The following is a 63,608-nucleotide window of genomic DNA, read 5'->3' as shown; positions in this document are numbered from 1 at the left end:
AGGCTCGAGCGAGATGTCTGCCGGTTGGATGGTGCCACCTGGAGTCCTGAGAAAAGAAAAGCCAAGCCCCATGGGTACTGGCCAAGCCCACTGGGAGTGGCACACAGAGCCCGGCCTGTGGGAGACAGCCCTGCAAGGTTTGGACCCCCTAACGGGGGGTCCAGCTCCAGGCTGACAACAGAGCGGTGGTCCCTGGCACCAGCTCCAGGGGACATGCCAGCCCCCTGCAGGTGGACTTATTTCTCTTGCCCATTTATTCTGCGTGCCCCAATGGCATCTACCCAGAGGACCGGGTCTGGCCGCGAAGTGTGGCTCGGACGTGAAGGGGGCTTGGCCGATGACACAGAGTCACCCATTCCATGGAGGTTTCTGGGCCCCAGTCACTTCTCTGATGGGGGAGGCAGAGTGGGCTGGGGATGATGTGTGACGCAACCTGGCCCGTGCAGACCCCTTTTCTGGGCAAAGTGCACTGCCACCGTCACCTCGGACGGAGGAGGCAGCTGGGCTGGGGAACTTGGGGTCCCAGCTCTGGGGACCCCTGCACCAGCCTGTCCCAAGGAGAACCTTTGCTGGGTCCTTGGGGCCACCCGACACCTTCCTGCATCCTCCTCAGCCATCAAGAATGTGCCTGCTGTCGGGGGAGTAAAAATAGAAGCTGACACTTCCTGGGGGAGGAGGGTGGACCTTGCCTCCTTCTGTAGACACGTCCCCATCCTCACCTCCTCGAGCCTCCTCCTCAGCTATTCCTATACTTGGTAAGGGGCCTGCATGGGCACAGCCCCTTTCCCGCCCGCCCCACGCGCCCCGGCCACCCAGCCCCTGGCCAATCGCTGCTGGGAAAGATCAAGTGTCACTATAACATGAGGGCATAAGGCCGTGCGTGCACTGCCTGAGACGGTCCTGTCCACAGGGAGCTCCAGCCCTTCCTCCAGACTCGGCCACAGGTGGGTATGGCCGAGAGCAGCTGGCCTGGGGCTGGGCGAGGCCTGCCCGGCGTTTGAGGCACATGCTGGGGTCCCAGGATGCTGAGGTTCCAGGATGCCCTGCTTCCAAGAGGCTCAATGACCCGGGACCCCAAGGGGCTGGGGGGCTAGCATCGTGTGCTGAGCTCTTAGAACAGTGTGAGAGCAGCCACTCCACACCAGAATGCAGCCCCCGCCCCCGAAGGAGGGAGGTGGGGCTCCCAGGCGAGCTGGGGAGAGGTGGGGGATTGGAGACCGTGCAGCCAGGAAGGGCGCTGCCCGGAGCTCCGAGGGCTGCCTGCTGCCAAGCCCTGGCTCACCCCCAGGCCCATCCTGGCCTTCCCACCGGCTCCACTCAGCTCAGGGCGCCAGCCAACTCCTCATAGGAGCCGGGGCCTCTGGGCCCCAAATGGCCATCGCCGTTGACAACTAAGGCAGGGGCTTGTCTCAGTCACCCCAGGGCAGAGTGGCTAGGACAGGAGTGGACAGGGCCAGAACTGAGGCAGGACAGAGGGAGGAGTGTGGAGCTGGACCGCTGTCCTGCTGGCCCAGAAGACACGTGCCACCTCTGCCCAAGGCGGGAGGAGGGCTGCTCCTGAGAGCTGCCCCATGCTCCTTGCCCTGGCACCCTTTCCACCCTTCTCGGTGTCCCCATCAGATCAGGACTCAGCTGTCCCTCCTGACGTCACCCAGACCGAGCTCCCTCACTGGTATCTCCTTTTCCGTCTTTACGGCCGTCCTGGGAGGAGACAGATGGGCAAGCAGCCACCATCAGATGGGACACGGTCAGGGGCTCACAGCGAGTGAGTGGCAGGGCCTCCTGCCTCCCCACCCCCCAGCACATCTTGTCACCTGGGAAGGAGGGTGTGTGTCCCCCAAGGAACACTGACCTCAGAGGCTATTTTCACCCTCGCCCCTCTGAGGGCAGGACATTAGATGGACAACTGGTTTCCTTCTCAGCTGTCGGAATGCCACCCCCTGCCCCCAAGCACACCCCATCCTCTGCCCCTCCCCGATGGAGCAGCCCATGAGGTCACCCTCTGGGCCTCACTGGGCAAAGGAGCAGCAGCCTGGAGAGGCCTCAGTTTCCCCACTTGGAGAGTAGGCCTTTGCTGCCTCATGTTGCAAGGGGTCCCTACGGGCACCCTGCCTGAGGTTCAGGAGCCCTCCTTGGTGCCCTCAGACTCAGGCTGGTCTGGGAGAACTGGAATGGGACGTGGTGAGGGGGTGGCCTGGCCAAGGCCAAGACCTGAGCCGACAGCTGCTCTCACAGCCCCCCTCCCACCGTCTTGGGTTTCTGGGCAGAGGAGCCTTGGCCGATTTGGGCACCTATTTCTGGACACCTCAGCTGCCGCTGGATCCTTAAAAATAACCCCTCCCTGGGCATGGGCCATGACTGTTCCCTCTTGAGGAGGCTGACAGGTGTCAGGCACTGCCAGGGTGAGAAGTGGGCGCAGCAGAGGGAGACCTGGGCTCTCACTGACCCTCCCCCCACCTTCCAGAGAGTGGCCCTGGAGGAGGCTGGGAGGCAGGGGCTGGGCTGCCAGGGGAGCAGTGAGACCCCAGCTGTAGACAAGGCAGGAGGCTGTAACTTGGGGGGGCAGCACAGTCCGGGAGGAACTCTGGGATGGGAAGGGCTGCCCAGCTTCCTGGAGGGGTTAGCAGAGATCTGCTCGTTAATTTCGCATGAAGCTGAAATTGCTCTGGGAAAATTAACATTCTTGACTGAGGCTTCGGAAAACTGCTCCCACCTTAGCAATGCGACGTAAATGCATTTTTAGATGATGAACTTGTGTTTTTCTTATACAAAGCTCCCTGGGGGGGCATAACTATTGTCTTCAAGTGAGCTGTAATGTGTTGTCATAAACTTGGTTGTTTAAAACCCCGGCCAATGTTCTGATGCAGCTGCTCGGAACATTCCCAGGGCCCGGGCTGCTCAGGAGTGTATGGTGGTCGGCTCACCGGAAGGCGGTCCTCGAGTGTGCTGGCCCAGCGCCGGCCGCACCTGGACATGTGCAGCCAGGCCGGGGCACAGAGACGTTGACAAATTCAAGAGCACCCACGGACCCGGGAAAGCAGGCGGGAGAGCAGGACCGGGGCTAGGGGGATGGGCCTGTCCCCTCAGTTTTGCAGCTCACATGCATGGGGGGGACACACAGGGAAATAGCCGCCACCCATCCCCGTGAGCTTGGGACTCAAGTCTGCTGCCTGGTTGGGTGAGGGAGAGACAAGGAGAACAGCTTGTACAGTCTTGTGATTTTGGAAGAGGAGTCCCTAGAGGGTTATGGGGACACGCAAGGGACCCTGAGCCACCTGTAAGAGGACACAGTCCTGAAAGGAAAGCATCGGTCAGAGAAGGGAGCTTTGAGCTCACATCAGTAAGAGAGGTTCTCGTGGGGACAGTGGGGTGGGAAGACCAGGGAAGTCCAGTACACGCATTTCAGGTTGCTGGGCTCTGTAACCTAGGGGTTCCCAGGGAGCCCCCAGCTTTGCCCAAGGGCTGGTTTGAATCAGTGTCAGCAAGTCTTGTGCAGTGTCCAGAGCAACCTGGACAGGCCCCCTCGGGAATGCTGTAGAGGACATGTCTGTCCTGGGGTGGGGGGTGGACGTCATGACTTTCCAACATCCCATCCGGGCTGGAGCCAGGGCAGGAAGGGGGTGTGGGATCTGGGGCTGGGGCCTTAGAGAAAGTGAGGGGCCTCATGAGAGGCCACACCAGGCCGGGGAACCCTCCACCCCTGCCCGTGGATGTCCCCTCGCACACCCACACCCCACCCCTTCCAGCACCTCTGGTCCAAGGCAGCTCCTAACTGTGGTCTTGGTCTCCCCCTCCCCCTACAGAAACAGCCCACCACCATGTCTGACGAGGAAGTGTGAGTACCATCTGCATAGCCACCCCACCCGCCTCGGGACCCCTGGGCTGTGTTCAGAGGTTGAGGACTTGGTGTGTGTCAGAACCTGCTGAGCTGAGCGAAAGCCCCTCACCCTCTCCTCTCTCTCTCTCTCTCTCTCTCTCTCCCCCACCGCAGTGAACAGGTGGAGGGTAAGTGTCAAAGCTACGTCCTCTCTCTGCATGGCCCCTTGGGGAAGCGATCCACCGCTGGTAGACAGTATGTCTCTCCTTGGGGACCCCTGGTAGAAGTCTAGGTTTGCCCCATTTGGCAGACCCCACCCTTCTGAAAACGGGCTCCTCACTCTTACCCCTGCACCCGAGGCCTCTTCTGTCTCAAAGGTCACATCCCTGAGATGTGGTCCCACGTGAGCCTTGCCCTGCACACCACCCAGCCTGCACTGCAAGGGTCCCTGGAGGCCTACGGGCCTGGCCACTCTCCGCCATGCTCCCCTATTAAGACACGGGCATCCGGGGCCCAGACCTCTGCCCGAACGCCACTGTCGTCACCAGAGCCTCTGCGTCCTCTGGCACCAGGCGGCCTCCTTTGGGCCTGAGGACCGGCTTGGGCTGCCCTGCTAACACGTTCCTCCCCTTTCTCCCACCCCATTACAGAACAGTGCGAGGAGGAAGGTAATTGCAGCAGCCCCTGGAGTCCCCCACCCAAACCTCCCCCCTGAACTCAACCCTTCTGTCCTGCACGTTGGGGGGCCTCCGCGGGCTCTGCAGTTAACCGTCCACCTGCCTCACCACTAATTTCCATTGGCCGTCACTGCTAACCTCTCATCTCTTTATCAATTAATAGACAAACGCTCATTAATCACTCATCAATCCTCCATCCTCACCATGTCCGTGGTGATGCTGTTCGCTGGGATTTGGTCGTTAAGACTGACTCTCATTAATATCAAGTCTGGTTGTGCAGGCCCTCGCTGCCTCACAACAGCTCTGGGGCTGTCGCTCTGTCTCTGTCTGTAGCTCTTTCTAGCTCCTCTGCCTCTCTCTCTCTCCCTCTCTGTCTCTCTCTCTCCCTCTCTCCCTGTCTTTCTGTATCTCTCTCTCTCTCTCTCTGTCTCTCTGCATCTCTCTCTCTCTCTCAGCATCTTCCCCTTCCTCAGTATGTAACCTTCGGGCGTAATCTGGAGCCCCCTCCCTCAGGCCCACCTGGCGTCTGTGGGAACCTCTCGGTCGTGCCCGGGCAGTGCACCTGGGAACTATGCGGAGAGGCCGTTCTCAGGCTCGGATGGGAGGTCCTCCCAACCCCCTGGCACCCACTCAACCTTGGGAGTGCTTTCACGCACCCTTCCCAGCAGGACTCTCCTGTGAGGCGTTTCTGGGCGCTATGTTTTGAAAATATTTTGAAAACACTTGGCTCCCCTAACAACGTGAGCAAATATTTCTTTTTCTGCTGAAAAGGTGGAAAGACTCCTTCTGAGTGGGAACTGTGGTCCTGGGGAGCCAGCCCTTTCCTGGGGGAATAGTGTGGCCGGTGGGCAGGGTCCCAGCATCTGTTTCCTCCAAGACCCTCACAGCACCACCATCACCTTCGGGCCCACTCAGAAGCCGCCCTGCCCACTCGGACATTCTCCTGGGCATTGGCATTCTCTTATAGCATGTGGATTTCATCCAGTCCTCACTTCCGACACCCCCAGAACAAGACCGAGCCAGACTGTCCCATGCACAGACACCTCAGTGCTCGGGCGAGCAGCAGGCCCCGGGGCTGAGGGTTTCAGGGTCCCCCAACGCCTAGGAGGAGGCGGTACTGCAGAGGCAGGGCCCTGGCCCTTGGCCTCTGAGTGGGCGCCCCAAGCATCGCTGTGTTATGGGGTGGGCTGCTGAGGGCCACCAATGTGGGACTGGAGTTTTCCTGCTCCAACCTGGAGTGCCCACTGCCCGTTCTCAGGGTGCCAGCCTCCGTTTTCAGCCACTCCAGCATGCCCGCCTAATGACTGCCCTTTTTCCCTCTCTCCCTCCTGCTCCCTGCTGCTCCCGCCTCAGAAGAAGCTGAAGCTCAGGAAGAAGGTAAGCAGGGACCAGGACCCCGGCCCACATGACCCTCCAGCTCACCCATCCCACCAACCTTCACCCTCTCAGTGACCCTGTGAGCTCCACCCCTCCGCTCTGTCATGACCCCCATCCCTACGGACGTGCAGTGTGCTCCTGGTCTGACCTTCTCTCTCTCCCCCTGCCGCCCGCACCCGGCACCCCTCCGCCTGCAGAAGTCCATGAGGAAGGTATGAACACACAGGACTTCTGGTCCCCATGTGGGGCCCAAGTTCTGGCTGGAGCCCACGCAGGGGTTGGGGAGAGAGCCAGGACCCATCGAGGCGCCAGCCAGCCAAGGGGCCCCCACATGTGGCTCCAAAATAACCCACTAACCATGATCAGTGCTTGACCAATTGGGGGGATCCCGAGAACTGCGCACTCCCCGACATGGGCTGTGCTGTGTAGAGGTCATCCCCAGCAGTAGGAGACTGCTGGACCAGATGCAGGGTGGCCTGGACCCTCCATCCCTTAAATGAACCCTTGGCCCTAGGCTGGGTAACTGAGAGCCCACGTGGCGTCTCACCCCTCAGCCAGGTCAGGGCCCCAGACAAGTTCCCAGGTGAGCAGAGGGAAACAGAGGGTAACCCCTGCAGCCTGGCCTTGGGGCGAGGGCTGCACCCCCAGCCCAGGCCCGTCAGCCCCTAGCAGGGCCCCTGTCACTCCCTGGCCACCCCTCCAACCTGCCCCAGTGGGCCTCCTCCTTGGGATATGAGTGGACAAAGCAGCTGAGGCCTTGTGCCCTATGTCCACACACCCTCAGAGGCTGGGAAAGAAAGGGGCATCAGTGCCCCTCTCTCCAGGGGGCAGGAAGCTGGTGTCCTCTAGGCACGCTGCCCTGGGCTGCAGGCCTTGCCCTTGCTGGGGGTGCTGAGCTACCCCCAGCCACAACCCCGAGCATGGGCTTCTGCGTCCTCAAGTGGAAGTCCTTCCAGGGGCCTGAGGACAGGCGGGAACCCCAATGTCCCCATGGCCAAAGCAGTGTTGTCCCAACAAAAGCAAGAGCCAGAGGTCGAAACTCTGCCTTTGAGCCCTGGTTTCCCCGTCTTTGAGGTGAGGACAGGATTGGGGTGTGACGGCACCCCAGGGCCAACACTGACCATGTCCTGCTCGCTTCCCGCATGCTCCCCCCCCTCGGCCTTGGCCACCACTGACCCTCCTGAGTGGCGACCGGCTGTGTACATTAACCTCGGATCCTTTCTCCTTTGACCTCTGACCTGTGACCTTGCCTCTTGTTCTATGGCCCTCCTCACCCCTCGAAGCTCCTGAACCAGGTATGTGCCATGACGTCAGTCCCATGTGGCGTGTGTGCACCCACGTGGCCGTGCGTGAGGGGAGTAGGCGCCTGGCCCAGAAGGAACAAGAGGCCATGTAACCTACTCACAGCGTGGCTGTTTGACCCAACCTCCTGTTGCCTGTCTGCCCCCTCCCCACCCCTGCCCTTGTCGCTGCCCCAAGGTCACAGCTGATTCTCTTCCCTCTCTCTCCCCACACGGTGCTGCTTCCACAGAGGAGGTCCAAGAAGGTACATTCTCCCCACAAGGCGGGAGCCCTGCCTCATCCTCCAGTCCTCTCTTCCCCGCTCCCTCCCTGCCTGCATGACTGTCAGAGTGGGGCCAGGTTGCGCCTGGAGTGCTGGCTCAGGCAAGGCTTGCTGACGGGGTGCAGGCTTCCTCCTGGCCTCCCTGGCAGACAGCAGTCAGGGCTGGGGGACTGAGGCGCTTCCTCGCCACCAGCAGGAAGGTGGGGGCAGCCATCCTCCAGGTCAAGCTGAGAACAGGTCCCGAGAGGGGTGCAGGCCTTGGGAGGACGGCTCTGGGGTCCACTGGGACCCTCTGGATCCAGCAGAATGGAGTGGAGGAAGGGCAGAGAAGGAGAAAGAGGACCTGTGCTTACACCCTGCAAAACAGAGGGCAAGTGGGGAGAGGTGAGGCTGGCAGGAGGGCAGGCGGCGGAGTGAGGCGGAGCGTAAAGTCAGGCTGAGCCCCAGACCACCAGGGGCCTTGAGTGCAAAAAGGCAAGCAGTCAGGTCCCAGTGACCCACCCAGCGCCTGGGTCTGGGCCAGCTGGGCCCAGGAGTGAGGAGCCCCTGCTAGGCCCGCCCTCCCACCAGCAGCTGTGGGTAGGGGAGCTGCAGGCTCTAGTCAGGGGGCGCCTCAGTGAGGCTTCAAGAGGCCTCCCAGTTGGGCTCGAACCCCGAGCACGTCCTCAAAGCTGTCTTTCCTTCCCTAGCCTCAGAGGGACATTAAGTGGTGGCCGAGCAGGCAGAAAATGTCCAGGGAATAGGCCTGTAGGGGCTGCAACGTCACCAGGTCACCTGAACCAGCCCCAAAGCAGATAGACAGACAGACAGGAGGTGGGGTTTCCAGGCCGTCTGCGGGGGGCTTAGCTGCATGGCGGCTCTTCCCTCCAGCTCTTGGTCAGGCCCCCAGCCTCCCAGACCCCCGGGCCCAGCCAGGCCCCCGCAGAAGGCCAGGCCCCAGCAGCCCATTTCCTTCCCTCACCAAGCCCTGCCTCCCACCCCTTGACCAGCCTTCTGTTCCCCAAACACCCTCGCCCCAGGGTGCTGGCTGATGGTGACGTCAGGCCCACCTGCAAAGGGCCATGTGCCAGCTCCTAAGCAACCCCAGTGAGGCACAGCTCCGGGGACTCTAGGGGAGGGTCTGCAAAGCGCACACACAGGCCAGGGCCTGGTGAGGCCGGAACCCCACCCCTCCCCCGACAGGTCTGCTGGCCACAGGCAGGAGCAGAGGAAGGAGCACACGTGGTCAAGGACGGCTTCTCAGCTGGGCCTTCCTGCTCTGTCAGCACCACCAAAGGGCCCAGAGCAGCGACTGGGGGCTGGGTCAGATGCTGCCAGACCAGCTACAGACCCCAGCTACGGCCAGGATAGCCAGGACCTCCCCAGGGCCCTGGGGGTGGGGCTGATGAAGGGAAGCAGCCCCTACGTGTGGGCGGCCAGGTCCACCCAGGCAGCTGGGGGTCTCGTGTAGGGTCTGCAGGCTCCAGCCTGGACAACCAGCCACCTGCCACAGGGCAGGCCCTGGAGGTGACCCAGAGGTGGGAGGGAAGAGAAGCCTCTTCCAGGTCAGGGGCAGGCTCCCTAGGGAGGCAGGGAGAGCAGGCCTGGGCCCCTCGGGCCCCTGGGGGGAATAGTGGAGAGCTGGCTAGGCCTGAGGGCTCCCTTGGCTCCCTTGGGCTCAAACCAGCAAGGCTTCTGCGGGCGCGAGGCACCAACAGGCTAGCTTCACCTCATTGTTCTGGACCTGCTGGGTTTCAACCCAACCAGACCCAGGAGTCAGGCCCCCACAACGATCCACCCCCAGCTCCAAGGCTACCATGTCGGGGAGGATCTCAGCTTTCCAACGTGGGCCCCTTCAGCCTCCGTGGAAAGACTCAGAGAAGCCAGCAGCCAGCACCCTCAGGCCGCGAAGGCCTCCACTCCCTGCCAGGCCTCCCGGGTGGGTGGGGGTCTCTGGGCCACCCACAGCATGGCCGCACCCAGCTCCTGCACCCACGCCCCAAACAGTCATTCTCTGACCCCCACTGGGGACACTAACGGGGTCCAGGCCAACGTGCCCATGGGGACGAGGGTCCAGGAGCTGCTCCATGCCCGCGCCGCAGCTCGCACGGACGCTCCCCGCAGCCTCGCCGGCTTTTCTCTTGCATGTATGCTTATGCCCAGAAGAAGCCGCAGAGGAAGAACGGGAGGAAGAGGAAGGTAAGGGCCGCGTCCCAGGCTTCGGTGACCCTGAGAGGGACAGGACCTGCCCGCCAGCCTGGCGTCTGTCTTGCTGGCTCTCCAGCCATCTCCCTCCCTCCGAGGGCCAGGCCAGGCTGCTTCGCATGGGCTACCGCCATGGGCTCCACAGCGGGGTCTTGCAGGCGCTGTCGCCCGCTGAGCTTCTGCCCAGCACGGAGGTGGGGTGGTCGGTGGGAGGGCCAGCAGACTAGGAGCCTGGCTAGGGGCATGCTTCCTCCCCTCCTCACCCGTCTTCACCCCCTCCCATCGGACCACCTCCTCCTTCGCCTGGCCTCTCCCTTCATTCTCTCCGGCCTCTCTTGCCTTCCCTCATCTCCATTCCTTCCTTCTTCCTTTCAGCCGTCTCCCTCCCCACATCCTGGTTCTCCACCCCAAGCTCTCCTTGGAGTCCACAGGGACTTTTGCTGGCCCTTAGTGGGGACAAGACTCTCTTGTCCTGGTGGGTCAGGTGGGTGGGTGGTGGGCTCAGCGGAAGAAGAACAGGCAGCCCTACAGGCCTGAGCCCAGCAAGCGCCCAGCTAGGTGATCCCCAGGGGCCCGTGGTCAGGAATGGGCCCCAGTCTCATGTGGCCTCTCTCTCCCCTCTTTCCATGCCTGCCGTCACTGTGGTGATCAGAGGAGAAGCCAAGACCCAAGTGAGTACAGGGCGCGGGCAGACTGAACCCGGGTGGGCCACGCCTGGAGGGAAACTGTGCTGGCTGGATGCGGGCCACGTCACCCACCGGGGCTGGGGCCCGGCTGGCCCCAGGGGAAGACAGACATTTAAGCTCTGTGGGGGCCGAGTTGGCACCTAAAACCCTGAGAGAAGCTGGTCACTTCTTTCTTTGCCCCTCAACTTGGAGTTTACAATTCTACGTATCTGATGAGGGTGATTTGGGAGGGTGAGATTACTTGGGGCAGCCCCTTTTGTCCCCCATAGGTGGGGGCCAGACTCCTCCATGGAGAGCAGAGGTGGACTGGGGAGGGGGTGGCAGCAGGCTGTGGCTCTGGCCTGGGCCACCCAGTGTAGGCAAGAAGGACTTCCTGTAGGAGAAGGCTATGGGCCAAGGAAGCAGGGGCACAGTAGTTGGGGGAGAAACACAGAGGGGGTCCCCATGGAGCTCTCCTTGCCCTCTTTGGACCCCGCCATGCCACGCCGTGCTGTGGGTCTCACAAGGCCCCAGATGTGCAACAGACACGAAAGCAGGGTGGGTGGGAGGGAGGGCCTTGCCCCTGAAACCCACTTCAGAACAACACCTAGCCCAGACCCATCCCCCTTCCCCCGACCTTTCACTGCCCTGGGGCCTCTGAGCCCCTGGGAAACATCATCCTGGTTGGGAGGGTCTTTCCCACATTTCACCCACTTGTGAGTATTTCAGAGATTTGGTTTCAAGCCAGAGCTTTGTAGCGGTTCAGCTCTTTTATCCCCGTGCATATTCGTGCCTGCGTTTGCTCGCATGAGATGGGACATGGGACTTGAGTCCTGGCACCGCCAGGCTCCCCGCAGGGGGAGGTGTGAGGGGCTCCCAGCAGAAGACTGAGAGCACGTGAAGCACACAGCCAGCACGTTTCCATCCGTTGCACTTTATTTTTCAGCAATTTTAAATAAAGCTGCCGGATCCCAAGATATTTTCTAGTTTTAAAAAAATGTTTGTGTTTTCATTATGAAAATAAAACACCTCATTAAAGAAAATTTGGAAAATACATAAAAGTCCAATGAAGAAAAAAAAATCATCTATAACTCCCACCCAGCCAGCCAGACTGCGGAAAAGAGGAGAAAGAAAAAAAAAGGCTTATTTCTTCCTACTCTTTTTCCATGCGTCGGGCTTGGAAAAAAAGATTTAAACTCTGAGCTGTTTTTCAAACACTGTACTGTCTATACAACCTTGAATTCTGCTTTTTTTAAAATGTAGCACTATTCATAAGTATTTTTCCATGTTTTTACATAGTCTTCTTAAATATTTTGAATGGCCACATAATATTCCATCAATTGGACAAACCATAATTTTCCTAACCATTCCCCCAGTGCAGGAGGTTCAGGCTTTCCCCAATATTTTACTATCATAAATAACGCTGGGTGGAAAGCATTTTCTGTCTTTTGGGTTATTTCCCTAGGCCACATTCCCAGAACTGGAATTAATGGGTCAGAGTATGAACGCTCTTAAGGCTTTTGACATCCCTGCCAAATGGCTTTCCACGAGGGGCTTGCCAGCGCGGTCTCCTACGTGGACGTGAGCGGGTCTGCGCCCCACACCGCTGGACCCAAGGAGCCACTGATGGATGGGAAAGGGCCTCTCAGGGCTGTTTCCGTTGCATTCCTTTGATTACTGCAGGAAAACCTTCCCCTGTTTGTTAACTGGTGCTCTTTCTTCTTTGAGAATCGTGGCTTATGCCCTCTGCCCATCCATCTAACACAGACAGCCCTATGTTTTCTTAATCATCCGTTTGCATAACGATATAAGTCTTCTCTGTATTTGCTGAAAATATTTTTCTAGTCTGGGTTTCCCCCTCCCCTTTTCAATTTTTGCCTTTTTTCACATACATAAGTTTTTCATTTGCATGGAATCATCTGGCCATCTTTTCCTCAGCGGGACCTCTGAGCTTAGAAAATCCTTTCCCGGTCCAGCAGTTTGATCGATATTCAGTTCCACTTTCTTCTATGGCTTGTTTTAAAAAATTGTTGTTGTCGTTTTAACTCTTTGCTCCATCTGGAATGCATTGGGGGAAGGAGCAAGACTCATGGCTCCTTACAGCCGGGGCTGGGGCTGGGGCGGGGGCGGGGGCGGGGTGGGGTGGGGGTGGGGGCTCCTTTCTTCTTCAAACTGCTTTCTGCCTAGTCCCCCTTTTGGGTCCCCAGAAAGAAAGATTAAAGAGGGGCCACAGAAACACAAAGGGGTGAGACAGGCATTCCTGACCACAGAAGCCAATGCCCTCCCCACCCCAACTCCGGAGGACCTGCGGTGACCACCCTGCCTCCTTGCCTGACCCAGTGGCATCTGTTTATTTGTTTGAGAAAGAAACTGAGGGTGCCTTTCCTGGACAGTTGGGGGTGAAACAGCCCTCGATGTCCAGAACCTGGCAAAACAGAGGGACAGAAAGAGGTTGAAATCTTCTTGAAGGGGGTCAAGCCACCCTGGGGACAGTGGGTTATTCATCTGATAAGAACAAGGGTCAGGCAATGTGCCGAGCCAGGTGCCAGGGCGAGAAGAGTGGAGGGTCAGCCTGGGGCCAGGCCACGTTGGGTCAGACCAACTGTCCTTGTGGGCGCCCACTTGTCCCTGCTCATGAGCTTCTCTCTCCTCTTCAGACTCACTGCGCCTAAGATCCCAGAAGGGGAGAAAGTAGACTTCGATGTAAGTTTCTGGAACCCAATCAACTCACCCGCCACCCCCAACCCCAGTCGTCAGCCTCCAGGCCCAAGAAGATCGTCTCTCCAGCAGTCACTGCTAGGCCTTCCTGGTCCCAGGCAATTTTGCTTTCATTTATTCATGGACTGGAGGAAACTTTCCAGCGATAGACATCTCCCCCCACCATTCTTCTCTCCTCCATCCATCCATTCATCTAGTCACCAGGCCATGCACTCACCCATTCCTCCACCTCTCCACCCATCCATCAACCCACCCACCCACCCACCCATCCATCACCCATCCATCGTCCCTCTCTTCCTCTTCCATCCTCCCTCCACCCACCCATTTCATCCATCATCATCCATCCATCTGCCCATATTCATCCTTCCATCCACTCGTCCATCCATCCTTATCTTTGCCTATTCTTTTGTCCCTCATCCACTCACCCGCCCATCCATGTGTCTCTTCAACAAACCACTGGCTCACTAGTTTCCCCTCTGCCTGGTCCATGCAGGACACATCTGAGGACGGTGCCAGGGCTTAGTCAGCGTTAGTCCATCGGGGTAGGTGGAGGGGTTCTGAGGACCTCACAGCTATGCCGGGCCTGGACTCAGCCATGGCGGGGTCGGCACTGTCCCTGCCCTGTGGCTCAGGAATCTGCCAGCTCTGAGCCCCCAGCAGGGCAGGGCCATGGGGCTGTGGCGAGGGCAGAGCTCCCTTGCTGCTCCCAGCTTTCGAGGACTCAGGGCTTCTCTGCTGGGGCATGGGTGGCCGAGCTCCGAGCTGCGGGACGAGGGGTGTGACGGGCGTGTCCCACCCACAGGACATCCAGAAGAAGCGCCAGAACAAGGACCTCATGGAGCTGCAGGCGCTCATCGACAGCCACTTTGAGGCCCGGAAGAAAGAGGAAGAGGAGCTGATTGCGCTCAAGGAGAGGATCGTGAGTGGGGCCAGTCCCGGGGGCGGGGGCTGCTGGGCCCGCTCGGAGGGGCCAGGGTTGGCCGGGCTCAGCTGATGGGCTCCTCTGGCTGCAGGAGAAGCGCCGAGCGGAGAGGGCTGAACAGCAGAGGATCCGGGCAGAGAAGGAGCGCGAGCGCCAGAACAGGCTGGCGGTGAGGCCGGGCGCCCCTCCTCCACCCGCACCCTGAGCCGCTGACCGCGGGCTGGAGAAACGCCAGGGTCTCTGTCCTTTCTTCTCCTGAGGTTCCCCCGACATTGGCCAGTGACCGCAGCCACAGGCTAAGTGTCCTTTGCCCTGCAGAATCCCTGTGGGAGGGCATACCCTGATCAGGGCCTGGAGCTTCTAGAAAGTTCCAAGCCAGGGCAAAGTGTGGAAGCCTGCCCGGAGAGGGCAGCCCTGGCCCAGCCCTCAAGGTCGTGGGGGTGGGGTCTCCACAGGAGGAGAAAGCCCGGAGGGAGGAGGAAGATGCCAAGAGGAGAGCTGAGGACGACCTCAAGAAGAAGAAGGCTCTGTCCTCCATGGGCGCGACCTACAGCAGCTACCTGGCCAAGGTGAGTGCAGGGGTGCAGGGCCGGGGCCGCCGCCACCCGCCTGCGGGCTGGGCAGTGCACAGGGCAGCGTTCCCCACCCGAGGTCAGGCCCCTCCGCTCTGTCCCACCAGGCCGACCAGAAGAGAGGCAAGAAGCAGACGGCCCGGGAAATGAAGAAGAAGATTCTGGCTGAGAGGCGCAAGCCCCTCAACATTGACCATCTCAGTGAAGACAAGCTGAGGTGAGGGGGGCACTGTGGCCCAGACCAGGGGTCCTGGTGGCAGAGGCCTCCCTGAAACCACCAGCCTTGGGGTTTCTGTGAGGCCACTGGGGCCGGAGGAGGACAACGGGTGGCCTGGGCCCTGCCTTCCAGGGCTTATCTGGCCACGCCTGACCTTTGCCACTCCCCAGGGACAAGGCCAAGGAGCTGTGGGACACCCTGTACCAACTGGAGACCGAGAAGTTTGAGTTTGGGGAGAAGCTGAAACGCCAGAAATACGACGTGAGTGCAGGCGCCTGTGGGCCTCGGGCCCCTGGATCTCACCTGCCACCCACCTGCCTGAGTCCCCACGGACCTGGCCCCTGAGAAACTGATACAGGCTGTCCCCACACACGGACCCTGGTCTCCTGCTCCCCCAGGTGTCCTCCGTGCTCTGGGCAATCAGCCGCTGCTCTGAGTGTCACGTGAAGGAGCAGCGGACAGAGGTGTCGGGTCCAGTTTCTGAATCGCCTGGGGCTTGTAGAAAGTCCCCAGGGCAGCATTATGTCCCTCTGGCACTGGGGTGTCCTCTTCCTACAGCCTTCTCTGCAACCCCAAGTCCCGGACACACTGCCACCAAGATATCTGTTTCCTCAGAGCCCCTAGGGGTGTCACGCACCCCACCGGGCAGCTGGGACTGGAGGGCGCAGACGGTGCCCCTCTGGAGGGTGGCCGAGTCCTCTGACAGGGGCTCATGACTCAGAGCAGAAGCCTGTGCAGACGCTGCCCCCGAGTCCGCGTGGGGACGACAATCATTCCCCTTGCTGGCCGCCCCAGGAGCACACACTTCCTGCAAGCATGGAGGGTCCAGGCTTGGGGCACAGCACTGTCCTCTCTCAGTGGTCCCCTGGGAGGGCTGGCCTGTAGAAGTGGGCTGCACCGTGCGGAGCCAGACCGGCTCCACTGCCTCCTGGCACAGGCACACTCATGTGCTGCCCACAGAGAGGGTCCCCGGGGACTGGAGGAACCACGAGGTCCCGGCCTGGCCGGGGCCTCAGCCACCCACCCAGCCCGGTAACCATTTGGCCTTTCCAGATCATGAACATCCGGGCCAGAGTGGAGATGCTGGCCAAGTTGTAAGTAGCCGGGTCCAGCCTGGACCAGGCTCATGGTGTGCAGTGCACGGTGAACCTCTCGCATGGCAGAACCCAGGGTCGTAGAGGATGTTGGTGGCAGTGGGCATGGCGATGACGGAGGCCTTCCCCTCCTCCTGCCCCTGCCTCCTCCCTCCTGCCTGCAACCAAGTGGCTTCTGAGACTGGCCTGCTGTCCTTTGCAGCAGGCGGGAAGGGCCTTGCCTTTCCCTGAGCCTCCCCCCTGGGCAGTCAGGAGGAGGGAACAGCTGGGGCAAGGAGACGGTGGCTCTGAACTCAGCGGGCAGAGCCTCTCCTCCCGACCCATGCCCCCTGCCCCACATCCCCTCGCAGGCGGGAAGGTAAGTGGCGGGCTCCGGAGCTGCTGTGTGTCTAGCCCAGGTCTCCAGGGCACGCCACCAACAGTAAGTCAGAGATACAAGCCTGAGGGCTAATGGACAGTGTGCTCCAGCCAGAGGAGGCAGGACACAGTAAGGGAGTGAGTGGCCCTCGTGTGGCACCAAGGCCTTGCCAGGGCCACTGGAGGAGGCCTGCGGTGAGGAAGGGTGTGTGCGCCCACGCCCTGCCTGGCCCGATGAGGACGTCACGGTAAGTCGTCCGTGTTGTTCACAGATCACCAACCTCAGGAGCCGTATTGACCAGGCCCAGAAGCAGTGAGTAGCCCTGCCAATCCCTTGCTCTGCACCAGGCACATGGCCCTTGGGGACGGCTGCCACTGCCCCACCCAGGGCCCGGCGATTTAAGCCAGTCCCAGTGGCAGCCGTCCCTCAGCAGAGCAGTGACAAGACTAACCGAGGTGGCCCCTGGAGCCAGCATGTGCAGGCCCTGCCCTGAGCCCAGGAGGACGGCAGCTTGGAGAGGGGCCAACAGGAGGTGTGGGTGGTTCTGGGCAGCCTTCAGAGGGCCTGGAAAGCCAGCTTGGGCTCCAGGACGTCCTGGTAGCATGTCACTTCAAAGGTGACATGGGACAGGGAATGAGGAGACCTGCACTTGTCACCAGTCCCTCTGCGACCCCGGTTCTTCGGGATGGTGAACCTGTCTGTCCAATTGGCCCAGGTTCCAGGGAATCCATGGCAACAGCTGCTAGAGAGGCCCAGAAGGCTGTGGCAGCTCCCTTTGGTTGGGGCCTGTGCTCGGCTGTCTCGCTTCTGGGGTTTTATCTCCAAGCTTGGGCTGAGCCAGCCACACTCTAGGGACTGCAGTGTGCCCAGGATGGCTTGGAGTTGGGAGGTTTAAGGAGGTGTTTCTCTGCCTCCTTGCTGCTCCCAGGGATGGGCTCTTCCTCCCTGGAGGCTGGAGAAGGTGACACCCCTCCTCCCTGGCTCTGTTGTATGGGGCAGGGGTGATGCAGGTCCCTGAGAGTGGGCCATTTGGCAAGGTGTGCATGTGTGTATGTGTGTGTGCGTGTGTGTGTGCATGTGTATGCATGCATGGAAGAGCCCTCAGGCTGGCTTCTGCAGGACATGGGCCATAGGCCACCATTGCCAGGCCTTCTCCTGAAGTCAGCCTTGGCTCTCTCCAGCCAGCTGTCCACAAAGGCCAGCCTCAGGGCTCACACAGTGTGGCTCTCCCACCCATCTCACCTAACCCAGCACCCAGCTCACTGGCGTGCAAAGGGCCTCAGACAGAAGGGGCAGACTCCTGAGGACCGCCACCCCCAGGTGGTGACCTCCTGTCCCCAAGGTCCCGCTCTAGCTGGTGGCCAAGGGGCTGAGACTCTGGAATGAGACACGGGCCTCACAGGTCCCGAGTTCATCAGGCCTGAACTGGCAACCCAGAGTGATGGACCAGAATAGCCCACTTCTCCAGGCTCCTGGGCCCAGGAGGCTGTGACCCAGGGGGCACACTATGCCCTGGCCAAAGTCACTGGGGAGATGAAAGCCATGTGGAGAGACAGCTTCCAGGGCGGGCCTCGTGTCAGCCTTAAGTGGGGTCCCTGTCCTAACCACACTAACCGCCTCAGGACAAGGCCGCCCAGGGCCAGCAGGGCCAGGCACAGGTGAGTCGCTGCTGCTTGGACAAATGGACAGAGCGAGGAGTGTGTGCCGGGGGTTTTGGGGGCCAGGCCGGGCCCATCGCCCTGCTAGCAGCCTGGGTGGGCAGAGCTGTCAGGACCGGGGGTCCGCCGGGGGCTGGGGAGGGGCCTCGGCCAGGGTCCAGGACACCCTGACACTCAGCACCAACTTGCTTCCCGTTTGCAGCAGCAAGAAGGCTGGGGCCGGGGCCAAGGGCAAAGTCGGCGGGCGCTGGAAGTAAAGCAGCTGGAAAGGCCCCCCGAGGCAGAGACCCTGGGCACGTGCAGCCCACATGCTGGTGTCTGGCCCCCAGGCCTGGGGGCAGAGGGCCCACTCCGGAGAACCCCTCACATCTCTGTCCTCAATGCCCCTACCCCCTGGGGTCTGTGAATAAAGCTATCAGACTCCCCTCTACCAGCTGTGTGCTGGCTCATGGATAGGGGTCTTGAAGGGGGGGGTTTGAGGAGGGACTGAGCCAGAGGGCAGGGAGGGCAGAAGCATTGGGGGCCCAAGAGACACTGGGTGCTCTTCTCAAGAGGCCACCAGGCTGTGGCTCGACTCTGCCTCAGGGGCTGGGGCCAGGACACCCCACCCAGCCCTGCCAGTGGCTTCTGCCCCTAGAAGCCCCCTCAGTCACTGCCCCTGAGGCCCATATGGCCCTCTTTTCCACCGCAGCTGGGGTCTTTGCTCCCCATGGGAAGCCCCCCCCTTTGCTGCCTGGGTCAGCTCTGAAACCGGTTTGGGGCAGACGTGCTTTGCTTTGGAGGGAGTCTGGGAGGAGGGGCCCCCGCTCACAGTGGGAGTCTTCACAAAGTTCCCCCAGAAATGCAGGAGCAGAAGGGAGCTGAGGATGGGGGTGGGGGCACAGCCTGAGGCTCTGAGGGCCCCCCCTCCAGAGGAAAGCAGTGGAAAAGCACGTTTCGGTGAGAGCAGACACGCAGACACAGACCGCTCTTTCTATATTATACGAGAACACAGTGCACACTGTGTAATAAATTTGAAAGTCCTGACTAAATGGAATTATGGAAAATATAAATCAGAAAAATTGGATCAAGACGCACAGCCTCGCACAGCCAGGTATTCACGGGGGGAGATTTCCGGGACCGCCCCTCCGGGAAGGCTCTGCAGAGAGGGGGAAGGGGGAATGGGGAGCAGGGGCCCAGGCCCCCACAACCGAGTCGAACCCCAGAGAGCACCTGCACATGTGTGCACACACACACACACACACACACACACACACACACAGCTATGCTCCCTCCGAACACAGCTTCCTGCATGTGGACACCCCCCCACACACTCATAATACACAAGCACACACATGCCCCCACACCCTGCACATACACCCCTGCCCCCACACACTAGACTATATGCAGTAGGTGTAAACACACTGAGTGACCAACATGCTTTATTGCGGTGATGCAAAGACGCACAAAGGAATTTAATAAATGGCGGGACTCACTGCCCCTGGGGCACCATCAGAGGGCACGCACTGCCTTGTTCCACCACCTTGCTCCGACAGGGCAGCTGAGGGGCACACAATTGGTGGCCAAGCTGCCCTGGGTGTCAGCACCTACAGCATGATAGTCGGCTCACCAGGAGCCGTGTAGGCTCGAAGGGATGAGTTTCATGGGGAACAGCAGAACGACAGGGACAGCAAGCAGGCCGGGAGCTAAGTGGGAGACTTGAGAGTACCTCCTAGTCACTGAGAGGTCAGGACGACCTAAAGCAATCGTGGTGCATGTGCAAGATTGGAACAAAACAATTGGGCCTGACCATGGGCTCAGGTAGAGTGCCTGCCTTTGAACTTCAGGGCATGAAACATGGAGAGGGGACTTAGGGTTCGAACAGGAAGGTCCCAGCCCACTGTCGCTGCTCCCCAGCTGAGTCAGAACCCAGATGTTTAGAAATGCAGAAACATGTGCTGATAGTTCTTGGATCAAAGAGGAAATTGAAATGGAAAGTAGGAAGCACTTTAGATCTGAATGATAATACAAGATCGCATAAGAAAATTCTGGGGTGCGGTCTGAATGCTGTGTTACCAAAGGGTGGGCAAAGACCCCAAATTTTAATAAGTTAAACATCTAATTCAAGAAACTAGAAAATGAATTTTTAAAAATCTAAAATAAAGCAAAAGAGAAGCATGGAAACAGTAAGGAAAAAAAGAAAACAAAATAAAAACCAAAATTAACGGACAAGAATAACAAAGTCAAAATTGGTTCTGACAAAGAACTAACATGACAGTTATCAATTAGAAGGAGAAGATGCAAATAAACACTGTGAGGATGAAGAGGGGGACACAATGAGACAGTGTAGAGATAGAGCTAGTCATAAAAAAACACCATAAACAACTTTGTGACTGTCTGTTTGAAAACTAGATAAAATGGCCAATTTCCAGGGGAAACGTGACTTACTGTGTTGATTCAAATGGAAGGAGAAAACTTGAATAGGCTGATTTCACTTTAAAGGACTTGAACCAGCAGTTAACTATCTCCCACTAGAAAATCCCAAGACATTTTTGGAATCACATCCTGACCAAGAGGGTCCTCTCTAACGCTAAGGTAGCTTTCTCTCGGCAAACGGACCGACGTGGGGACTCAAAGCCTCAAGGGGAAATGGGATGAAACAGAGCACAGAGAAGAAAATGCGTAGCCAACGGAGAGGCCCATTTCCAAAGCCTACAGCAAACATCATAATAGAGCAACGGTAGGAGCTTCCCTTGAAAACCGAGAGTAAACCAGGACCGTCAGCCAGCTCCCTTCACCATCCCTGTCGGGGAGGAAAAGTTATCCCCTACCCTTCTAGGTTCTTCCGGCTGCTCTAATAATCAAACTGACATGGGACAGATTCGCAGGAGAAAAACAAATGAACGTTTAATAGCATGTGCACGTCTGTACACACGGGACAGACCCAGAAACACTGAGCAACTGGCCAAAATGGCAGAGACCACCACCTTCAGCTAAAGACAAAAGAAGATGGGGGCGGGGCGGGGGGGAGTGGAGGGGACTGACCAGGAAAAGCACAGGAAACAAGGGTATGCAGATTTGCGTCTGTGCCTTCTCAGGCGACAACAGTTTCTGGAGATTTAGATATCCTCCTCTTCCTGGTACAGGGAGGGAGACGCCTTTTACAAGTGGAGATTTTCCTCACAAAAGTAAATGACCTTTCACAAAGGGCAACTGCTGCCTGGTCTTCCCAGATTCTCTCACGTCTGCTGTTTCTTAAAATGAACCAGATGAAAACAACCAATATCCCCTAATAAGCATATTTCGGGGTGACAAACTCCACTCCCCTTCATCCAGGCGTCACCACCAGAGCTGTAGGACAAGAAAAAAACTTAAAAAACAGAGAGAGAGAAAAAACTAGCAGGTAAGAAAAAAACTATCTTTTCTAGCCTATTAATCCCTTAAAAAAAAACACAACCCAGCTACTCTAATTCATAACCAAATAATTGTCTACAAGGAAACCCAAGAAAATCTAAATTATGTGAATTAAGAAGATTCCATACGGGTTCATGTGGGCACATGCAGAAAAACGGAGAGTTAGACGCCAATGTTTAAGACGTCATTTACAGTGGAAAGGTAAAGAAGCATATGATTATAAGAGTGAATCTAACAAAACACGTGCCAGACAATTACAGACACGATAAAATACATTTATAGGGAGTGTTAAACAAAGACCTAAATGACAGGAGCCTGTTAGTACCTTCCAGAGAGCAAGATAGAACATCTTAAAAATGTTAATTCTCCCCAAATGAATCTATGAATTCAGGGCGCGTCAGCCGCATTCCAATAGATTCACATGTAAATTGACAGGGAATTCTAAAGGTCCTATAGAAGGAACTGGCGCAGGGATGGCCCCCAAAGGGACACAGAACAGAAAGTGCTACGGATGGATGTGGAGGGACTTGATGGGTGGCCATGTATTGCCTGGAATAACTGGGGGAAAGAGAGCTCTGGGACAACTGCCTGCCACAGAGAATAAATAAAAGTGTTGGCCTCCTTCCTATCATGCACCAAAAACCAAGCCCTGGTCATTTAAAGCCCTAAGTTGGAAAAAGAAAACATCAACCCTTTAGGGAAACACTCCCGGAGCGTACTGGGAGGCTCCGCTTCTTCCACAGGCATGAAATCCACAAGCCACACGTCAAGAGACGGATGGAGTCAACAAGAATAGGGTTAAGAAAAAGGCCCTCTTTGCATCAAAAGGCACCACAAGCCAAGTGCGAATGCTGGCGAGGCGCTGGGGGGAGGTAAGAGGCCACGGATGAAGAATCTGCCCCGTGTATGTAAGGGACACCAGGGTCCCGTTAGGAGACAGGCCACCACCGCACAGAAAATGGGGCCAAAGGGCTGAGCGAGCAGTTCAGGGGAGAACCTGAAGGTCAGTACACATGTCACAGGCAGAGTCGAGCACCAAGGGATGGCTGTTCACAGAAATTAGAAGCACAGAGTAGGTGTCAGTTGGGAAGGCTCTCTTCCCAGAAGCCGGCCAGCTGGTGGGAAGCCCACGGGAAGACCTGCAGCCTTAAATGGGAGGCTGGCCGTGACACGTGCAGCGAGCGGGACCCGGGGAGCGTGAGGGGAGGGCAGGAGAGTCAGGCGGCAGGTGACATTGGCCCATTTCTTAGAAAGTCACAGAGAATGGAGGAAACGGGCATTTCATCTTAGCATCACCTACAATGACACCGACAGGCAGCCTTGCCTGAGCATGAGTCACACGGAGGACACGACATCCTCTGAGCATGTCCAAGCCCCATTGTTCAGCCTCCCCCTCACAGGGAAGAGACAGCCTGACAAGTCCCCCTGCAGGATCCTGTACAAGATGACCGGCACGACGCTTCAGGACTGTCACGGACCTAAAAGAGCCACACACACACACACACACACACACACACACACACTCATGACACAGTGGTGGACTGCTCTAGATTAAAAGAGACTAAAGGGGCACAGCAATTCCGTACACTGCCCCCAGCCTGGGGCTCACACCACCCTGAAACAGAAGCCATCAGAACGTTCTGTGGCCTGTTCAGGGGTGTGATCACGGATCAGGGAAGCCGGGGCGGGAGGTGCCAGTTCTTACAAGACTCAGCCTCGACTTACTGTCCAGGCTCAGGAGGGGAGAGACGTGAGAAGCAGATGTGGCCAGATCAAGTCTGGAGGTGGCGAGCCCTGAGGCCAGGGGCTCACACGTGCAGGGGACAAGGCACACGGAGCTGGTGTCCTGGGAGAGCAAGTGGCCGTGTCTGGTCGGCTCGGGGAGGCCTGGCAGTCCTCCGCTGGACAGCTGTGACTGATGGTAAGTGCAAAGGTTAGAGCAGCCGCAGACCTCCTTCGGTGGTGTGTCCCCAAATGGAGTCTCCACACCTAGAACAAAGGACCTGCAGCAACACGCTGTCATGGCCAGAATTTTGCAAACGCAGCACTGGGGGTGGTGAGTGAGCTGCAAAAGGAACAATACAGCACATTATTTCCACACGCTGTTTGAAATATGACAGTGAATTACATACGCCTGGATACGAGGGACATACACTTCAGGTGAACGGTCCCCTGGGGGGGCGGGGTCCACATTGAGGGGTCACCTGAGCACGGACATGGGTTCATCACAGCTTGTTTCTTAAGCCAAAGAGGTGGGGAGGGGTCAGTGCAGGCTCTTCCTATTTTTATTTTCGCCTTCTGAAATTGTTCACCACTGTAAAACATCGGGAAAGCACATTTGCTGAGAGTCAATTCTTATTGCTGAGACCCAAACAAAACCTCCAGAAACTATAGCAAACGATAAACATGCACTTCCTTTCTGTGCCCGCGTGATGGGACATGCAGCATTCCAGGCCGAAGCCGGAAGCGAGCGAGGATGCCTGCTTTTACCATTACCATTCAGCCCAGCTCTGGAAACCAAAGACAATGTGGGAGATGTGAAACGGAAATAAGATGAATAACTCTGGGAAGGAGGAGAACGAACAGCCCTTCCTCGGGCCCCCCGAGAGCCAGGGGAAGGCCTCTGAGAATGATGAGAGAGTTCAGGAAAGTCGCCAGACGCAAAACACATATTTCAAATCAATATTGCTTACTATTTTCCAGCAACGGCCGGTGAGGAGATAAAGCAGAATAAAAAACATTCCATTCTCAAACAAAAGAAAACATGACTGCAGAGACCATAAAAACAGTTAGCAACAGCCCTCGTAAGAAACGCTCAGGGTCGGCAGGAAGAAGACAACGAACTTGAATGAGAAATGTATAAACAAAATGGGAAAAAGCAAGAAAGAGAGGAAAAAACACACCATGTTCTGGGCAGGACGTTTACGGGAATCCATTCTTCCCAAATGAATGTACAGGTCTGCCAGACTTTCAACCAAAATTCCAACAGGGTTTATTTGGGGGTGAGGGGTGCACAGAGGGTGGGGAGGGAGTTGGCCAAGATGAATGTCAAATTCGTCCAGAAGGAAAAATGGGCAGGAAGAGAGAAGAAGAGTTTGAAAGTCACGAGCTGACTTCAAGTGTCCAGGTGAGAGAGCTGCCGCGTGTCATGTCGAGGGCTCCCTGCAGACCAGTCGCCAGGCCAGGCCATCCTGGTCCGTGCAGTGGCCCAAGGAGACAAAAGTTTCCCAGCAGAGCAAACTGAGGCTCAGAGTGGGTTATGCAGAGTCCCAAGGTCACGGGGCTGTGGCAGCAGCTATGGGCCACGACACAAAAGCCCAACGCCTCTACTTTTGCAGGCTGTGAAATGTTTTCCAATTCTCCAGTAGCTCTCAGCTGATAGATGTGTACGTAAGAACTGGGGGCATCTCCGTCAGGGAGGGGAGTGGAGTGGGATGTTGAATAAAGGAGGTTGAGGAAGTCAGATATGTGGGGAGGACGTGGGGGAGAAAAAGGCACCGAAAGTGTCCCTCCACACCAAACAGGAAAATATGAGCCAGGAGGATTGGGGTTCAAAGTGGAAAAAAAAAGAAAAAAAGTTTGTTAAAAATAAAACTAGAGGAAAAAGTAGGTGCATCTTTTTCTGCTTCCGTGCTGGGGAACACTTTTCTGAGCTTACACACAAAGGAAGCACCGTGAAAGAAAAAGATAAATTCAGTTAATCTCATTGCTTGAAACTGTTAAGTTTCTGCATATCAATAAACGTTCATCACTTCCAGTCAAGCTGGAACCACAGGACCACATTTATCCTCCTGCCTGAAACAACTCGAGAAACAAACAACAAAAGTGAACCATACAAATACACAAAAGAATGTGTTTGCCAAGGTAGTGGCCATCAGGCAGTGGACAACAAGGTCCCCGGGAAATGGGAGAGGGTCAGGTTGAGTCCTACAACTGCCCAGCTCGTTTCCTTGACCGTTTGCAGCCTCCATGCAGGAAGGAGGAATTGAGGGGAAGCCCAACAGGATCCCTGAGGGGGAGAGAGAGCTGAGGCTCCAGGGAGGCCCAGGCAATGAAAACTCACAGGACCAAGTGTCAGAAAGGTGAAGCTAGAGCACAGGGAGAGAGCCCTGGGGACCCACAGGGGGGCCCCTCCGGCACCCAGCAGGGTGCAATCAACATCGTCGGGGAGGGACCCGTCCAAGGCTGGGAAGGGGACCACGGGTTTGCTGCACCCAAAGGCCTGTGACAAGGTCTCGATGCTGCCTACCAGGAAGACATGTGACACAGAAAGACACGAATGGGTTAAAAAGAAACAACAGACCTTGGAAATATCACAAAGTGAAAAATGACAGAACTGAAAGGAGAAACAGACAAATCCCCAATTGTAGGCAGGTATCAAGACCCCTCTCAACAGTAAACGGGACAAGTGGGCAGAAACGCTGCAAGGGTGTAGGAGACGAAGCACTGCCAACCAGCACGGCTTGACTGATGTTTATGGAACACTCCACTTAAACACACATTCTTTCCCAGAGCACATGGAACATTTACCAATATAGAGCATGTTCTGGGCCATAAAACAAGACTTAATAAGTTGAGAAGGATTCAAGTCACACAAATTATGTTCTTTGACCATAAGGAATTAAATTATAAATCAGTAACAGAAAGAGCCTTGGAAAATGCTCAAATATTTGGAATCTAAATAACACACTTCTAAATAACCCTTGAGTCAAAGGAAAATGAAAAAGGAAACTGGGAAGTGTTCTCAACAGGATGAAGATGGAAATTCAGCACATGGGAACCGTGTGGAAAGCAGCACTTAGAGCGAAATTCACACCACGGTGCCTAGCTGAGAACGTGCCTACAGAAAGGGCTCAGCCAGTGACCTCAGTGTGCACCTGAAGGAAAGTAGAAAAAGAAATGCAAATGAATCCTGAGTAAGCACAAGAAAGGAAGTAATACAGATCAAGTGGAAGTCGATGAAATGGAAAACAGAAAAACAACAGGAAAATTTTTAAAAATCAAACCACAACTAAGTTCTTTGAAAATATCGATAAAAACTGATAAACCTCTAACCAATCTGATCAGGAAAAGAGAGAGAATGGACATTAACAATTACCAGGAACGAGGGGTTTACCAGGGATCACTATAGATTGTACAAATATTAAAAGAATAATAAGGGAGTATCATGAACAACTTTAGGCCAATAAATTTGACGGGGTAGATGGAACGGCCAAATTTCTTGAAAAACACAAAATACCAAAGCTCACTCAAAAAGAAAAAGATAGCAGGCTGAGTAAGCCTGCTATCTACCAAGGGACTGAAAGTGTAGTTCAAAAGTTTCCCACAAAGAAAACTCCAGGCCTAGACAACTTCATTGGCAGATTTAAAGAAATAATAGCAACTACATACAAATTCTGCAAAGAAATTGAAGAGGAGGATGGATGACTTTCCAACACAGTGTCTGAGGCCGGCACCCCCCAGGGACCAAAGCCGAAGACAGTACAAGGAAAGAGAACCACAGGCCAGCCTCCCCCAGACACACGGGGCAAAAAGTCTAAACAGAATACGAGCAAACAGAACCCAGCGCCACGTGCAATGGATACCACATCAGACTAAGTGTGCTTTGTCCCAGGAAGGCAGGGCTGGCCTAACACAGGAGAGCCAATCGGAGTGATTCACTGTATTAAACCGAAAAAGAAAGCCCATGTGATCATCTCAATAGATGCAGAAAAGGCATTCGACAAAACTCAACACTCATTCCTAATTTAAAAACAGCTCTCGGCAAACCTTCTATCCATAGTACAGGGTGCCTCGTGAGGAGAGACTGAGAGTATTCCTGCTAAGGTCAGCGCCAAGCCACGGACATCTGTGCTCACCACCTCCACCTAGCACGGTACCGGGGGTGCCTGCGAGCGCAACTGGGCAAGAAAAAAGTCAGACAGACTGGAGAGGAAGAAGGGGGCTGGCTTCAGTCACGGACAACCTTGTCATCTAATCCCACAGAACCCACAGGAAAAGCTCCAAGAACTCACCAGTGAGCTTAGCAAGGTTCTCAGGACCCAAGGTTGATATACCAAGTCAGCTGCATGTCTACAAAATAGCAATGAACGGTCGGATATGGACATTTCACAAAATGCCACTTCCTAATGAATAGTACCAGAAAATAGGGACAAATGTGACGAAGGGTGTGACAGAGCCGCACACTGAAAAATATCAAATGTTGGTGAGAGAAACGAAAAGAGACCAGAATGAAGGAGGCGAGATCTGGTAGCCATGGATGGAAGACTCCGTCGATACTGTTACGATGTCATCAGCTGTCCCTAAGTTTAACCCATAGAGTCAATGCCACCCAAGCAGGTATTTTTGTGTAGACATTTACACGCTGATTCTACAATGTGTGTGAAAATGCAGAGGATCTACAGCAGTCAAAAGGACCCCGAGAAAGAAGAAGAAAGTGGAACTGACATCTGAAGAATCAGTGTAAGACTACAGTAACCCAGACTGGCTGGTATTGGTGTAAAGATATTCAAACACATCAAGAGAATAAAATAACGAGGTCCAGAAATAAACGTACACATGTGCAGGAATGATAGCTTTCCCAGTGGCCTGGGCTGGGATGTTTGCATGTCCCTGTGCAGAAGAAGAAGGAGCAGGAAGGGGAGGCGGAGGAGAACGGGTCTACAGCTCACACTATATACAAAAATTAACTCCAGCTGGATCATAGGCCTGCATGTACAACCAGAAGTACAAAAGCACAGGAGAAAATCTTGGTGAACGTGGACTAGGCCGAGACTTCCTCGACACAATACCAAAAGCACAATACCTGAGAAAGCAAATCAGACCCTTAAAATGCATGAAAAACTTTTATAATTTGGTCTCTAAAAGACACTGGAGAGAGAATGAAAGTATAAGACAGCTGCTGGAAGAAAATCTTTGCCAAGCTAATATTTCATAAAGACCCGATCCAGAAGATATAAAGAACTCTAAAAAAAAAAAAAAGAATAAAAAAAGGGCGGGGGGCGTTCAAATGAATAGTAAGTGTACAAAAAAGTGCAGACCTTAATAATAAGAAAACAAACAACCCGATTTTTAAAAATGGGCAAAAGATTAGAGCTGACACCTCATTAAACAAGACAAATGAATGGCAAGTACGCACGTGAAAACTGCACGACACCCTTAGTCACTGGGGAAACGCAAAATAAAACCACAGGATACCGCTCTATAAGAATGGCTTGCAAACGCCAAGCACAGCAAATGTCGGCCAGATTGTGGAGGAACCCCACCTCACTGGCGGAAATGTAAAATGCTTCAGCTGGCAATGTCCTGTTTCTTAAACAGTTAAACATAAACCTCCCATGTGATCTAGTCATTCTCCTTCGAAGCATTTACCCATGAGAAAAGGAAATGTTTGTCCTTGTAAAGACTTTCACATGAATGTAAATACTGCTTTGTTTTTAATCGTCAAAAACTGGAAACAACCCAAATGTCCGTCAACAGTGAATGGATAAACAAGCTGTGGTGTGTCCATATACCATGGCAGCCAGAAGGAATGCAGGCCCAACGCACGCAAGGCACGAACGAGTCTCACAATAGTTATGCTGAGAGAAAGAAGCCAAACAAAAAAGAGTACATACGACGCTTCCATTTATGGAAAACTCTATAAAATGCAAGCTAACCACGTCACACTGGTGCTTGGAGATGGGGGGGAGGGATGGTAGAAGGGACCATGAGGGCCTGAGGACACTTCTGGGGGTGACAGATGTGTTCACCCTCACATACACCAGAACTTATCAAACAGTGCTTTCGATGTGTGCAGTTTATTGTATGTTAATTACACATCAATAGAGATGTTTTAAAAATATTAAAAAGCAAATGATACACTGGGAAAACATTTTGAGTCAAATATGACAGACAAAGGGTAATGTAATCAATACATGAAATGCACTCAGAAACCCACAGGAAAACATGGACACCCTGGTAGGTGGACCAGGGCGGCCATAACTAAGTCCCACAGATGATATCTTAAAGCACAGACACTCACTGTCCGCAGTCCTGGAGGCTGGAGTCTGAGAGCCAGGTGTCGGCAGGGCTGGCTCTGAGGCCTCTCTCCTCGGCGTGTAGACGGCCGTCCTCTCCCCGTGTCCCCACACGGTCGTCCCTCTGTGCGTGCCTGTGTCCTGACCTCTTCTGATGAGGACCCCGGTCACAGTGGATCAGGGCCCCACACATACGACCTCCGTTTACCTTAATCACCTCCTGAAAGACCCCATCTCTTCATACAGTCACATTCTGAGGTGCTGGGGGTTAGGACCTCAATAATGAATTTGGGGAGCACAACTCAGCCCCTACCATACCCGCACTGGGGAGAAAAAAGAGCAAAAGACATAAATAGACAAGTCACAGATTCAGGAAAACAAAGGACCAATTAATGTACAAAAAAGCACAAACCTTGTAACCACATAAGTATCTCCGCAAACAAAGGACACATCACGTCTCATTCCTGGGTGTCCAAAGGCTGCTCACAGTGGTGACAGCCATCTGTCATTGTGTGCCAGACCCTCCAGCAACCAGAATGCCTCCGGGAAGCCAGGCACGGGTGCCAATCAGGTGCCAGGAGCCCCTGGGACGGCACCACAGGGCTCACGGGCGGCGTCCTCAGCCGGGCCATGAGGGTGGGCAGAGCCCATGGGGCTCGGTCTGGACATGGATGGCAAATACTCCTTCAGCATGTTCAGTCAATTTGGACCTGTTGGGCTGTCCAGGTGACCTGGGCTCTGGGGGTGTGGTCTGCTCAGAGTCCCAAAGCCACTCCAGTGAAGTACTGGAGTGAGCTTGCCTCCTTAGCCTGTGTTGTCTTGCCTGTACCCGTGCCAGCCTCACCAGTCTGACCACCAGCCACACACAGGGTCACCTGACATCCATGGTGCCTTCGTATCAGAAAGGAACCACCCCAACCACGAGGGAGGCACTGAGGCAGAACTGCCATTAGTGAAACTCAGGGTCACAGGGACCCAGGCCCTGCTGTCTGGCTTACTGCCTGAGTCCCCTAGAGAAGAAACCCAGGGCATGTCGTTCCCCCCCCCCTCCCCCCGCCCTGAAGGAAGAGCATACCTGACTGATGGTGGGAACCACTGTTGTGTAGCACAGCTTCACGCTGAACTGGGCATCCTCTGTTTATCTGGCAAGCCTCACCTGGAGAAGCCATGCTGCAGAATTTGGGAAGGAGGCCAGCCATGCAGTGAGGGGATGGGTCTGGCAACAGGGAAAGGGGAAGAATGAAGGGGCAGAAACCCCAGGCCTTATGAGGAGGACTCGGTGGCATATAATCAGAGAAGCAGGGTCTGAGTGCTGTGAGGTTTGCACCGCGGACACCCCATCACTGCCGCCAACTGCGTCAAGGAGCTCCATCCCCCTCACACACTACCTGCTCTCCAGGGAGCAGCAGTGCCACCAAACCCAGCACAGCGTCTGCGACCGGCCCTCTCATCAGCCACACACAACTTCGAACCCAACTTTCGACCACATCTCTGAGGGTAACATCTCACCTCCGAGGTAGACCATGGCCCCAGAATCCTGGCTCCGGGGCGGCCCCCTCTCCGGCTCCATCCCTCTTCCCACCTCCCGCCCGCAAGTCCTCTGGCCCTGGGCACAGTGGCCCTTACAGCACAATTTCCTCCAGCAAGGGTCCACAAGAGCCTGGCCCCCTGCATCCCACAGTGTGTGCGTGTGTGTGTGTGTGTGTGTGCGCGTGTGTGCGCGCGTGTGTGTGTGGGGGGGGGCGGCTGGAGAACAGCAGGGGACAGCTCTGCCCTTCCCTGATACTCCTCAGCAGGCAGGCTAGAGGCCACTGTCACTGCTACCCCTCCTCAGTGCAGTACCTGCACCCTAGGTGAACCCACTTATGTCATTTCCATCAACATACAGGCCAAGGGGGGGGGCACTGCAGCCCCTCCCCACGCCCGCCTTTCAGAGAGGCACAGCACTTGCTGCCTGCATGTTCCACCAGGTCCAGCCTCCTGCCACCCTTCCCGGGTCCCACCCCCACCCTGGAGGCCTGGTCCTCTGCCACCCCCCAGCAGCCAGACCCTAACCCTGCTTCCTGGGGCCCTTCTCTCCCTGCAGCTTGCTGGGCACCCTCCTTCAATGTTCTCCCCGCTCTGCAGCGCCTGTAAAGCGCTGTGGGCGCAGAGAGGCACAGGCCAGCCTGGCGGGGCAGGGGCAGCGAAAGGGTTGGAGAGTGGGCTCCGATGCGGGCAGGGCTGCGGGCCGTGCTGCGTGGGCGGTGGAGCGCGCCCTCCCGACACCAGGGGACGCTGTGCTGGGGGTCACTCGGGCCGCGCGCGCCGCTCCTTCCGCCCGCGGACCGGAACCGGCGATGGCGCGGAATGTGCTGTGAGTAGGGAGGCCCGCGCGGGGCGTGGCGGGGCGCGCGGTCGCGGGCATGATTAGGGGGCCAGGGACCCAGGCCCGGAAGGGGACGGGCGCAGCCGGCCGGGGAGTGGTCCGAGCCCGGTCCCGGCAGCCGGCACCGCCCCACCCCCCGCGGCCACCTCTGCGGACACCCCCGGGGTCCAGGCCGGAGAGCCCCCCCGCCGGAGCCCCCGCCCCCGAGGGCCCGCCCAGCCCGCGCAGCCGGAGGGGGCGGGGCCGTGCTGGGCTTGTCCGCACCCCCTCCCCCGCAGTGACCCCTGGTCCTCGACCACCCGAAATTTAAGCAGCTCACACTCATGGCCCTGTAAACACGAAGGCCCCGTGAACGAATGAATGCACGCACGCATGAACGAATGAATGCACGCACGCACGCACGCACACACGTTGGCAGGGTGCGGGTGCGGGTGCGGGTGCGGGATTGTGGCCCATCTGAGCGGCACCTCTGGTGCAGGCGCCGGTGCGGACTCGGTGGACCTGCCCGGGTGTGGATTTGGGGTGAAGGCCGCAGGGCTCTCTCAGGAGGAGACACTGCTTCCTTCAGCAGCCCGGGAAGGGCAGGGGCATCGAGGAGTGGAAACTCAAATCCAGGCCAGGCCCTGAAGGCCACCCTGGGAGCCAGGGCTGTGCGGGCTGGAAGGGAACCAGGACAGCGGGCCTGGCCGTGAGTGCACGTGCTCCCTCGCCGGCCAGGGAGGCCCTGGAGGGGAGACTTGCAGTGGAGCCACGCGGGTGGGGTGAGGGAGAGGGTGGGATCACGGATGAGTCACCCTCGGGGCCACAGGGCGGGCGGGCTGGTGGCAGCCAGCCAGCTTGTTGTTTGGAGGAGGGAGGAGAAATTCAGATCTCCACTTGAGAGATGTTAGGTTGAGGTGCTTGCGAAACTGCGGGAGCGGTCAGGGAGGCAGTGGGGGTGGGCGAAACCAGCCGGAGGCCAGGGATGGGCCCCACAGGGGAGCCGGGCCTCAAGGAGGCCCAGGGAGCTGTGTTCCAGGGCCCAGCGGGAGGGTGGTCGGTCAGCAGCACTGCTTGTTCTCAAGCTGGGGGGTCCCAAGCCTCAGGCAGGGCACTGGGAGTGGGCCTGGCACTCAGTGTGGGGGGAGGAATAGACTCACCCCCGCCGTCCTCACCTCCCACCTTCACACTGGCCTCTATCCACATTCAGCTGAGTGTGCCCCTCAGGCCCCAATCTGGGGGGTTGGGAGAGATTGAGGGGTTTAAGCCAGCGATCCGGCATTCACAGTTACCCATAGGCCCCAGCCTTTGCCCCCTGCTGCAGTTAGTCACCAGGGGAGAAAAAGAACCCCTTGGGTGGCCAGCTGTCATCCCGAACGCCCACGAGGGTAGAATGAGGCAGGCCCTGGGCCCCCAGGGGCCCTGAGAAGGCAAGCCCTTCCTTTGCAGCCCCTCACCGGTGCTCACTCTGCACAAGGGCTGTGCGTCAATCAAGGAGCTTCTGCCGGGGCAGCTGCCACGTGCTGACTCAGTCACCTACAGACCCCAGGTAGAGGGTAGGCAGAACCCAGCCATTTTATACGGCCCCTGTTTGCCATGGGGGCCCCCCACTGCGCCTGCCCCAGCCATGCAGACCAGCACTGTCCAAATCCCCGGCCCCCACTCAGCCCTGCTCCTTTCAGGGCATCCCACCCAGACCTTCGAGGCCCTGGCCCTCCTCTCCCTCCCCATGCTTGGGAGGCAAGGACAGGGTGGAATTCGGCCTCATGAGCCTGTTCCTTGGTGCTGTGTGCTGGCCGCTACAGACTGGTCACCAAGGTATGGCTGAGACCCTCAACGGCATCTTGTACCCCCACACGCACCCTCCATCAAGACCTGCCCCTGGGCTCCCAGCAGACCCCCGGACCCCGAGGCTCAGTTGGGTCCGGTTGGCAGTTGGTCCTCCTGGCCTGCCAGCCACCCTGGAGCACAGGTCCAGCTGGAGGTGGTGGCTGCATCTTCCTGCTGCCTCTGCTCGGGGGGTTTTCAGGGTGAGGAGGTGGTGCGGTGAACTCGAAGTTGGTGAGCTGCAAACACTGCCCCCCCACCCTCAGCCTCTTATCCTGGGGGAGCTGGCACTCCTACTCGGGGTGGGGGTGGGGGTGGACACGGCCCCCATCGTGCTGTGAGGGCAAAACCCATGTCAGCTGGCCCGTTCCGTCCATTCCCCATCACCTGGGCAGAGGGAGTTGGTGGGTGATTTGCACATCTGTGGCCTTGCCCGCGTGAGGCCCACTCCTGGGATGGTGACAGCCACGCTGGGGCCGTGTGCCTGTGGGACTATCGCTTTGCACAAGCACGTCGGGGGGTGTGGGGACATGCTCTCTGTGGCTTCTGTTTGTTTTCTTGAATCATCCATTGGCCCTTTTCAAAGGCTGGCCTGGGGGTCAGCTGCTCACGCTATGCCGAGTTGGTGCGGGGGCCGGGGACTGGGCAGCACCACATGGTGAGCAAGGGGCGATGGGGCCTGCTGGGGGTGTTCCTGGCGCGCCATGCTCCAGGCGTTCGGTGTGAACATGAACCTCTCCCTCACAGGTACCCGCTGTACCAGCTAGGCAACCCCCAGCTCCGCGTCTTCCGCACCAACTTCTTCATCCAGCTCGTGCGGCCCGGCACAGCCCAGCCCGACGACACCGTGCAGTTCCGGATCCCCATGGAGTGAGTGGGGGCAACGCAGGCCTGGCCGGCGGCTTCCTGCTACGGAAAACACTGCAGGCAGCTCCCCGGGGCTCTGCAAATATTGACCGAGGCCTGGTGTTTGCAGAGGCCACGCTGGGCTCCCTCCTCCTGGAGAAGCTGAGCAGCCTGAGACGGGCTTCCTTTCTTGCTCCCTCTCTTGTTGAGTGGAGTATCACCGCTCTTCCCAGGAGGCCATGTCCCCAGAGTTGCTCCCCACAGCCGCCAAAACCTTCATGCTCCAGATGGTTCCTTTACGGGGCCGTGTGTGGACCGAAGAGGCACAGCCTCCCTGTCACGCAAGCTTCAGGGTACTGCTCTGGACCTTAGGATGTGACCATCCCAGGCGTGGGCCCAGGAGTGGTTTGAGCTCCTGTGGGAGCCAAGGGTCCTGTCAGCCCTCAGAGGCAGGGGTAGGAGCAGGAGAGGCCAAGGGCCTGAGTTTGTGATGCATTTAAGGTGAAAAGGGAATGGGGCCTAAGCTGCCAAAGACCATCATTTCTGGGACGAGCCTGTTAGGACCGCGTAGTGGGGTGGCAGCTGCAGACAGGCCGGGCCGGGCTCCCGGCAGCCAGGGGGCACTCGCAGACTGTCACTTCCCCAGGAGGTTCCCAGGAGGTTGGCCTCTTGGCCTCACAAGCGTGAACCAGCAGGAGGGCGAATGGGACTGACGAGTCCAGGGCGCCTAGGGGCCCAGTCCCTCTGTCACCCTCATGTTGACGTGTCAGTGGGAGAGCGCTGTGTGGGGACCAACTGCTGGATCCCTGGGGTCTGTTCAGCCCGGCCCGGGTCCTGGCTTTTCCCTGACGTCACCTGTGAGGCTGTGCCCTCGCCCCGGAGGTTGGGCTACTTCTGCCCTCAGCCTGGTCAGACTCCCCTTTCTGTGCTCTTCCCCAGGATGACCAGGGTGGACCTGAGGAATTACCTGGAGCGCATCTACAACGTGCCCGTGAGCGCCGTGAGGACTAGAGTGCAGCACGGTGGGTGCCTGGGCCGGGCTGGTGCCCTGCTGTGTATGTGGGTCCCCCTCCCCTGGCTCACGTGGGCCATGGTTCTCTGAGCCACTGGCCTGTGCCGTCCTCGCAGACTCTGGTTCTTGGCACAGGAGGAAACTGAGGCACGGGGTGTTTAGGTGACTTCTGGGGTCACACTTCTCACGGGGCAGAGCTGGGTATGGGAGAGCAGAGCCGATGGACTGGCCCCGCGGCTGCGGCAGCCATGAGCACGCCGCGGCTGCCAGCCCTAGAGGCCCAGCCACAAAGCGCTGCCTTCATCCCCTCAACCCTTTCTCCTTCCTCCCTTGTCACCTGTGTCCCTGCGTTGTGAATCTGAAGACCTTAAGTCTAAGGTGAGGACAGCCAGCGAGAGCGCTGTGCCAATGGGAGAAGTCGGTTCCTCGAGTGATTTTAGACACCTTTGGGTTTTTGCAGAGAGCAGACACGCGAGGTCCGGGTCTTCCAGTGTGAGCACAGTCAGGACTTCTGAAGCAGCCCCCTCGAGGGTGTGATGTGCTGTCATCTGTAGACAAACTAATTCTTACAGTGTTTGTCTCTTTCTAGAAAGTGGGTTCCTGGATTGGTTGGACTGAAAATGTGGTGCTTGGCAGTAAAGTTTCTCTCCCCCCAACAGGTTCCAACAGGAAGAGGGATCACAGGAATGTCAGGCTGAAGAAATCAGACTACAAGGTGGCCTACGTACAGCTGGTGAGCACGCAAGGGCGTGGGCATCGGGTGGCAGGGGCAGCGTCCTGGGAGCTCGTCGTGACCGACAGTGACCTTGACGCGGGGGGCTGTGTTTGTGCAGCCTCCACCACGCCCGGCCTGGGGGGCCAGGGAGGCCTTTGGGGGCAGGATCTCAAGGTCCACTGCCTTAGTTCTAATCCGCAGTGAAGCCCGCAGTGAAGCCCGCGAGGAGCTGGGGTTCAAAGCACAGTTAAGCCAGTGGGAGGAGACGGGCTGGGGCACTTCGGAGCTTCTCAGGGGCCACCCTTGTCGAGCCTTTGAACTTTGAACGTGCTGTGGGCAAAAGCAGGCCCACCCAGGCCTAGGGGATTTGGGCTCTGACAGAAAGAAAGCAGATCATGCTGAGCTGAGCGGCAGAGGCCGCCTTCCTCTGGAGAGCTTGTCCTTGGACTGTCCCCAGGCCAGGAGGCAGTTAATTGCTCTTAATGCCATGGGTACAAGTTGCTGCGGGGGCCTGGGCTTGGATCCCAGACCCGGCTGGTGTGACCCCCTCCCATCCGGGTTGTGGCCCCCAGCACATTCCTGCAGGTTCTGTCTTCACTGTCTCCTGCCTGGCCAGGGGCTCTGGGGGAAGGGTCCGGCCTGTCTTGGGCCTTTACCGACCCAAACCCAGAGCTGTGGAGAGTAAGATGCACATTTTCAAAGCCCCCTTTTCGGGCTCTTCCAAGTGTGAGCTGCCCCCAGAAATGCGAGTTTCCTCAGATATGCTTTGCACGGACACCAGGCCCTGTGTTCTCCAGGCAGGGTCTTCTCTCACCTGGGCGGGCAGCCTTGGCCCGCCACGGGCTCCGTGGGAACCTGCCAGGGAAGGCCCTGCTCGCAGGCTCTATTAACTGCCCCCCTGCTGTTTGAAACCTGGGGGGTCTTCCTCCCATTTCTCCAGTTTCTGTGTAAACAGCCCACGTGCGGGAGCCCAGGGCAGCCTGCCGCTAGATGGCAGTAGCGCTATGGCGAAAACCCTCCAGCCTGCGGGCCTATTTCGGGCTTCAGGAGGCATTTTGTTAAGAGAGCAAGTCAACATGGCAGCCTTTCTGAAAAACAGTCACAGCTGTTGTCCTAAACAGGGGCCCCGTAATTATTTGGCCTAATATTTGCCGTGCATAAAATCAGCCAGTACAGGGGGAGACAGCACCGTTGGCCTTCTAAAGAAAGACGCCTGTGTCCTCTGAGTTGGGCCCGGCCATCCGTCTTTGTCATGGCACGCCGGTTGACATCCCATATGTCCGCATTCGCCACGAGGCCCTTCACAGGAGAGCTATAGTTACAAGTCATCCGAGCCTCACACATTTTTGCCCGGGCCCCCCCTTGCTCATGAAAACCGAACTGAGCAGCGCTTAGATCTGCTGTCTGCAGCTGCCGCTCGGCCGCCTTTCTTCCTCTGTGAACCCCAGGCAGCGAGAGACAGGCCGCCCCAGTGGGAGCACAGGGTGTCCCTGCTGGGCACAGTTCCTGCCACTCCAAAATTAAATTTGTAACGCCCCCCCTCCTCCGTCCCCCCAGCTCCAGCAGCTCTTTGCCCGGCCTGCAAGCACACGGCTGGAAGGTTGGGCCCACACCCTGTGCAGGGGTCCGTCCTCTGTCCCCTGTCTGCCGAGGGGCGAGGCCGGCGTCCTCTGCTGGAGTGTCCCTTTGGGCCCGCTCCGGGGCTTCTAAAAACAGAGCTAATTGTAAAGCACACAGAGGGTCAATCAGAAAGACAAATTAAATCACCAGATTTATTTTGAGTTGGCTGCTTCGGAAAAGCCGGTCTCACCCGGTGGGAGTCCCACATTTTCCCCCCCTCTGACAACCTGATAAACATCTCTTTGGCCCAAAGTCCAGCTCCAGCAAGGGCCTCCATGGCCCACACAACAAACAGAGCGTTGACCTGCTGCGTGAAGCCTGGTGTTTACACAGCGCGTAGGAATGAGCGCCGGGCCTCCGCGGGCCCAGCAGGAGCACGTCCGCAGACAATGGCTCGGGGGCCCTGGGGTTGCTGCCTGGGCCGGTTTCTTCACTTTTATGACATTTTCCTGCTTCCCTGTACTTTTCCATGGTCAGCTTGCTTTCCTGTTTGGAAGCGTTGAGGGGTTTACTTTGAAAGTACAAGGTGAATTTCTCCAGAACGGGGGCCTCCGTCGGCACCCACCGTCCTATCACCCGCCTGTAAGGAACGGACAATTCCTTTCACCATTTCCTCCAGTTTTCTCCCAAGCGATTGCAAATTGCCATCTCTGTGTTTATATTTAAAATGTCATTTTGGGTTTCCCCCACCTCAGAAAACTAGCAGAATCACCTCGATATATTAAACATAAACCCCCGTTCTGGGCAGCCAGCCCCGCATGTAAACTATTGCCCTTTGGTATTTTAAAAAAGGGAAAAAAAAGTTTTGAAATGTGTAAGATAACCCTCCCGTGGGCTGGCTACCGAGCGCCCGCGGCTGCTTCTCGTCTCTCCAGGCCTGCTCTGTGCACCACGTGACCCGAATGTATAAACCTCACATTCTTGGGGGGCGCACAGGGCCGTGTCCGCTCGCACTTGGCTGCCTGCCCACATCCAAATCTCTTCACAAAACAAGGGTCTGCAAGAGCCCAGCATGCTGAGCTGAGCTCACTGTTAGAACTTCCCAGAGGCCCTGCCGCCCCCGCCCCGCTCTACCTGTCCAGGGCACCCTCTTGTCCAGCTCTTATCTGTGCAGCCAGGACCCTCCCTCCCTCCTCCACACTGGGGGGCTGGCACCGCGGCCTCAGCCTGGGGGTCCGGGTGGACATGGACATGTTCTGAGCCTTTAGTGAGAGGCATAAAAGCCGTGAACGTGAAGACCGGTCCTGGTGTGTAGACTGCTGCACGCACACACTTCTTTTATTTGCCAAGCTCTGAGCGGGAGAGGGTGGTCTGTCATGTGGGGAAAGGCTCTCACTCAGGTCTTTTAGGTGGAAAAAGTTTCAGGCACACCAGTTGCTACTGGGCCGTTTCCTTCACTTCTCTCCTGCCCGCGCTTGACCAGGCTGCCTGCAGACACCACTCCTAAGGAGAACGGCCACGCAGAGGGCCTCTGTGCCAGACAAAGGCGGGAGCCCGGCCACCCAGGGTGTTTCTTTTCCAGGCAGGGACATTGCTGGGGGCGCAGCGTGGGAGCCGAGCCCTGGGCAGACGGGTCGGGCCATGGTTCCTGTAAAGCACGGTGGCCTCAGCCGGCCCACAGGCCCCACAGGGGCTCCTTGCGTTCCCCCCACTGCTGGCCGCAGAGCCGGCCCTGTCAGAGCTTGGCTTTTCTCTCCACAGGCACATGGACAGACCTTTACGTTCCCAGACCTGTTTCCTGAGAAGAAGCTAAGCCCTGAGGGTGGCTCTGCTGATGACAACATCCGGGACCAGCTCCTGGAGGCCCAGCAGCGCAAGGAGAGCCGCGACCCCCAGCGTGGGGGTGTCCCCGAGTGGTTCGGCCTGTGATCTGCCAACTGACAGCTCAAATAAAGTGCTGCATGTGGACAAAGGGGCAAAGGCTCTGTTCCTCTGTCCCTGGGTCTGGGTGCAGCAGGCCGAGGCTGAGCTGCCAGTCACAGGGTGCCCTGCTCCCCATGTGCGCCCACAACAGCCTGGCTGCCTGTCTGCACAGAGGGCGGGCCTGGGCTGACCTGTGGCCTACACGGCCACATGTCTAATCCTAGTCCCCTGAACCTGAGACGAGGCCAGGACCCTCACTCCAGTGTGGGCATGACGTGTGCCTGTGAAAGGGCACCCAGAAAGCAATTCTGAGCACCTGCATCTAAACTCCCCCCGCAGGCGTGTTAGGAGGGGTTCCATGAGTGCACAGTCGGCGTGGGCTGCAGCGTGTGTGCCCCCCAGAGCCCATCCAGGCCAAGGCCCCACTTGGGTACGCTTCATGGGTGTTGAGTGGGCAGGGGGCTGCAGAGGGCCTCAAAGGAAGTGGTGTTTGGGAGAAACGGGCTAAGCCAGAGCGAGGCGACAGGAAACGGGCCAAATCAGGGACAATCCCTGTCCAAGGGCTCGGACCGTGAGAAGCAATGAGTCGGGGAAGAAGCAGCCCTGGAGACCTGCAGCCGGTGGGGTTTCAGTGGCCCCTGTTTGCCTGGTTCCTGAGACCCATCTGCAGCTCTGCTTGTCTGAATCTGAGCTCTGCACTAAAAATCCCACCAGGCAGCCGGGCTGTTCCCTGGGTGGTGGAAAAGGAATGAGGCTGCATGGAAGCCAGGACTGAGTGTGTGTGCGCGCGCGCGCGCGTGTGCGTGTGTGTACGCGCGTGTGCGTGTGTGTGTGTGTGTGTGTGTGTGTGTGTGTGTGTGTGTGTGTGTAGGTTTGACGCTGACAGAGAGGCTGGGCCTAGAGCTGGGGAGCAAGCAAGGGAACCAGCCACGTCGCTTCTGGGGGAGGGGAGCACTGGGTCCTGGAACCCCACTCTGGAGCCCTGCCCAGCTGTGGTCTGAGTGAGGGCCGCCCCCTTCCCTGCACAGGGGGCTGCCCCTGAGGCCTTGCAAGGGGAGCCGGAAGTGAGGAGCTGGCTCAGCCAACCCCCTCCACCCCGAGGGACACCCGATAGGCGGGATCGGAGGGACACCCGACAGGATGGCGGCTTCACGCACCCCTCCGCCTCCTGCCGGGTGAAGGTCCGGGCAAACTCCGCCCTTCAGTGTTGATTTAAAGTGACGGGGAAGGTCCGGAAGTGGACCGGAGACCTAGGCAACGGTATTTTCTTTAGAGAAATAATTCATGGGGCCCTGCGGCCCTGAGGACCCCAACTCAAGGCCGGTGGGGGAATCTCATCCTTCATCGGCTGCGCTTCCAGCAGCATCCGCCCCCACACACAGCTCCCCCGCCTGCCCAGGGCCTGGGCCTGCAGACCCTCCCCATCGCGGCACCCCAGGGGCCCCTCTAGGCCTGGCGGCTGCTGCCCGCTCTTCCTGCCAGGGGAGGGGGAAGGGGCCCCAAGCTGCAGTGTCCTAGGTCTCCCCAGCGCTCAGGGCCAGCACAGCCCCTCCTGCCTGGCTCAGCACAGTGCCCTATGGGAATGGGGGTGAAATGGAAATGCCTGGACAGGGCCCCACAGCAAGGGGAGGGAATGCGGGGGTGGGAGTTGCCTCGCAGGACACAGAACTTCAGGAAGAGGACCGTCAGTTGGGGGCTGCTCTGTTCCCACCCCAGGCGCAGAGCTTGAGAAGGGGCTAGAAAGACGCCCCGTTCCCCACACAGGAGCTCCTGGGCTTGAGCTGAGGCTAAGGGATAGAGAGGACTATTGTCTTGGTGGGGGGAAGGGGGGGGTCCCATCTGCCCCTGAGACCATGGGCCCCATACGTTGGCTTCTCTGAGACTCAGTTTCCCCTTTTCTTGCATAGCTGGCCTTGCCCCACTGTGCACCCCCCCATGCATGGGGGCCAGAGGAGGGTCTCCTGCCCCCCCCCCAACTTGGGCAGCAGCCTCTCCATGGTTGCCTGGGCAAAACCCCCACATGACCCAAACAGCCTGTCTGCTCCTGCAGAGGGAACTCGAGTGGACTTACCTCTGCTGAACACCCTCACAAGGGGCCCAGAACGCAAGAGGTGCCTGACCCTGGGGGCCCCCCCGGGGCTCCCCTTCCCCTGTGGAGACCTCCTGTTGGATACTCCCAGCCTAGCTTGAGGGGGAGAGGAAATGGCTGAGGGTGAGAGCGAAAGCCCACGGCACTGTCCCCAGGTCCCATCCTCTGCTGTTCATGTGCCCCGTGGACCACTCTGCAAGAGGGAATGAGACCCAGGTTGCAGCAGCCAGAGGCCTGCGAGGGACGGGGCCGTGGGGGCTGGGCCAGTGCCTTCTGGGCCCCTGCGCCCTGTCGCCAAAGGGCCTCCTTCCTTAGACTGCTGATGGCTTCGGGCCACGTGGCCCACAGTGACCCAGCAGCTCCAGGTGAGGCCCAGCTACCCAGGGCCTCCGGGAGGGAGCTGGAACCCATCTGGCCAGTTTCTCCTCAGCATCTGCTTTTCCTTTCAAGAGCCAGCAGAATTTTCTGCCAGCAGAGGTTGTTACCCCACCTCCAAATGCACCCCTAAAGTGACTGCAGTGGATGGCTGGCCAGGTCCCTCTGCTGAAAAGGAGCCCCAAGTCACATTAAGGTTGTCCATATATCTTCTGGCCTTTGTGTGTTCCCCACTGCCCCCTTCCCTCAGGCCCCCAGCCCTTAGCAGGGGCCCCAGACTTAGGGAAACACCCCACCCTGGTCTTAAAACATAGCAGAAGCTAAAGGAATCAGGTCCCTTAGGGACCATGGTCGTGGGGTTCGCCTCCCACCTCCTGACCTTCATGTGACTAAATTATTAGTGAACAAACAAATGGATGGTGACCCACAATTCAGTGGGTCAGCTTGGCCAGGCGGGAGAGTCCTGCTGGCCTGTCCCTGGGGGTCTAGGAGTCAGGCCTGAGCCGGCGAGCAGTGAGGTACTGAGTGACATGCCCAGCCCAGGCACTTCTGCCGCTGCTCACCATCCTCGCTGAAGCCACAGGCTGTGTCCCCTGACTTCCAGCTGTGCTGAAGTGGCAACACCCATGTCACACAGGGCAGAAAGGGCAGGCACAGGGAGGGCGTTCTTGTCTATTTTCAACAGCTTTACTGAGACACAGTTCACATACCCTACAGTCCAGCCACTGAACGTGTGTTCGATGCCTGAGTTGGGTGCCTGGCACTGTGATCCGTTTTCGGACATTTCCATTACCCAAGAAGCAGTCTTAGCTGGCACGCCCCAACCCCCTCCCTCTGGCCCCGCCAGCCCGCGAGCGGCTTTCCATCTCTGTGGATCTGCCTGTTCTGGACATTTCATAGATATGGATCATATGTATGTGGTCTTTCGTGATCGGCTTCTTTCACTCAGTGCAATGCCCTCCAGGTCCACCCACTTTACTGCTGAGTCATTCCTCATGTGGGTGCAGACGCAGCCTGCTCCGCTCAGCATGGCTGTGGATTGTCTACCTCTGGGTCCACGTTTCCGGTGCACGTATGTTTGTGGTGCTCTAGAGGGTCTTTCCAAGTCCCTAAAAGCCTCCGAAGGCTGCAGAGAGATGGGGCCGTGTCCGGAGATGGTCCCCGCTGCTGAGGCCTGGACAGGCGGGCGCCCCAAAGGGCACATCATCCACAGTCCAGTCCCACAGAGCTTCCACAGGAGCCGGGCGGTGGGGTCGGGGGCTCCCACTTCAGCAAGGCTGGCCCTGGGGTTCCCAGACCCCCTCCCTGTGACTCTCTCTTTCTCTAAATGCTGCACCCAAGATCCAACCCTCAAAGGACACTCGGCTCTCGCCCTCAGAAATCCTGGTTGGCCCAGTTTTGGTGGCTGGCCTCCTGTGTGTGCTGTTCCCTGAATGTCGGGGGGCCTCAGGCTGATCCCCTAGTCGAAGTGCGTGCAGGTGCCTGTCCCATCTTTGCAGCTGACTCTAAGTCCCTTCAGGGCACACAATGCACCTTGAGCTGTGCCAGGACATTCTCGCTGGCCCCCGGGACGCCTCGGCCTCCTGGGCTAAGGGGACCCAGTCTCCTTCCAGGGACCTCTCAAGGTTTGCACCCAGCTCAGCCTGGAGGGAGCTGCAGCCCGCAAGGCTCGGCCCCAGACACCCCGAGATGCCCATGGGGACCGAGGGCCCCTAGCTTTGGAGGCAGCCGGCCAGGACCACTCCCCACGTGGTCCACGCACGGAACGTGTTTAGCATCTGCACTTCTCCTTCCTGGCTGAGATCATCCCCAGCACCAATCCCCCCAAATCACTTCATTATTTCTTTGTAAATAGGGCTTTTCCTAGTCAAAATAATCAGCATTTTTTGTTGCTCCCACATCTGGCTTTGATTGGCCCCAGCCTCGTGGGGTAGATGCTGGAGCCCTGACGTTATGGCGGAGGGGAGAGGTGGCCTGCTTTCCTTCCTGCGCAAGGCTAGGCCTGGGGGTGGGGGGGACCCCAGTCCTCTCCCCGCACAGCTGTGCTCCCTGCCTGGGCCTGGCAGCAGGGGTCCCTGGTTCTGTCTTCTCAGAGTTGGGGCCCTGGGGATTCCCCCCTCCACAGAGGTCCCACAGATGCATGCAGCATACATTTCAGCTCCTGGTATCCATCATCCCAAGGACAGAACTGGCTACTCCATCCTCTGGAAACTGCCGTCCGCTCTCGTGAACAGACATAAGACAGGGAGGATCCCAGCCCTGCTAGGTTCCCCTGTGTGCCATCCCTGCAACGATGAGGGCCCGTAAGCCAGAGGTGGGGTCCCACCACCTTCCCTCCTCGGAAAGCTTGAGGCTGGGAGATGGCTGATGGGTTGGTTCTGAAAGGAACTCCCCCACCCTCTTCTCCTCTCTGCACCCCCAACAGTGTCCCCGAGGCAGCCCTGGTTTGGGTGGCCAGCGGGCTGCCCTGCGGGCAGAGGTTGGCTCCTTTTGTCTCTGACCCTCCTGTCCTGGGGGCAGCAGGCCTCCCCCAGCCCAGTCCGGATGCCCATGTCATGCTGCTGCTTGTGGTGAAAGGGTGGTGCACGCTCCAATGTCATAGGAAGACGCTGCTGGTTGCATGATTGTGAAAGTGCTCGAACATCCTGGGAAGCAACTCTCACTGTCCATGAGATCAAGCCAGCACAGGCGTGTGGACATGGAGGCGGGAGACCTGGGCTGTCCCTCCTGAGGCCGTGATACTCCAGACGGAGCAGGGCTGGGAGAGGGCGGGGGGCAGCTGGAGGAGGGCCCCGGAACTTGTGCCCTGGCCCCAGGGGCGCTGCCGTGGTCCCCTTGAACTGGCCTGTCTCAGAACCAGGTGACAAGCATGGCGCTGTGGTAGTGGGGGCAGCGGGAGTGTACCCACTGACTGCCTGGCAGGGGAAGCTTGAAGATCCTCTGGAGAAAGTGTGGGAGGCCACCACGAGGGGCTGGGCCTCAGTGTCCCCGCTGGTGCTTCCAGGATGGGGGTGGGCAACTGCGGAGCACCCGTGAGCTCGCCCCTCTCCCCTCGCAGCTGCAGGCTGCCCCTCCCCGCCGGCTGGGGGAGGGGCCTCCCATAAGCCTTTGCAGCAGGCCCAGGGCAGGGGTGAAGAGCCCCTTAAACAGAACAAGGTGCTGGCCTTTCACTTTACGAAGTGTTTGGAATTCCGAGGGCCCAAACAGCTGGATGTTCCTTGCCAGGTTCTCCCTGGGACTTCACCGGCGGCCAGGGCCCTAAATAATTCTTATAAAAACCATGTCAGCCCCAAACTGTGTGATATCTGATTTGTAGCACTAATAAAACCCCACGCCTGCTGCCAGAGGGGGGTGGGGGGAGCGCGGCTCTGCAGAGGCCTCATTTCCCGCTGGAGTGTGTGTGCACATGTGTGTGAGCGAGGGAGCGAGGGAGGGGTGCCTTGGGGGAGGGGTGACCCCAAAGCGTGGGGCTACTGCTGCTCCAGGGCCCCACTGAGCCTCGAAGCTGCTCCCTGCACCCCATACCCACTCCCTGCCTCGCTAACTACAGCTGTGGCTGGAGAAGGCACAGGCCTCCTATGGCCACTGGACAGCCTTGGAGTGGACCTGGAGGCTGGTGTGACTGACCAGCTACTGACCAGTGTGACTACCGATGTCGGCGCTCAGAGGTGAGGGTGGGGGGGCCGCACACACCTGCCACCTGCTCACAGGTGGCCTCCAGCTGCCCTCAGAGTCTTCTCCCCAGGCCGAGTGGACAGGGTCAGGCCCAGCCCTGGGCCTACCTTTTGTGCTTCTCTCGACATCGTGAGTCAGCCCCCGGGGGACGAAACGGTGGCTGCTCCTTCCTTCTGGCTGCTCCTTCCCCCCAACATGGGACCTGGAATGTGCCCAGGTGACTCTGGACAGCCAGGCCTGGGCACATGCCACCCAGAATACCGCCAGGGATGCCCTCCTGACCCCCGATCAGGTTGAGAGCCCCACAGCACCCTGTCAGCCGGAGTGGTGGGGGGGCGAATCCAGACAACCAGCCTTGTGTGGGCCAGGGGCCTGGGGGGGCATTGCTGGGCTCCTCAGCAGGGACTGGTCATTAAAGGCCAGATCAAAGGGCCCTGGAAACACAGCCTCATTAGGGAGGCCGACCAGAGCAGTCGGCCGAGGGGCGTGGGGGCTTCTGCTGTTAATGTGCCAAGCCTGGCCGGGAGCCACATGCTTCAGCCACCAGTCGCCCATGGGGCCAGGCCGTGGTGGGCATGGCGGCCCTGAGGTGCCTGCCATGCTGGCCTCCCAAGGCCCGTCCCGGCTGCCGGCAGGCCCTTGGGACCTCGGACGTGAGGGGGACATGTAAGGCAGCCCCATGGGCCGGGGGCATTGCCACTGGCCTTGCAAAGGTGAGGCCCTTGGCTGCAGACTCAACTTTGTCTAAAATGTGGGAATCATAGTGCTGGTCCAGGTGGGGAGACACCGGAGTCTGCCCTCCTGTGTCCGGCCCTCCTTTCCACTCAGGTGTGGCCTGGACTGGAGCCCTCTGCCCAGCATGGGCCTCTGTCCCACTGGCTGTCCATCACCATGCCCCACCCCACTGTGGCCTGCCATACCCTGTGTCCCAGATGAGGCTTCTCCTAAGGTAGCAGTGTGACAGAGCCACAGGGCAGGGTCCTGCTCTGACATATGAGACTGTCCAGGCTCGGGAGGTGGTGCTGGCGAGCACTTCCCAGTCCTGCCGCCGCTGCCCAGTGCGGCCCCAAATCAGGCCACGTCCAGGGAAGTGCCATGGGTCCTGCCGGGCTGGGACAGAAACTTCCCTTCATGCTGGTCCCCAACCCCTGGGGGGACAGTGGCAAGGTTGACCCACCCGTCACTGAGCTTCTTGTCACCGCTGAGCCAGCAGATGACAGCAGTTCCAGTGGTTCTCTGTTCCTCAGCGTTCGCTTAGCTCAGACCCTGTGAAATCTCATCCTTAAAGAGTATCCAGACCCATGTGCTGCTCCCACTGCCCCTGCTCCCCTCCGCAGTTTTGGGGTACCGCCCGGGTCCCCTGCCCAGTTTCAGGAGGGGATTTGTGCTGCCATGGGTTTGCTTTCATTTTAAAAAGACAAGCCCCACCGTCCCCTGATTCCTTCCTACTTCGTGTCCCCCTCAGTGTATGGAGGCCTGGCCAGTAGGAACCTGGGGAGGGTCACTCAGAGTCTGGGCTTGTGACTTTCTCCCTCACACTGCTCTCTGGATGGCACTGCAGGGGGACAGGGGGTTCCTGGTGAGCGGTGTGCACAGGAAGGGCTCAGCCGGAGGGCTGGCCCCTGCTAAGGGGCAGGTGTGGCTGAGTGTGTTGGGGAGAACACACTCAGAACCTCAGCACCCCAGGTTCTAGGTCACTTGGCCCAGGGGCCAAAGCTGGGGACCCCTCCCGTAGCTGAGGTCTCCCGTGGCCCCTGGGGTACCCTGGCATGTGGCCACAGTGAGCTTGTCCCTGTGCCCCTGGGATGAGGTGGCACACGTTCTAGAAGGTGCCTCCTGAAAATCAAACATGGCGGGAGGTGCGGGCGGGTCCTGCAGGAGGCCCAGTGGGATTAGGAGCAGCTGTCATTCTTGTCCTCACCTCCCAGCATCCCCGGCTGCCACTGTCCCCCGGCCTCACCCCAGCTAAATCCGCCTTGGCCCCTCGGCTGCTACAAAATGGGAAAACTATGTGTTCCAAGCCTCCTTTGGGGCTTAGGGGGTAAGGGGAGCCGACAGCTGCCCAGGGAGAGTGATGAGGGGCGTCAGGAATGCCCTCTATCTGAAGATATCATGTTGCCCGCCTTGATGTCCGAGATGTGTGCCAGCCCTCCCCGACTCCTGCAAAAACTGAAATAGCTCGGGAGGTGGGACACAGCTGTCCACATCAGTCAGGATAGCCCCCGCCAGAATGGCAGTTCGGAGCTCCCCTGACCTCCCCTGAGAGCCCCCCAGGAGAGGGATGGGAAGGGGCCACGTTGGTCATACAAAGACCCTTTCTGCCACCCCTGCCTCTGGTTCCTAATATTTGCCTACTTCCCCTGGGTCCTCCCCTCTATCCGAGGCCCCTCTCTGCTGACTGGGGTGCTAGGCATGTGTCCTGAGCAGCAGAGTTAGGCTGTGGGGGCAGCTGGGAGACCAAGGCCCTGGGGTGACCCACGGAGTGTGGGGCGCAGAAGGGGAGAGTGCGTGTGGCCGGCACTGTGGATGCAGGGACCAGACGGAGAGCAGGGAAACTCAGGAAGCCTCTGACCCCCGGAAGCTGGGACCTGAGAGTGCGGGGAAAGGACCCTGAGATGGACAGGGTGGCCGCGTGGGCGGGTTGGCTCCGCAGGCGGGAGGGGGAGCCGGCGCCAGCCAGGCGCTCTCGGCCTGACACGCTGGGACACATGCTTGCCCACAGGGTCATGGGACATTCTTGGTGGGGGCCGGGGCCGGGGGGCCAGCGGCCAGGGGCCAAGGTGAGAGTCCTGGGAGGGTGCCGGGGGCTATAGAACAGTTAGTCACCTCTGAGGTATGGCTGCCCCCACCGCACCCATGCCGTTGCCATGGCAACACCGGGAGGGGCCAGCAAACAGCCCACAACAGAGTGGCCCCCTGACTCCAGGTCCCCTCCAGGGGATGAGATAGCCTCTTTGGGAGAAGCTTGCCTTTTGGCCTCGTTCCAGCCCTTCCCTGGGACGTGTGTGTCCGCCTTGCCCCTGACCCGCCTGAGCCAGGACGCCCCGCAGCAACACGTACATGGGGGTGAGGGGCAGGAGTGAGGTGGCCAGGCACCCTCCGGCTTCAGGGCCCCCCGGGATGTTGGGGTTTATTGAAAGAGGGGCTTGACTGCTGGCGACCCAGGTTCTGGAGGCTCGGGACCAGCCATGCACAGGACAAGCGGGTTCCCACACTAAGGGGTCCCTGTCTCTTTCTGTTCAACAACCAGGGTTCCAGCAACCCTGTCACAGCTGCCTCCACCCATCAGGATCTTGGGGTCCCTGAACCATTCCCAGCAGGGCCGAGGAGGGTCACCAGGTCGGAGCCCTGAGGCGGCCACCTGACGGGGGCAGTAGTATCACACGGTGAACGGGCGGGCAGCCTCAGCCCCTGCCCCCAAGCCAGGCCAATTCTCAACCCCAGGCACCTTCCCACCATCCCCTCTCTCAGAATTCTGTCGCGGAAATCGGGGTCTGGCACCCACATGCCTGAGGGGCACCCACTCACCTTCCCGGGTGCCTGCCAGGCCTGAGCAGTGACCCCGGGTAGGGGTGGCCTAGGGCATAGGGTTCTGGTCATTCCCTAAGGGCTGAAGCCGAGGCTTTGTTCCAGGTGGGGACTGTTGGGGGCCCACGAGAGAGGTTTTGTCTGTGTCACCAGGGGTAACCTGAGGCAGCGCTGACTGGCATCTCTGGCTCACCTGTCCCCCACCCCAGGCCAGTTTTCAGAACACCCAACACCCACACTCAGGCTTGGTCCCTGTAGGTTGAGGGCTGGTGTGGACCCAGTGCCAGGGCCGTGGTTGGGGACAGGGTTCACGAGGGACATGGGCCTGGAAGCGCAACTGAATGAGCCGTGTCCCCCAAGGGCGGCGCTGCTGGCCAGGAGGGAGCCGGACGCTGCCTGGAAAGGTCATGTGTGGTGGTGGCAGAGCTGTCCTTCAGCTCAGCTGTTGACAATCCGACCCCTCCATGCTGGCTGGGAGTCCCAAGGCCTAAATTCAGGTCTGAGGGAAAAGCCGCCAGCATCACGGGGACACCTGAAACCTCCACAGCAGCAGGAATGTCCGGTCCCAACCCCGAGGGGCCAGGCCACCCTGAGGAACCGGCAGGAGATAAGCATTTCCAGAAAGCTCAGGCACGTCCGCAGTGTGGACATGCCGTCCCCACTAGGCCCCCTCCCCCGGCAGCTTCAGCCTCGCAGGGCCATGCTCAGGCCCCCATCCCTGCCTTCCGGCCCAACGGCTGCCCTCCGACCAAGGGGTTGGGCTCGCCCCTCCTTGTGGGGCTCCGTCTTATCTCTGGGAAAGAGATTACAGGTTTCTGACATTAAATTTTCATGCTGAAGTTTCAACATGTACTTTGAAAAGTATTTTTTTCCAGATAACACCTGGAGGGGCGGGAAGATGGATGTCAGGTCTGTTCACATAAGACTTTGAACTTGGGTGTCCCCCTGGCGCCCCTTCCCCACACCCCACCCCAGGCGGAGCCTCCTTGCTGGGCTGGCTCCAGCCAGACCCTCCGCCTCCTGCCACCCAAGTCCTGACAGCTGCCCCTGCCCCTTGGCCTCATGGCAGGCGCTGAGCGTGGGCACGGGGTCACACCGCGTTTAGCACTCCATCGTACATTGTTCTTTGTCTCACGTGGCCCTGCTCACATCTGCTGGGGCAGCAGGGCCAGCTGTCCTAGCCCCCCAACCCCCCAGGAGAGGTGAGCCTCGAGGAGCCTGGGGCTGGGGACCGCTCCCTGCCCCAGGTGGTCCTTGGGGAAGCTGTAATCAAAAGGGCCTGGCCGATGTGTCTTTTGGTAATTGAAGGGGCCCGCTTGGAAAATTCAGTCTCGAGCCTGTCTGTTGGGTCATTTTGATTTGGGGATTTCCAAACATTGGGGCCACAAGAGGTCACCCTGCTGACCCCGGCCTGCCTCATTATGTCACAGCCAGATTGCTGTGACACCTGATGGAATCCAGAAGGCCCCCTGAACGGGCAGGCCGGAGGTGGGGGCAGGGTGGCTGGCCAGGGGTCTGTGTGTTGCTTGCCCTGCTTGCCCTGTCCCACCCCCTCGTCCCCCGCTGCCCTGCCCAGCACCCCAGCCTGGGCCATCACACCCCAAGTCCTGCTAACTATGCTCTAAACAAAGGCCTGGCCCATATGTCCTCACCCTCACGGGCCTGATTCCACTCCGACACGGCCCCTGACTTCTCTCCACCCCTCCCAAATATCGGGGGGTAAGGAACAAACCTCAGCATGACCCCCATGCCCCATGTCACACCCCTCCCACCAGCACCGCTCCACCTTCCAGCCCCATGGATCCCCCAAGGGCCCCTGCAGCTGCTCTCCACACCCCCATCCTGGCAAAGTGGAGCTGGCTCTCACCCAGCCCGACCCCGGCCCTGACCCCGACCCCGGCCTGGCCCAGGGTCCCTCTTGGGCCCCTTTCCCTTCCCGTCCCACTCGCTTTTCTTGGGCCATTGTTAGGCTCAGGTCCCAGACTCGCCTTCCCCTTGTGACCTCTCTGGGCCCCAGCGTGAGGCCCCCACACCAAATTTCAGGACAATCTGCCTGCCACTGACCCCATTCACCCTCCCAGTCCCTTCCCGCTTTTCTCTTGGGATCTGACAGATCCTAGGGTCTGGCCTGGCCACCCTGGCCCTGTGTCTGGGTTTTTCTTCATCTCACACCCTGGCCTGCGACCCACAGACACTGACTGGCTGGGGCCAACAAAGACCGAGGGGAGCACCCCCAGGTTCTCCCTGCTCCCCGCCAACCCTCCTCCTTCCCGGCAGACCTTTGGAATTTGCCTCTGGGCTGCTCTCAGGTCTCCTCAGAGACCCCTCCCTGCAGCCTCAGGCCACCAAGGACTGTCCAGTGCGGCCCTGTCATGTGTCCGGGAGCTGGTGGGAGCTGATTAGCCCCCAGGTCAAGCCTTCCTCCACTGTGAGAAATTAGGGCACAGGGGAGGCGGCGTGGGTGGGGGCTCCAGGGTTGGGCAGCTCCCTCACTTCCCCCTCTCCTGCACCCGAGGGAGAGAGGCCAGGATGTTGGAGGAGGTGATGGGAGACAGGCGCTCGGCATGCAGGCAGGGGCGTTGGGCAAGGGGTGGATGTTCAACCCTCCTCCCCGTGAGGCTGGCAGCCCAGCCTGAGTGTCCCAGCGAGCCCGTCCCCGGGCACAGAGCCGGAAGATTTGGTGGCTTTGGTGCCCTGGAAATGGGAGATGGGTCAGCAGTGCCCAAGGCGGGCAATGAGCTCCTTCCTGTGCACTCCGAGCCTGGCCTGCGGGCTCAGCAGGTCAGCATTTTCCACAAACCCCACACAGAACCTGGCCCGGCCCTGCGGTGCATGACATGACTCCGGGGGCCAGTTGTCCTTTCCCTGGTGCAGGCTCCCCACCATGCTGCCTCCTGCCTTGTGGCTCCTTCTCTTGGGGCTCTGGTCCCTCCCAGCCTCTCCTGACTGACTGCCCAATACCCTTCCCAAAGCCTACAGGCAGCAGGGCGGCCAGGGCACCGTCTGGTCCCCACCCAGCTGGTCTCGCTTCCTCTTCCAGCCGGCCATGCTCCCACTGCAGAGAAGGGCGGCCAGCCCCAGGAGGAGGGCATCCCAGACCTGCTTGGAGCCTGGTGGCAGCCCCAGCCACAGAGGGCTGGATCTGGACAACTGGCCAGCTCATCTGTTGGGATGGAAGTCCTGTTCAAGTAAGGTCTGGGCCACCTTGGCCATTTGGTTTGTTTCTGGGCCCCCAGTCCCTCCACGTTTCCATGGGCCCCACGTCCAGTCGCACTGGGGTTCCATGAGGTCTGGATGAGGCTCCAGGGTGGTCCGAGGGCCACAGTGTGGACCCCACAGTCCCAGCGTGAGTGGCAGTGCATATGTGCCCAGCCCTGTGCCATGGCAGATCGGGCCAAGGCAGTGAAGGATTTGCCCGCAGCACCCAGCACTCAGGCCAGGAAGCTCAGGCCCCGCCAGCCAGCCCCAGCCAGACACAGCCCTGCCTGGCTCCAAGGCAGACCACCCCAGGCCCAGGACAGGCTCTGGCCACCCCTGGAGGCGTGCTTCCTGCAGGGAGAGACACCCTGCCCCAGCCCACCCACCCACATGGCCACCCACAAAGCCACTTCCTCCAACCTCCTTGGGAGACCGTCAGCGATATCCCCAGTCCACGATGCACGCCCAGAGTTCCTCTGAGCCTGGTCTCCCCCGCTGTCCCTCTTGCCGTTGTGGGACACAGATGGGGCTAGGCAGGAGCTGGAAGCTTCCGGGAGGACAGGGAAGAGAAGGTTGGCAGGCGGGTGGGGCAAGGGCAGGAGCGCAGGTGGGAGAACTTGGGAAACATGGAGGGTTTTCGTGGGGACAAATGGACCTTTAGAAAAAGAGGATGGTCATTGATTGGGAAGAGAGCAAAGAGGACGGACAGATTGGGGCCTTGGGGAAGGGGCCATGTCCCGAGAGTGGAAACAAGAAGGCTGGGGTGGCTGGGAGCCCGGAGTGAGGGGCCCAGGAAGGGAATCCGATGGCCATGATTGGGAGGGAGGAGACAGCCAAGCAAGGGTCGGAGAGAGAGTGGTGCAGTGTCTACTGGCCAAATAGCAGAGTCTTTCTTTCCTGCTGAGAGAGGTGTGGCAGGCCACCATTTTGTACCCCACTGTGCCCGGGCCGGGGAAGCCCTCAGCCACCCATGGCCCGAGCACAGGCCACGCTGGGCAGTGGGCAGGCGGGCAGCAGGAGTCCCCTCCAGCACAGACACAAAACTAGAGAAGAAAAATGTCTGCATTTCGGAGGCTGGTAGGGTGACCTGGGGGTGAGGTGTATGTAGGGGCTGGGGGTCCTGGGCTCACACTCTTTCCTCGTGGTTTCCCCCAGGCTGGGCATCTTTGGGCAACATGGGGAACAGGGAGGAAGAAGGGGCTCTGGAGAAGCAGTTGTCTCCGGAACTGGCCCACCAACTTTCTTGCCAGGCTGAGGGCAGGGCCCTGGGGATTGCAGTTCAGGGATGAGTGCTCTGCCCATGGCTGGAGGTGGGTGCACTGGTGAGGGGAGCGTCATCCCGTGGGGCCAAAAAGAGATATGGAAGAAGCTTCTAGAAACCCAGGGCCATTCAATCATCCCTATTCCAGTCCCAGGACCCTCACTGGACCTGGGTAGTGTCTGGCACTCCCCTCGGGGTGAGGAGGGCCTGACCCCCTCTGGTCCAGCGTGGACCAGAGCCCCCTCTGCTCTCTGAGCTGCCATCCTCCTGTAGGATGGGATGCCAGCGCCATCACGCCCTCTCCACTGGGTTGGGGCTGGAGGATGCCTGGAGAAAGCCCCAGAAAAATGCAAAGCGTTGGTGTGGAGCTCAAGACCCATGTGGGAGGAAGCAGGATATAGGTGCTACTGATTTGCTTAAGTCAAAGCTCCCAGCCCCGTGGGTTGCGGGCCGGGGGATCAGGTGAAGGACACACGGCTCTCTCCCAGTGAGGTCTGCTTACCCCAAAAGGCCAGTCAGGCTGCGAGTGGGCCAGGCAGCAGCTCACGCATCCAACAGGAGCTCCTCTGTGAAGAGGGGCGTGCTCTGGGTTCAGGGGCCTCAGGTTGGGGCCAGGCTCTGCTCCGCATCTCCTGGGAAGCCAGGTTGGAAGGAAATAGGCTGCAGTCAGGTGGTATCAGGGAGTTTCTGATCGGGGCGGGAATGAGCTCCTCCCTGGGACCACACAGGACACTTGAACTCCAGGGACCTGGCCGGGGGTGGGCGTTTCCAGGCAGGGCTCTGGTGCCCTGCAGCCCACAGACCTGGGCTCTGGGCATCTCCTCCAGCAAACACAGTCGCAAGGGCAGCACCTCCTATCCAGGGCAGATGCCCCAGCCAGCCTGAGTCGCATCCTCGGAGGCCACGGTAAGCCCTCACCTGGCCCTCCTATGCCTGGCAGGACCCTGAGGCTCTTCAAGGACTAGCTCCACCCTGGATGTCTGGGAACTGACCTGGAGGGCTGAGATGCAATGGTGGTCATGCTGGGCTCCAGCCCTGGGTGGGCTCCGGGTTGCTGTGGGAGCTGGGGGGAGAGGGTGGCTTTCCATAGCTTGGCCAAGGGGACAGTTAAGAGGTCCTCTGTCCCAGCCTGTGCTGCTCCTTCCCCAGGGACACGGCTGTACACCGGTCCCCACCTCAGGTCCATCCTTGACTGTCTCACCAAGACTCGGGGACCCACAGTGGCTGCTCCCCCACCGGCTGGCTGGGAAAAGGCCCACAGTGCAGGGCGCATGCCAGGGTGGCTAGGGATTGGTCACTGCCTGAATGTCCCCGGACGGATGCCCGTGTGCCCTTGGGCAGCCTTCCCCTCGGACAGGCTGTCCAGGCCGGGAAACCCTAAGCCAAAGGGATTAAGAAGAAAGGACAGAATCGACCGTTCCTTTGGCCGTGCTCATTTGTGCTTCATTTAGTGTATATTTGCTCAGTGGGTGAAAACACAGAAGTGAGGACGCCAAGGGCCCAGCCGTGCTCCCATCACTCTGGTCAGTGGTCAGCCTGCGAGAGGTGGCCCCACCCGCCTGCCCCGCCCACCCCACCCACCTCTCCCCAGCAGCCATTTGACACATTCCTGTGGGCAGCCAGGAGGGCGCCGGGACCCTCTGGGCTGGGATACGGGTGTGGATGCTCGTGGGGCCTCTGCAGCGCTGAGCCAGACCCTGGGCCCCGGGCCTCCCTTGAGGCTTCTGCTGCACATGGGGTGGGAGCTACGAGCCTCACTCTGGTCCACACTGAGACCCCGACCCCAGACCCTGACTGACCCCTTCCCGGGCGGGACCCAGCCTCCTATAAGCCAGGATGCTGCTGGCATGACCTCGAGGGGGGTTCCTGGAGACCCTGGAACTCCTGTGGCTACAGACTCGGGATCTTGGCCATCTTGGGGACCCTGGGCATGCTTGTCCAGGGCCCCCTTAGCACTCTCCTGGCTCCATCACGTGCTGGAGGCTTCCTAGGAAGACGGGGAGACCCAGAAAGGTCTTTCCCAGGGTGGGGCTGGTGGGAAAGGCACCCTAATGCCTCCCACCTGTCAGAAACAGGACATACCCGAGGGTAACTTTGGGAAGGACATAGGGACCCCCAGGCGACAGGGGAGAACCAGGATCTGACCTCCTGTCTCCTCCTTTCAGTGTTTCCTCCTGCCGGACCTAGCCCTCTACAGGCGCCCCTTCCTGGCTCTGGGGTGGCCGTGTTCAATTCCACTCTGGTGCAGCCAGCATGTGCTGGCTGGGAGGGGCAGGGGTGGGGGGCAGGCAGTTCCTTCTCCCCTCCCCCACACTTTCAGACCCAACCACTTAAGAATAATGAGGTCCAGGTGGCCCCTCGCGAGCCTCGACCCTCGCTGGCTACAGGGCCCACCCCCTGCCCGGGAGCAGCTAATGACAACCAGAGGCTGGAAGGTGAAACCCCCCTTTGCTGACAAGGCTGTGCAGCCGACCCTCCGGCCGCCAGGTGGGCGCAGGGCTGGGGTCTTGCCCAGCCAACGGGGCAGCTCGTTGTCTGCCTTGGGCTCACTGGCCTCTCTACCCTATCCCCGTCTGTCCACCCAGTGCCCAGCTGCCACGCGCTTTCCATGGGACCGTGGGGCGACCAGCGGCCATTTCTGTCTCTGACAGCCCTGTGTAACACGGAGCTGCCTCCCGTCCGTCCTGCTGCCTTCCTGGGGTGAGGGCCAAGGAGGCTGGGCAAGCCCATGGAGCTTTGTGTGGGAAGGTGAAGAGTTCAGGAGAGGTGGTGGCAGCTACACCACAATGTGACTGTGTGCTCGGTGCCACTCATGGTCCCTTGGAGACGCTACCATGCCAGTCTGTTACCTGTATTTGCCACAAGAAAACACAAAAGGCTGAGCTCAGGAGCATCTGTGTGACCGAGACAGGAAGTGTCCCCACTGGGCAGTGTCTCCCACTAGAGACCCAGGGCAACGAGGTGGCGTCCCACTGGCCTGACTCCAGGACCTGCACACCTTCCTCTAGCCCCCTCTTCCCTGCCACGACCCCTCACTGCCCTGGGCCACCGCCTCTGTGTTCCCTGCCCTGTCGCAGGGCAGATGTGGCCTCCCGTGGGTGAAAGGTGGGGACATGCAGTGCAGGAAAGCACGTGGGCTCCGGGCACTGTGGCATATCCCTGGGAAACACTCAGTGCCCCCTTCAGGAAAGTGCTTGGGCAGCTGGCCAGGCCTGGGGGGTGGACACAGAAGGACTTGGGGTAAGTGTAAAGACTAGCCATTCAAAAAGCCCCAGCACATAACACACAGAGGGGTCGGGAACTGTGGGACGCGAGTTTTCAGGTGGCCAGGCCCAGGGATGTGGCCTCGGAGTGGCCCAAATCTGCCCAGGTGGACACTTTGGGCTGTGTCGCTTTGGGGTCCCATCTCAGCAAGCAGGAGAGAGAATTCTGATTTTTATCATGAAAAGGGGGTTAGAAAAATGGAAGAGAAAATGGCTGCTAAAGGCTGGCCTGTTAGAACCTCAAGGGGGAAGGTGCTGGAGGTGGATGAGGCAGGCCGGCCGGCTTGGGGGAGGCCTGGGACCAAGGTCCAAGGAGGAACCGCTGGCCAAGGCGGGAAGACCTGAGCATTGGTGTAACCTCTCCCCCACTCCCCGGGGCTACCATCTAGAAAGGGCTGGGTGTGCAATTTTGGACTGATCGAGACAGCTCAAGCAATGTCTGAGACGAGGCCGGGACCTCCGTCAGCTACTCCCCAGCAGGCAGATAAAGTCCCTCAGCCCCTTATCAGCTCAGAATTGCCCTTCTGTCTTCAGGCCAGTACCCTGTGGTCATGCTGGCTATGGCTGTCAGTGTGTCCCCTGGGCCTCCTGGATTCAGCAAGGTGGGCCCGAGGGTCAGAGCTCCCACCAGCACTGCCCTATGCGGGCGGCTTCCCTCCTCTCCTGCTAGAAGCCCACACTCTGGCCCCTTACAGGAGGGAGCGGTGGCCATCCTGGGCCTGTTTGCAGAACCTCCCGCCAGTGTGTTGGGCCAGCATCAGGGCTGGACGAGCTGGTGTTGAGCTCCAATGGTCCTGTACTCGCCCGGGCCGAGGGGCTTCCCTGTGGCCAGCAGGACACAGCGGTCCCAGTTGGGAGCCCCACCTGCTTCCCTCCAGGGCCCCTCGGAGGCCAGAAATCCAGCGAGGGAGCAGAACGGGTCTATGGGCAGGAGGGGCTCTGGGTAGCATTCCCTCACAGCTTTCCCATGACGCCCCCGTAATCTGGGCTCTTCTCCTTGGCACCCCCACACCTCACAGCTGCCGGGACCAGCCAGCTGCTCCTCCCCCGCCCGGCCCAAGACCGAGCATGTGTCCAGGCAGTGGCAGCCTTTCCCATGGCGGGGATGGGTCGAGGGGGCCAAGGAATTTGAAGAGGAAGCAGCAATGGCCCGAGAATTTGGAAAATGTGTCCAAATGCTAGGAGCACTGGGAAGAAGCCGGACGGGATTAGGAGAAACGGAGGATGGACGCATGGTCCTGGGTGGGCCGTGACGGATGGGGCAGGGGGCCCCTGCCCATGTGGGAGAGGCTGGGGGAGCAGCTGTCCCCATCTGTCAGCCTGTCCCCTTCCTTCCAGCGGCTCATCAAAGACCTTTGACCCCAGGCTGGTGGGGGAGCTAAAAACCAGCCCGAGAGGCACCCACTGCCTGTAGGGTGAACAGACGCACAAGGCGTGATGAGCTCACAGGCTGGGGGCTCTTCTGAGCCAAAGGCTGGGATCCCCTGGCCATCTCTTGAACCAGCTCCATCTTGCCTCTTGCCCTTGGCCTCTGGGAGCCCAGTCCCCCCGGTTTGGGCCCTCAGTGGGGAGGGGCTGAGCCTGCTGTCTGGTGGGTCTGGCCCCTGGGAAGCCTCTGGATAGCAGCTGTCCCTGCCGCTGCGGTTCGCCGGCCCCTGAGCTAAGCCCTCCATGATTGATGGCGGTGCATAGTCACACCAGGGGGAAGAGCCGGATAAGCCCAGCAGCTGCTGGAGGGGCTGAGGGGCCCGGGCGCCTCCCCGTCCCCCACGCGGCCCTTCCCCCCCCCACCACCTACATGGCTTTGCTGGCTCCTTCCGGCCTGGGATTTCAGGGCCTTCTCAAGGGAGGTGCCCCCTCTCCCCAAAGTGGACCAAACAGGGTTTTACGGCCTTGGGTAAACCGAATCCTCCCCAGCCCAGTAGAGGCTTGGTGGGGTTGATGAGATTGTAGCTGCCCCCCAGCCGGTCCAAGTCAATTTGCAGCACCAAAGGAGCAGAAAACCCTGCTGACTACCCAGGGGGCCTATGATGCAAAGTGTGGCAGGGCGCAGGGACACTGCAAAGGCAGCCATCCCCCGGGGCGGCGTGGGAGAGATGGAGTGGGCCCCACTGGGCTGGCTGGTGGGGGTGTGGGCAGGGGTGCTGGGACCACCGGGCCTCCTGGAACATTGGGTCAGAAAGGGGGCAGATGGGGAGCTGGAAAGCGGGCCTTGATGGAGCCGTGCAACAAAGGGGGCCGTAGGGGGGGGGGCGCCAATCCTATCTCCTCGACCCTTGGCTCCCATGTTTGCTCAGCCAACTTTGCAGACGAGACGCTATGTGCAAAGAGACCCAAGATAACCCCCTGGGTCATTGACTTCTGAGCGCCCCTCCTACGGCCTCACTCACCTCAACTCTGCCCACCCAGCCCCCAGCCCCGACTCTCCCCACGCGGCTGCCTCCCCTCTCCCGGAAACTTGCCAGCATGCCTGTGGAATGTGACACTGCCCCGGGCGTCCCACCACTTAGAGGAGGGGAGCAGGCCGGTCTGCCACGGCTGTCTTCACCCCTCTGTCCGCTACCTGTCCCCCCCATTCCCCACCCCAGTAGAATTGTGTAGGGGCTGAGAGCCCAGGAGCCTGGAGCTCCTGGCTCTTTGTCTGTCTGCCGTGTGCCCCACGTGCCCCAGGCGTGAGGGCTGGCCACACAGGAGGCCAGTGCCTCTCAGGCTGACCACTGCTTTCGGAGGAAAGCAGGGCAGGGAGATTCAAGGTGAGAGGATCATGAAGGCCCCCCACCCCCGAGGGCACTGGGCCCGCCAGGCGGGCAGGGGGGGCCCCCACCCAAGTCCTGCTCCTTAATCCACTCTCTCTGGAGCTCAGAGTGGGGTTCGCCTTGAGGGGCCTGTTTATGCTGCTTCCTCGGGCAAGGGGCAGTGGTGGGGGCCGGTTCCAGAGGGTCCACGGTCCCAGGCTCCCTTCCTGCCTGTCCTCACCCCCAGCCCTCCCAGAGCAGGCGTCATTGTGGAAATGCAAGCCACATGCCTCTGGTTCATTTACACTTAATTCAACACAATGAGCTTCCCGGGCCTTTGATGTCGGGACCTGCCGGCCTTTAGTGCTTTGTGGGCTGCGAAACAGGAAGCCGTGGGGTTTGGGGGCAGACCCGGCGCCTCCTCCCCTCTGCACTGGCTGTCAGGGACCCCGGGGCCAGTCCCCTCTGCGGGGGAAGGGAAGGCAATTGCTGAGGACAGGGGTTGGGTGGGGTCCTCTGCACCTCCCTGACAGGGCCAAGGAGGGCGGATGAGCCCAGGTGGTCCGGCGAAATCGCTAAAGCAGGGTCCAGGGCTGACTCCCTAACCCCCAGCCGGTCCCCTGATCAGCCCCGTTATACAGAGGGCACTGGCTTTCACAGGGCGGGGGCCGAGCTCTAGGAAATCACCTAGAGCAGGGGACACGGAGCCAGCTGCCCTTCGGTGACCCTCCAGGGGGATCCACTGACCCAGCCTCTGCCTGACGTCCTGTGGGCAAGAGACACAGGACTCTCACTGGGGGTGAGATAGGCCTGGGACCTTGTCAGCTGCCTCCCAGAAGCAGACCCTGCTGAGCCCCCCTGGAGGGCTTCCTAGAGGTGGGGTCTCTGAGGAGGATGGAGGAAGGTGAGGAAGGTTGGGGCTGGCTGTGGGCACAGCCGAGGGGGACACAGGCTGGGAGCCCAGCAGGAGCAGGAGCAGGAGCAGGAGCAGGGGCTGGGGCTGGGGCTGCCCCGGGGAGTGGCGCGTGCTGCGGGGAGGGAGCCTGTGTCCCAGAAGTTCAAAGCCTGGGTGACGGGTCCCAGGCCAAGATAAGCTGTCCCTGCCGGGGCTGTGGGGGTGTCAGCGCCCTGCTGGGGACACAGCAAGACTGGGAACAGAGCCCAGAGCCAGGTTCCACGCTCTGACCACGTACAGCCCGAGTCCCGCAGGATGCCCCCCCCAGCTCCGACCCCCAATCAGGAGCTGTACAGGGTCTGGGGAGTGGACAGCTGTTTGCCTCTCCACATTCCAGACGCAGGGTCAAGCATTTCGGGGAAGCTGTTTTTCTTTAAAAATGTCACTTGAAAATAAACACTGTTGCTGGCGCTTCTCTGATTGCCCTGGGTCCCCAAAGAGGGAGGCGGGCAGCGTGGGGGTCTGCCTCTGACCTTCCGAGCAGGCCTCGCCCCGCCTACTGCAGCAGATGGCTCTAGAGGCTGGGCACCCCCATTGCCACCCAGAGCTGGGGAAATGGCCGTCTGGCCTGGTTATCGTGTCAGAGAGGTGGCCTTCCTTCTGCAGGTGACGCTGTTCCCAGGGCCAGGCCAGCTGGGTCAGCATGCAGTGGCTAGGGGTGACTTGGGGGATCCCCGGCTGATTCCTCCCTGGCCAGTCTCCTGCCGCCTGGGGCTCTGTTGGGGGGGCTGAGGCCCCTCCTCCTCCTCCCCTGCTCTTTGCTTTGCAAGCAAGGTGGTGAGCTTCCCCCAGGCCCCAAGCCCCACATCCACGGCCCTGGAACCTGAAGGCTCAGAGGTTTCCTGGGGGGTTGTACAGCCGTGGGTCCTCCCACCCTTATAGCTCCTGCTAAGGAACTTTCTTGTCTTGGAACAAAACCCAGGGGTCACCAGAGCCCAGGCCCCACAATGACCTCTAGGGATCCAACCTTCCCCCTGCCCACAGAGCAGTGTATCCACAAATCCTGAAGGCAGCCTGAGCAAGGACCCAGGTCTGAATCTGGGGGGTATCTAGACCCTAGCCAGCCTGAGGGCTCGAAGCTCTGACAGTGCCCTGAGCAGTTTCTGGAAGCACCCCTTCTTTTTCCTGGCAAGGAGGGGCAGGTGAGAGGAAGGGGGAGCTGGCTTTGAGGTATATCCCCACAGCCTGCACCAGGGCTCAGCAACCCCCTTCCCCTTGGAAGGTGCCTGGGGAACACATTCTGGGGGGGCCTCATGGCCTCCGGTGCTGTGCAGAGACAAGAAAACCATGCGCTTTGCGCTCAGCTCTGCCTGCCCCCACCCCAGCTCAGCAGGGACACCCCTGGCCTGTGCACAGGGCCTGGGAGCCTGGGTCCAAAGCTCAGTCCCGCCAAGAGGCAACCTGCAGACACTTGGGGGGCATTTGTCAGGGTGAGGGGTGTCCCAGAAATGCCGTGAGGGCCAGCACCCTCAGAGAAAAAGGGCCTTCCTGGGTTGGCATCTTGTGGGCAGCCGACCCTCATCCCTGTCATGGTGAAGCCGGGGTTGGAGATGAGTGCAGACAGAAGGAGACCCTCACAAGGTGGCCCTCAGGCTGAACACAGCACGGACGACTTGCAGTGGGGGGGGGGGGGTGTCAGCCGAGAGGCTACCTGTCCACCCCCAGAGCAGGCGCACTCCCCTTTACTCCACTTAGTGAGTGACCCGGCCCCCTGGCCCCCACCCACCAGGGGGCCCAGCTGCGGCCCTGTTTGAGCTCCAAGGTCAGTGTCCCAGACTTTGCCCGGGGTGGGGTGTTCCCAGAGCCCACGTGCACTGCACCCCTCCATCTGCGGGCTGGGGAGTGGGTGGGGGGGTGGGATAACAGACACCTGTCCTCTGCAAGCTTCCGCCTCCAAAGCCTTCACCTTCCAGAAAGTTCCTCCTATCTGCAACTGCCCCACAGCCAGACCCTCACGCTCTAGGGCTGTCTTCTTGCTGGTGGGTGTCCCCCCTGTGGAGGGTGGGCTATTCTGCCCTCGGGCACCTCTGGTCGAACCCCCCCCCCAAGGTCACGCAAAGAGAGTGTAGTAAAGACGTTGGGGCCTGAGTGGCTGCCTGGACCCACATCCTGGGTGGTCCCCAGAGTGGCTTCAGGAGCTCAGGGACACCCTACCCCTCTCGGTGACTGTTTTTTTCATCTGCAGAATGGGGATATAGAGGGAACCCCCACTGCCAGTTCAGGGGTGCTACCCTGAGCCCTGAAAGCCAGCATGTGGCCAAGTGGCCCACTGTTACCTCGCGAGTGCTCCTGTTACAGAGACCTGTCTCCCTGAGTCCTGAATTCTGTCACAACCAATGTGACTCTGATGCCGGAGACCCCAAGGTCAGAGCACACCCCCTTTCCCCTTCCTGGCCGCTGGAGACCAGAGAACCCTGAGTTTGAGACCTCGTGGGCCCTTTTGCAGAGGGTTTGCCCGAAGCCACTAGATAGCACCTCTGCTCCGGGCGCCAGGAGTGGGCAGGGCTGGGTCAGCCCCTCCCAGGAAACCCCCCAGTCTGGAATGACCTGCAGTCAGTGGGGACAAGCCAGTGGCCACTCCTGAGGGGTGGCTGAGGGCGACCATTGCTGAGGTCAGGCTGCCAGACCTGTGCTGCCTGCTCTTCCTCCCCAGACAGTTGTCAGCTCAAGTGTTAAAGCTTAAAGAAAGGGGCAAGTGTGTGTGGTTGCTGAGGGGTGAGGGGTGAGCAGCTGAGGGCAACAACACAACAGGTCACTCGTGGCCGGCCAGCAGGAGGGCAGGAGCAGGAGATGAGTCTGGCGGGCAGAGCAGATGGTCAGCTGGAAGGGTGGCTTCCGTCCCGTCCCAGAGCCACTCACTCTTTCTGGGGTTTCCCCAACGCCCCCCTGCCCGTGTCGTCTTCATCCTCAAACTTCCTCCAGTCATGGGTCCTGCAAAGTGCCCGGCGATGGGCAGCATTGTTGGGGGGGGGGACTGACTGTGGGCCTCCTACAGCTGCCCAGCCCCTCCCCACGGCTCCCTGTGCTTTGCCTGGCCTTTGGGGGGGGGGGAACCTCACAGGTAA

At 59.2% G+C, this 63,608-nt stretch overlaps 2 protein-coding genes and 1 long non-coding RNA gene across 24 annotated transcripts; 2 read left to right on the top strand and 1 right to left on the bottom strand.

Moving 5' to 3' along the window:
• Positions 1–4,467: 4,467 nt before the first annotated feature.
• TNNT3 (troponin T3, fast skeletal type) lies at positions 4,468–18,253 on the top strand. Of its 6 annotated transcripts, none has more exons than XM_019718556.2 (14): positions 4,468–4,485; positions 5,851–5,871; positions 6,069–6,083; positions 7,155–7,166; positions 7,403–7,417; positions 10,272–10,290; positions 12,942–12,987; positions 13,805–13,921; positions 14,016–14,093; positions 14,380–14,493; positions 14,604–14,713; positions 14,884–14,974; positions 16,437–16,477; positions 18,026–18,253. In XM_019718556.2, exons 8-14 carry the CDS (start codon positions 13,838–13,840, stop codon positions 18,078–18,080), a joined length of 573 nt encoding a protein of 190 aa, XP_019574115.2. In that variant the 5' UTR covers positions 4,468–4,485; positions 5,851–5,871; positions 6,069–6,083; positions 7,155–7,166; positions 7,403–7,417; positions 10,272–10,290; positions 12,942–12,987; positions 13,805–13,837; the 3' UTR covers positions 18,081–18,253. The 6 variants fall into 6 exon arrangements, 5 of the variants coding, with proteins under 5 accessions (XP_019574115.2, XP_019574113.2, XP_019574114.2 ...); XM_019718554.2 differs by having other exon boundaries at positions 5,848–5,871; XM_019718555.2 differs by lacking the exon at positions 16,437–16,477 and adding an exon at positions 15,767–15,807 and having other exon boundaries at positions 5,848–5,871.
• Positions 18,254–18,817: 564 nt separating this feature from the next.
• On the bottom strand, positions 18,818–32,173 carry LOC109438599 (uncharacterized). Of its 5 annotated transcripts, none has more exons than XR_012497688.1 (4): positions 30,310–30,449; positions 29,647–29,895; positions 29,240–29,557; positions 18,818–23,281 (listed from the first exon to the last, which is right to left on the bottom strand). It is a non-coding gene; the product is annotated as an uncharacterized LOC109438599 (long non-coding RNA). The 5 variants fall into 5 exon arrangements; XR_012497687.1 differs by lacking the exon at positions 18,818–23,281 and adding an exon at positions 23,310–23,530; XR_002136407.2 differs by lacking the exon at positions 18,818–23,281 and adding an exon at positions 32,070–32,173 and having other exon boundaries at positions 29,000–29,557; positions 30,310–30,450.
• MRPL23 (mitochondrial ribosomal protein L23) lies at positions 30,500–39,514 on the top strand. 13 transcript variants are annotated; one of them, XM_074336923.1, is made up of 8 exons: positions 31,813–31,933; positions 32,081–32,290; positions 33,031–33,137; positions 33,264–33,399; positions 34,156–34,278; positions 35,194–35,276; positions 35,926–35,999; positions 39,303–39,514. In XM_074336923.1, the coding sequence occupies exons 1-8, from the start codon at positions 31,926–31,928 to the stop codon at positions 39,468–39,470; spliced, it is 909 nt and encodes a 302-aa protein (XP_074193024.1). In that variant the 5' UTR covers positions 31,813–31,925; the 3' UTR covers positions 39,471–39,514. The 13 variants fall into 13 exon arrangements, with proteins under 13 accessions (XP_019574130.2, XP_019574129.2, XP_074193026.1 ...); XM_074336922.1 differs by lacking the exons at positions 31,813–31,933; positions 32,081–32,290 and adding an exon at positions 31,506–31,590; XM_019718574.2 differs by lacking the exon at positions 31,813–31,933 and having other exon boundaries at positions 31,946–32,290.
• The last annotated feature ends 24,094 nt before the right edge of the window (positions 39,515–63,608 follow it).

This window comes from Rhinolophus sinicus, linkage group LG06 (assembly GCF_036562045.2).
Source record: "Rhinolophus sinicus isolate RSC01 linkage group LG06, ASM3656204v1, whole genome shotgun sequence".
Lineage (NCBI taxonomy): Eukaryota > Metazoa > Chordata > Mammalia > Chiroptera > Rhinolophidae > Rhinolophus > Rhinolophus sinicus.
The sequence above is the reverse complement of the archived record's forward strand: the minus strand, read 5'-3'. Positions and strand labels throughout refer to the sequence as shown.

Coding starts and splice junctions, on each gene's coding strand:
- TNNT3 (XM_019718556.2), top strand. CDS start 13,838: ATGGAGCTGCAGGCGCTCATCGACAGCCACTTTGAGGCCCGGAAGAAA. Junction 14,094..14,379: donor AGCGCCAGAACAGGCTGGCG/GTGAGGCCGGGC, acceptor GGGTCTCCACAG/GAGGAGAAAGCCCGGAGGGA. Junction 14,975..16,436: donor TGAAACGCCAGAAATACGAC/GTGAGTGCAGGC, acceptor TGTTGTTCACAG/ATCACCAACCTCAGGAGCCG.
- MRPL23 (XM_019718574.2), top strand. CDS start 31,959: ATGAATGCACGCACGCATGAACGAATGAATGCACGCACGCACGCACGC. Junction 32,291..33,030: donor CCAGGACAGCGGGCCTGGCC/GTGAGTGCACGT, acceptor CTTCCTTTGCAG/CCCCTCACCGGTGCTCACTC. Junction 34,279..35,193: donor CAGTTCCGGATCCCCATGGA/GTGAGTGGGGGC, acceptor GCTCTTCCCCAG/GATGACCAGGGTGGACCTGA.